A 72,089-nucleotide genomic window follows, 5' to 3' on the forward strand; every position below is an offset into this window, starting at 1 on the left:
ACAAGGGAATGGCATACACTACACCTTCTTCACATGATACGAATTGGTTTTCATGCTTGATGTCGCAATCTCTGGGAACGTATTCAGTGTTAACCATTTTGCACATCTTCCCAAGCTTATCCGGAACCGAAAACATAACCTTGACACGTGCTCTATTCGCTATCTTTTTTAGTCTGTGGGCTACTAGCAGCTACTAGTATCAGTGTCCGAATCTATTCTCAGTAGTTTAAGCAAAAATGGAAAAGGGGGGCAGGCAGAGACGCGGAAGGAAAAAGAAAAAACTACTGTTGTGCCTTACATTCATCAATTCTCCCACAGACTAAAAAAGCTAGCGAATAGAGCACGTGTCAAGGTTATGTTTTCGGCTCCGGATAAGCTTGGGAAGATGTGCAAAATGGTTAACACTGAATACGTTCCCAGAGATTGCGACATCAAGCATGAAAATCAATTCGTATCATGTGAAGAAGGTGTAGTGTATGCCATTCCCTTGTAATGCGGCAAGCTGTATGTGGTTCAGACGGGGAGATGCCCCAATGAACGCCTGAAAGAGCACAATAACAACGTGCATAACACAGTAAAAGGGCATCTCGGGATCCATTGTAGAGACTGTGAAAGCAAAACTTGCCACCCTGACTTCAGTAGCACACAAATTTTAAGTAAACACAGTGACCAATTAACACGCGAAATAATCGAAGCAGCGCACATCGCCTGGTCTAATGACGCATGCGTCAGTAGCCCCTCTCTATCAATCAGTCCTAAAGAATTGGCATTTTTAGCGAAGGGAAAATGATAATGTTGTTATCATCCTTGTTCAGTGCGACATGCATGAATTGACTATGAATCTATGAATGGATGGTTCGGTTTTCTTGTGTTGTTGGAACTGTATATATGCCTCGTTCCAAACAATAAACACCAGTTGAAAGTGAGCGCTCCTGTGTGTCGTGTCTTCCTTCGTGTCCGTGTCTTAGTGCGTGCTGTTCTGGTTATAATACTCAGGTGATCATTATGGCAGTTTAGGAAGGGCACTCGACTACTGAGTCGGAGTTCCCGGGTTCGAACTCGGCTGCGGTGGCCACGTTTCAATGGAGGCGAAATGCAAAAAGGCGTCTGTATGTTGTGCGATGTCAATGCATGTGAAGATTCCCAGGTGGTTGAAATTATTCTGGAGACCTCCACTACGGCACCTCTTTTTCTCCTTCTTTCGCTCCCACCTTCCTTCCTTCTCTTAAGCAGTGGTTTCGGTGTTGGCCTAGATGTGAGACAATTACTACACCATTTCCCTTCCTTGAAAACCAATTTTCCAATTTTTTTTCAGGACGGCGCCTTTATACTAGCACTGAGCCACCAGCAGAGGAGAGGACATCAAAGGGTGTCCGAAAGAATATGAAACTTGCCATGCTGCAGAAGACATCGGTCAATGGCCTAAAAGGACCATCACCTTTGTGGTCCTTGAAGTACCTTGACCTTGTGTCGTGCTATACGGTTGAATATATGCACTGTGTGCTGCTTGGTGTGACAAGGCAGTTCACAGAGTACTGGTTTGATTCATCCAGCTGCCGTGAGAAGTACTACATAGGTGAGTATTTGTTCATGACCTGGGTTTTCTTGTTTCCTAGCTGACATAAGGCTGTGTGGGGAACTATGCTTTCTTGCTCTTTCAAGAATTGCACCTAACATAACATGCATACTAAGCAGTTCTTGTAGCTAGGCTTATTGGGACATATTCAGAAAAGGTACAGGAGCGCAAAGTATGGACACTGATGAAGTGACAGTACAAAACGAGCTTTGTACTGTAACAAGGTTTAGTTGACATGCATGCATATTTACCGATGTGCCGAGAAACAGACTGCATACATTCACGCATTTATGGACAACACTTATAGACGGATACAACGTAAGAACGCAGCGGCTTTTCTCTGTCAAAGGGACCCTTCCAGCCAGTGGCGTCGGCCAATTCTCATGACCCTGTTGATGTGACCAAGCAGGGAGTGGCAGACGAAAGGGGGTAATCCCTTCCCACTGTGTCCAGGGATAGACTCCTCTTTTCATTGTGGCGCTGCTCCCTGTATTGCGGCGCTAGCAAGGTCATGAGAATCAGGTGACGCCGTTGGCTAGAAGGTGGTCCTTTGATGAGTAAAAGCCGCTGTCTTCTTGAATTGTGTCCGACTATAGGAAAAAACTGTGCACTCTCGCATAGCACTACTGATGGGTCACTTTTAATGATTGCATTTGCAGGACGGCCAAGTACCGTGAATGCCCTCAACAAACGTCTCACCGGCATTCGACCACGACATCACGTCACCCGTCTGCCTCGCACAATCCAGGAGAGGCACTTCTGGAAAGCACACGAGTGGCGAAACTGGCTGTTTTTTTTACTGTGTGCCGTGTTGCCTGAACACCCTGCCTGCTCAATTTTTGAGGCACTTTGCCCTTCTCTGCGAGGCAATTTTTATACTTCTACAAGAGCAACTTTCATCTGCTGCCATCAGTTATGCAGGTGAGGCCAAATATTCTGTCTGAAGCATAGTTATTTCATTCTGCATTCCAACCTTAAGATTTTATATGCACTCTGGATTAATCCTCTAATAGACATTTATTCTACAGTGGTACCGGAATGGTCCTTTGGTACCTTTGCTTCCATCTTGTGGCCACCAAAAAGATACTTTGCACGAGCCCTACTTTCCATAAAGCAGACATAGATTGCCAGAAAATGCAAAAGCTGGACTCTTAATACCCAGAAATGACAGTCTGTTTATGACAAGCCTGGCTCGTCCCAAGCCTGCTAGCGGGTTAAAGCAGCATATACACCAAGTTCTGATGGCATGATTTTTCGTTTCAATTATGTGTAAGGCATTACATAGATCAGCACGTGACATCTGCCAACTATGACTGATGAATAGTTCATGATCGCATTCCTTGTGTCATGCTGTTGCTGTTTCAACACCAGAACGATGGCTGTCACCTAAAAAGTTAGTATAGGCTACATGAGGCTTGAAAAAACTGCAGTATTATCTCTGCTGCTTCGTTCATTGTCATTCCGGTTCTTGAAACAGGCTTGCTTTGGTGTTGCACTGAATTCAAATGACGAAGTAGTCATTATAATGCAGTTTTTTCATGCCTAATGTGACGTATACTGACCTTTGACATTGCAGCCATTGTTGTTAAAACAAAAACAGCATGAGAAGAAATTTAGTTGTAAAGTACTGAGGAATTGTTTTTGAGTACCAAAAGGTGATTCATGTATACTAATGTCTCATGAATCATTACAAAGAAACATGCAACAAAAAAAATTGTTACCGATATTTATTAAAGCGCCTGGCTTTTACTTTTCATTCTCCAAAAAATATTCTAACAATGAAAGGTACAGGGTGTTAACTGAGTTCTTAGCAAAAATATAATCTTTCCTAGGCCTGCGGTTTCTCAGTTCACACAATCCAGAGTGCAGTGTTGCTACAGCATAGAAAGGCATGCAATGCTACTAACAGGCTAGATGACACTGAACATAATGTCTCAAAGTGACCGTACGGGCCGCCGCGGTGGCTGAGTTGTTATGGCGCTCGGCTGCCGGCCCGAAAGACGTTGGTTCGATTCCGGCCGCGGCGGTCGAATTTCGATGGAGGCAAAATTCTAGAAGCCCGTGTACTGTGCGATGTCAGTGCACGTTAAAGAACCCCAGGTGGTCGAAATTTCCGGGGCCCTTCACTACGGCGTCTCTCATAGCCTGAGTTGCTTTGGGACGTTAAACCCCTACAAACCAAACCAAAGTGACCATACCTTGTAGTAGTGTTTGTGTATGTGTTTGCGTGCATGCGCGCTGTCTACAAAATCGCAAGAAAAATGTATCATTTAGGAAACAAAAATGAAGCAGTAGGATTCATTTATGATAAGGCCTCCGCTGTAATTTACTGCATGAGCAGTGCCCAGTTGGAAGTACAAAATATGGCACCAAAAACAGCAGAGTTTCGTTCATTTTCATTTCTTACATTAGTAATACTAATAATGTTTTTCTTACAGGAGGACATGCTAACTGTATGCAGCGGTGTTCTGCATGCCAATGAAACATTAATGGTCATTTTGGGCAAAGCTAGCCAGCGAATGAAAAGGACGTGCCAGTGACCTCTATTTCACACAGCAAGCACCTCACTTGTAGGATGCCACTATGCCCACTTGTAGCAAACTTCAAACCAGAATTAATTTGGGAGCCTGTTTGCATGTAGAACACAGAGGGGTTTATTAAAAAGGCAGATATCACAAACTTGCTGTCTTCATCATCCTCTTTGTTTAAACAAGAGTCGAGTGCTTTTTTTTCTGTTTCTTATTCTTACAGCAATAAACTCATAAATATATCCACTTAGTGAATCGTGGCTTACCAGCAAGAAAGCTGAGCAGTACAAAAGGGCTATGATGTTTTCAGCTGTGACAAACCTTTTTTCAGTGTGAAATGAGAAAGGGTTGAATCAGGAAGATTTTGAGTGTTTAATGTTTGGGTTCAGTGGTCATTAGCTTTGAAAATTTCAAGTGAATTTTTGAGAGGATTGCTTCTGCATTTTTTTTTGTTACAGCATATGATTTTAACAGCCAGAGCACTTACCATGCGACTCACTGCTTTCTCTGTACTGGCCTGAATATTTGTTCGATTGCTGAACTTGCCAACTTGCTTGCCACATAGCGCTGAACAGACACGGATGCAGGGAGACAAACAGGACGGGCGCTTGTTGGCTCTGTTTCTTTTCTTTACCACGGAAAACATTAAATGAGGCATAGGCAATATTCCGCCGTAAATGGCACATTAATAAAAGACCACTCTTATGTATTGTCAAAGGTTGATGTTTGACAAATTATCTGGAATTATTCCACGTTTCTACACCTTTGTTGCTGTACACTTTCTCGTTGCATCATGTAGTAACAACTGCTCTGTGCTAGCTGTTGTGAGGAATTGTTTTTCAAGAAAACAAGGAATCCAGGGTACCCTGTTAGGTGCAGCAGTCACAGCCCATAGTGGTGATCTGATGGAAGCCATCTGCCCTACGAAGCCGGCATATATGTGGGCTTCTTGGGTGTACACAATGCCAGCATGGTCACCACCTGGGGTACCACAACTCCCAAAGTGCATTGCCTTAGTGGTGGTGTAGAGCAACTTCTTGTCAAAGTGGTTTGTTAACAGTACTGAATTATCTTTATTTTAGAGTAGTGGGCTGGTGTTCACATAGCCACATAATTAAATATATTGAAACACTATGCCGCAAGTAAAATAGCTTTCTTTTCTTTTTTTTCAAATCGCCTCCTGCAACGCTTCGTGCGCCGAGCTGCAGCACTATACGGGGAGCGGTGCATGAGCTTCAATGTGCACCAGCTGACGCATCTAACCCAAGCTGCCCGTAACTTCGGACCCTTGTGGGCCCATTCTGCCTTTGGTTTAGAGAGTGGGAACGGCCACATCGTTAAACTGGTGACGGCAGCAAATGGAGTGCCTCATCAAATCTTGGAGCGGGCAATCATGAGTCAGGAACTGCACCTTGTTCTTTCTTTGAACGCAATTCCACTGAGGAGCCAGCAGTTGTGCAGTGAATTTCTTCATTACCCTAACGTGAGCAAGGCTCACTATGTGCAGGGTGCCTGCATGTTTGGGGTGCCGAAGGAAGTGCCTCTGCTTCTGCCAGCAGAAAGGGCTGCTCTGGAGTTAACGCTCAACAACATTCCTCGAGTGCAAGAATATTTCAGATGTTTTTATAGAGGAACTGTGATGCATAGCCAGCAGTACCAAAGGGGCACCAAAAGTGACAGTAGTGTCATTGAGTCTCAAGATGGCGAATTTTTCGTTATTAAGAGAATTTTCGAGGTAGTTGATGAGGGGTCCCCAAGCAATGGTGACCTTGTTTTGCTCTGCAGGAAAATTGTTTGTGAAGACTGCGATTTGTACTTGCCAGGCCACATAATGCAGTGTTTTTTTTCTCTAGAATGCCCACCGGTTGCGCTGAATCTGAGTGTAGTAGCCAAGCCTTGCATTTTTGTCACATTCAGCAATGAAGAAAATTATGTTTGCAAAATTCCAAACCTCATTGAATGAGACTAGGAGGCAGTGATAAAGGTGCACTAAAGAGATATTTGAACTCGTCTTTTTACCGCGAGAACTCTTTCTACACACTCCGGGCATTCTTAGAAACTTCGAATTATTGTCCTGTGCACCCTTTTCCATAATTTAAATCAAATGTCTTGGCTCCCGCCTTTTTTTGAACTCAATGCTGTAGGTAGGAGGAGTCAACCAACGCGTGGAGCCAGCCCTGTGGCGGCTTGCCGCTCTGTCATTGGCGGAGTGATACGTAAATCAAAAGAGTCCACGCGTATTTTTATTTCCATGGGCCTAATTTAAGGCTATGTGTTCTGCGACTGAAACTATTTATTCACAGAAATTTCTTAAAAACTAAATAAAAGCGAAGGCAAAGCCGCCACTATAGACGGTCTGAAAGGCACTCCACGCGTTGGTTGACTCCTCCTACCTACAGCGTTGAGTTCAAAAAAGGGTTGGAGCTGGGAGGTTTAATCCGATTTAAATTATGGAAGTGGCCCGCACAGGACAATAATTCGAAGTTTCTAATAGTGCCTGGAAAGTGTAGATAGAGTCGCCGCGGTAAAAAGACCAGTTGAGATTCCTCTTTAGTGCACCTTTAAGCCTTTGTCATTTCACTGGCGCTTGTTTACCCATCAAATTGTTAATAAAAAATTAATTTCAAAAATACTGTATAGTAGGTCCATAATCATCATCATCAGCTTAACTACACTCACTGCAGGGCAAAGGTCTCTCCCATATCTCTGCAATTAACCATGTCGTGTGCAAGCTATGGCCACCTTATCCCCACAGACTTCCAAACCTCATCCGCTCACCTGACTCTTGCAATCCCCGCTACACTTGCCTTCTCTTGGAATTCACTCCGTTACCTTAAAGGGTCCCTGGAAAGGGTGTTTGAGGTTGTCTTTAAAATGCCCGCATTATGTAGAGTACAGGCCAACGAGCGTTCATGCCGCATACAAGACCTCAGAAGCGAGCCGATAATTTACAACACAATATTTAAAACTCCAGTTTCTGTGCCTAGCGGTGACCTGCGGTGCTGTGCTTTTGCCGGAATCCGCGCTTGTTGCGTCATGTAGTGCTCATTGCATCAGCAGCAGACTGCTAGAGTTGGTTCGTGTGCGTCAGCAGGCGGCAGAGGCGGCGAGTCCGAGGGGCCGGCAGAGGAGCACCAACATTTCAGCGTTCAAAAAGTGACGACAGGAGAGGGAAAGGTGCAAAGACGTGGAAATTCAAATGTTGACTACAGATAACTCAGCTTCCACAAAAAGCATATAAAAAATTCTTACAGGAGGTTATTTGTGAAGCAGCATCCTTTAGCACCCTGGGCACACCGGATGTTTGCTGAGACCCCCTTTCACAGCCCCTTTAAGGGGCCATGTCAGCTTGCCTTTGCATACATGCCCTGGTCTTGCGCATTTCTACTTAATGGCAGCTATGGTGGAAAGAAGGCAGGCAGATGGTTTCTTCAGGGGCACAAAGTGAAAAGAGAGGGGAAAGCCTCAGGGTGCTTGCCAGTGTTTCAACTAGAGGTTAGGACAAATCCTCTTGTTGAAACATTGGCACGCACCCTGCCACTCTCCCCTTCCTCGTCCACTTTATTGGTGGCAGCTAGGATATCATTAACTGGTGTTCATTCTATGATCCGGCCACTTTGGTCCTTTCCTGGCTCATAATGTTGCAGTTACCATTTTCCATATCTTGCTGTGCTGTCTGCAGTTTAAGTTGAGCAGTTTTTGTTAGCTTTCACATTTTTGCTCCATAGCTAAGGGTAACATACAACCGTTATAACTCTTCTCTTGAGGGATATTGGCAATCTGCTATTAGCGACGTAAGTGTGCCTGTCCAATGCACTGTACCCCATTCTGACTGCTATCATTGTTCCATACTCATGGACTGGATCTGCGGTCACTGCCTACACTAAGCAGCTGTGTTTAACCTACGAGGCCCTCGGGCCAGTAGCTTTGCATATATGTGACTAGTTCTTAGCGGGGTGTGTTTTAACATGTTAATTCATAAGTTTACCACTTACAATAGTTTGCTGCCTATCACGAACTGTTCTTGCTTTCACGACGGTTTTGAACATTATCATAGATTTCTGGATAATTTTTAGACCCACCATTGTGCTTTGCTTGTCTTGGCCCTCGATCATGGCATGTGGGGATTAATGTTTCGAAGCTGCACATGGGTTATGAGAGATGCTGTATTGGGGAGCTCCGGATGAAATTTGACCACCTGGAGTTCTTTAATGTGCGCTGATATCGTACAGGACGCGTTTTTTTTCCTGCACTACAGTGCAGTTGCACTGGAAGAAGTTGAATCCTGCGACCTTGTGCCATACAGCCAAATGCCATAGCCACAAAACCATGACTTTGGGGGCACCTTCTTTACTATGTGAAGTCAAAATTGGAGATTCCTCGTGTATTAAGGTGCGCAGTAATAGCTGGTCAGTCTGGCGATACTGAAGTGTTAAGCTCCTTGGAAGATGCTACAGCTTGCTACAGTGTGCCACAGGTGTGTAACACATTCATTAACTAATAAAAAGGAAAGATGTTACAATGAAAAGAAAGTTTGTTTTCATTTTGCACATGGCACCACTGATGTTGCAGTAGTCACAAGGAAACTGTCGGTCTGCATCAGTGGACGGTTAGAAAAGTGTGCTGAAACCATATTTTGGATGGCAGAAGGTGTTCCTGTTATCAATGTTCATTGTCGAATGAGTCCTCTTTATGGCAGGGTGTGATGTTTCCAGTTAGAAGGTGAGTAGATACCGTACACATGCAAGATCCAGCTTTGTCGAGTATGGAACAAGTATCGCAGTGGAAGCTTGGTGCTTACATTTCACACATGAGCTCATGGCACTTGCGGATGATTTTATTTGTGATGGTTGTCACATTAAGGAGATGGCTACTGCGGGCATTCTTGAATTTGAGTATGCTAAAGGAATTGCGTGCACTTTTGCTTAAATTTAAGTTTGTCCTAAAAAAATACCATTTAACATGACAACGCTTGCAATGACAAATCGGGTGACAAAACCACCGCGTTGAACAAGCTGCAGTTTCGGGATACACTGCCTCACTCACCTATAGTTCTGAACTAGCGCCATGAGGCTTCTTGCTATTCCTGTAACTGAAGGAACATATGAAGACCATGCAGGTCCCAACTGGGGCCATCGGCCTCATTCTTCTCCGACAGCAAGTAAACAATAGTGCATCGATGGCGTAAGAGCATCAGCGTCAGTGGGGGACTATATCAAAAAATTAATTACACCTCCAAAAAGACATCTCAGTTAAGCTTTATTTTGACTTTGACATCTTTCGTTCTTGTTAACACGTTACAGACAAGAAGGCAAATTATTCAGCACACCTCTCAAGCTTAGGATATATATCAAATTTTTGTGTCTGTATATTCAGTTCCTTGCTATTGGAGGCTACTTCAGTAATAAGGGATGATTAATTCAATTGATTCATTTATCCTATGGACTAATGTATTGTGGCCTCATTTTCTGTAATCTTTTAGGTCGTGTCCTTAGCCTAATTATAGTTCTTTATTTCCTGATAGTTCTCTAAATAAACTTTTTTGGAATGTATGCACTTGAGCTGGTGTGTAACTTTGAAAGCACAGTACCAGAATGCCATATGCTTGTTCACACATGTTGTGCTAGCTGGTACAACTTGGATTGGTGTGATGAGTGGGATTTAACATCCCAGAGCTGCACATTGCCCATAAGAGACACCACAGTAGAGGAACTGATTTCCACCACCCGGGGTCGAATTAATTATGAGCTCAGTTGCGATCCACATGACAGACAAGATGAAATGTAATCCATTTAAGTTCATATGAGCCATATAAAAGACACATATGAGCTGAAATATAATTGAGAGACACATATTGGCCCATAGCAAAGACACATATTGTCCCAATCGAGCGACTGAGACACATCCGAGTGATACAAGAAACACATATTGGCCCATACGAGTGACTGGGAGATACGTATCTGCCATACTAGTGATACAACAGACACATATCGGCCATATGAGTGATATGGGGGAACACATTTTACCGTATACGTGACACATATTACATCATACGTGGCACATATTCAACACATATCTCGTATTACCACACATCGCACACATATAAATTCATACGAGGCACATATCCATCCATACGAGATTTTTCGATAGGGAAGTCAAAGCACAAAATTCCATTGCTATGGTCTTATCAGCTTGACTGACACAAGCGTTGCGGGCTGCAATAAATGTGCAGCCAATTAACACTTAATGTTGAAACTAGTACTGCATTATGGCTTAATAACTACATTAAAACTGCAGTAGCAACTCTTTTTCTAGCATTATTCGCAACAACAAGAGATGTGTATGTAGTGTGATGAGGTCTCTTCAGGACCAGAGAAGGTTAAAAACGGGAAAACAAGTTCCGCTTTCCCTCGAAACGCACCACATCTATTGGCAAAACACCCGACTGACGAATTATTGGAAGTTCTCAGTCTGCGTTCAACACCTAATATCTCAAGAAGTGCTTTTAATAGGAGCCTTCTCTTTAGAAAAAAACATTTCAGTCACAAATTGCGCTGTAGGTGTTTTCCATGCTGATGTTTCAAGTTTCAAGCCTTCATGAATCTTAACCCTTTCCGGTCATATATTGGACATCGCTCGACAGCGGAAAAGTGTGCATTTGGAGAGAAAGAGAGAGAGACTCTTTAATGAAGAAACAGAGAATTTAGCCGGCGTTTCAATATCGCTGGCATGCTACTCTGCGTAGGGAGGGGAATTTGGGAGATAAAGACTGAAGGAGAGCAGCGTGGAAGAGGTGGAAAAAAACGAAGATAAAATGCAGCCATGAAATGGGTACTAAGGATGCAGTGGCGAGTATTGATGTAACATATGGAATGATGGAGTGCATAGTCCGACGAATGGGCTGACGAAGTTCACTGCAAGAAGAATGCATGAAGGTAACCTGCAAGTGAATTTAGAGCTTATCGAGATGTCCAATGTCTTTTAAATATGTAAAAAAGAAAGTTCATTGCAACTCTCTGTTGCCTGAAGCAGGCTAAGGGGCCTAAAATATTGTCCATTGTTAGGGGCACTGGGCAGAGCTTCTGCATGCAATGTTCATAGTACGCACGCTCGTTAGCATACGCAGGGCACTCAAGCAGGATATGTTCCACAGTTTCTATCGAAGCACAGTTGTCACAATGCGGACTGTTCATTTGACCAAAACGGTATCGCAGGCCATTTGTATATGCAGCATTCAGACGAAGTCGGTGATAAAGTGTTTCGAGTTGTCGAGGAATTCTGGGTGAGAGTCTTGATCTAAGATGTGGGTCGATTGAGTGAAGAAATTGGTACTGATGTGTCGGCAAACTCCAAAGCCGATACGTTTCTTCGTACGCAAAACTTTTAGCCATTTGGGACTCATCAGATTTCGTGAGAAAACTTCAAATGTATCTCTGATGTTGATGGCCCTTACGGGCCGCTTCATCTGCTTTTTCATTAGCCATAATGCCACAGTGAGCAGGCACCCACTGAAATGTTATGCAGTGGCCTGCGGCAATAGCTAAATGATGGATATACCCAATGTCCAGGGAAACTGGCTGGTGATTCGTTTTCTTCAGCAGGTTGGCCAGGATCTGCAGAGATGCTTTTGAATCGGTGAAGATAACCCAACGGCTGGCGGTTCGGCGCAGGATGTAAAAAACAGCTTCCTTAATGCCGTGAAGCTCAGCTGTTGTAGAGGAGGTCCTCCGCTGCAGCCGGTAAGAAAGGGCATGGCCTGTTGAGGGCACATAAAGGCCACAAGAAGAAGTTTCTTTAGTAGTTGAACCATCGGTGAAGATATGGGTGTGCTGCGTATATTCTTTGATTAAGTAGGCGAAAGTAGCTTGCAGAAGTGCTGCCTGTGGCATGCGGCTCTTTGTATTCACACCTGGAACAGACTTCTTCACCTTTAGAGGAGAGAGTGTCCATGAAGGAAAGGCCAGAGGTAGTAGTTTCTGAGGCTGATTAATAGTAGGAAGGGGCAGGAGCTGCACTGCCTGGCCAAAGCTAGAGTTGCTGTGAGTTAGGTGGACACGGTGTAGGAAGTGCTTCTTCCCTTGCAGGACATGGCGGAGATGGGTACGCATAGTTTCCTGGGCGGCAATTACCTCTAGTGGGAGACATCCTGCCTCCGCTACTGTTCCTGATGCAGAGGAACCCTTTGGGAGGCCAAGACATATTCGCAGGCAGTTGTTCCGTGCGGCATTGAGAGTCTTATTGCTTGATGTAGATAATCTTTGAAGCACTGGTAGACAGTAGCGCAAGGTTCCTTCAACGTAGGCTTTTTCTAGCAGAAGCATTGATCGGCAGTTGCTACCCCACCTTGTTCCTGCCATGAACCTGAACACTTGCGATGCTGCAGTAATCCTCGCACGGAGTTTTTTTACCTGAGGTGACCATGACAGATTATAGTCGATTCCAACACCCAGGAATCGCTGAGATCGTACATATGGCAGCGATCGTCCGCCTAGGAGCAGAGGATATCGGGTCATCGTTTTTCTTGTAAACGTCACTGCAACACTCTTTTCTGGCGAGAGACGAAAACCTCTGGAAGCCAGGTACATCGAAATGTGCAATAGTGCTCTCTGAAGACGTTGCTGGTAATATAGCGCGAACGTGACGCGGTCCAGATGCAGATATCATCAGCATAAATTGTTATGCGGACCCCTCGCGGAAGGTGTCTTCTTATGTGAATAAGGACAATATTGAACAGGAGAGGGCTGAGCACCGCTCCCTGTGGTACGCCCCTCTCCACTGCGTGAAAGCGTGTTGGACCGTTTGGAATGGTAATAAAAATTTGTCGTTCTTTTAAATAATGCCCAATCCACTTGTATAGCCTTCCTCCAAGGCCAAGACTGCCAAAGGCTGCGAGAATTGCATGGTGAAAGACGGAGTCAAAAGCGGCCTTGATGTCCAGGAAAACGGCTGTTGGGATGTACCCAGCATGAAGGTACTCCTCAATTGATGAGACGAGGGCGATGATATTGTCAGTCGCAGACCTGTTTTGACGGAACCCGTTCATTTCTTGGGGGAACTCATTTCGGCTTTCTAGGAACCAAGTTATGCGCTTGCAGATCATGCGCTCCATGAGCTTACCTACGCAGCTCAGTAGGGCAATGGGCCGGAATGATGCGTAGCTTGTTGGCTGCTTACAGGGTTTCCAAACGGGCACGATTTTCGCCAGCTTCCATTCCATGGGCACCTCACCAGCCATCCAGGAAGAATTGTAATACTCCAGGAGTCGAAGACGGGAGGTGTGGGGTAGCTTTGCAATGGCGTCATAGGTCACCTCATCATGACCCGGAGACGTGTGCCTGTTTGCCTCCGCGATAGCTGTGGATAGTTCTTCCATTGTGAAAGGCAGGTCTAACGCTGGCACTGCCGCCTTTGGGATGCCTGTTTGACCATCTGCGGAGATTGTCGAATGCCCTGACCCTGCCGACAGCAGCTAGCAGTATTCTTCTGAGACTTCTTTTATAGATTTTTGTTCGTGAAGAGAGAGTGCAGCGAAGGGGTGGAGTTGTTGAAGTGGCGTGCGCATACCTCTAACAATCCGCCAAATATTGGTTACTGGTTTGCGCACATCCAGCGTAGAACAAAAGTCACGCCACTTTTGCCGACTGAGTTTATCCATGTAGCGTCGAATGTGACGTTGTGCCCGTCGGCATGCACGTAGGTCATCGAGGCTTTTTGTGCGCAGAGCTTTCCTTTCAGCTCGCCTGCGTATAGCGCAAAGCCTTTGGAATGTGTCATCATTTGAAGGTAGGTTATCATTTTTAGCTGTAAGTTGTGTACTCGCCCTCAGGGAATACGCAATTGTCGATGCTAATTCCTCATTGCGAGTTGCCGCAGTAACTCATCTGCTTACAGCGTCCTTGTATGCGTCCCAGTCTGTAGATTTTATAAGGAATTTCTTTGGGTTCCTCTGCGCATGGAAAGCCGATATGAGGATTGGGTAATGGTCGCTTCCACGTGTCTCCAAATCAGTGCACCAGCCAAAGTTGTGGGCGAATGAACTTGTGACAAATGTCACATCGATGCTGCTGGTAGTCGTCGGGCCTCGGAGGTAGGTGATGCTGCCGTCATTTAATGGCTGAACTGAATGCTTGGAGAGAAGTTTTGCAAGCTTGGCACCTCGGGCACATGTATGTGAGCTGCCCCAAATTTCATTATGAGCATTGAAGTCACCGCAATTAATATGCGGAGAGGGCGTCCTTGCTATCAAGTCTTCAAGTCTCAAAGCATCAAATGGCGTGCCTGGCTCAAGATATACTCCAATCAGAGTGTACTGTTGTCCGGCAATAACTGAGAGCGCATACGTATTCATTGTCGCTGTGAGGCGGGACATCAACCGGTGAGGCCGGGATATCCTTGCGAAAGCCTATCGGCAATCTGCTGACGTTATCTGGTCGTTGTGAATGATGGAAATAGTATCCATTGGGTCGGAAAGTTTCCTCGACGCGTGATTCACAGATGACTATGAAGGGGAAGCGGTACGCTCGTACGAGCTGTCGGAAATCTGAGAGTTTAGAGCGTAGCCCGCGAGCGTTCCACTGGAAAATGGTGCATGTACGAAAGATGTTGTGGATTGTCAGCTGAGGTGAAGTTCTCGCTGTGGAAGCCACGATTACTGAAGTGTAGTATTACGCCCCTGCGGAGCGTAGGAGACCGACACCAACGGCTCCATTGCAAGGACAGCTTCTACTTCTGGGAGTCTTCCTGACGAGGGGTTTGTACGGATAAGAGCCTTGATGGCTGCAAACAGCATCGGAATCAGTAGGCATGTGACATCTTGTTCACAGCTTCCGGTTTGCTGCCTGCCGCTGATCTTCTTGTCATGTTCTGGCGCCCTAGGGTCAGAGCAAGCGACGCTGTTTGTCGGGTCTTGTGTACTGCGTTGCAGTAGCTTTGATGAAGGAGAAGAACCAACGGGCTTCCCACGCTTCTTTTTTACCGCATCTGCGTAGGTCTTGTCAGCTGCTCTGCCACGCTGTGTTGATTGATTCTCAGAAAGAGCTGCCGTAGTCGTGAAAACCACGTCAGGGTTAGGTGGTGGTTCATGGCGCTTAGGGGGTTTCCCTTGTGTTTGCTCTGCCGTGCGAGCAACTGTGGCTGCTTTCTTTGTATAACACCCTCCATAGGAAGCAGGGTGTGGGCCACCGCAGTTAGCGCATTTAGGTTGCGCTCTCGAAGTGCATTCTTTGTGCGAGTGGGGGCCAGCACACACTTTGCAGCGCACGGGGCCGTTACAGTATCTTGATATGTGGCCATGCCTCTGACATTTATAGCACTGAGTTGCTGCTCCGACGTATTCAGTTACAGGGTAACTACAGAACCCCAGCGTTACTCGTTTTGGTAGCGGCGCATCTTTTGCGAATTCCAATATAACTGTGCGACGGCGTACCGCTTTTATCTTTCCACCATCCTCAGGAGTGTAGGCGATTAGCCTCCTTGCTGAGAGGACACCTTGGTCGCGTAGATATTCCTGCAGATCTTCGTCTGTGTAGGTGACAGGTACATCTTGTATTTTGCCATAGCTTGCCATGTAAGAGTATGGGACTCTGGCCTCTACAGCCACTCCAGCCAGCTTAGTTACCGTGAGCAGACGGTTGGTGGCGGGCAGCGTCGATACTGTAACCATCAGGCTCCCATCCTTGTGAATGCGATGGCTGAGGACTTTTTCTTGAGCCAATGCTACAACCGCTGAAGCCACAATGTTGAGGTTGGCTTTCCATAGGCTTCCTCCTTCCTCAGTGGACCTGAAAACTACAGGAACACCGGTAGCTCTCTTTTTCTTGTACGATACAACTGTAAATGATGCTTGGTACATGTCCTCTGGATGGTCGGTCAGAGGCTCGTTGCTGGCTTGGTCGTCGCGCAGTCTATTGTTTGGCGGGGCCTGGTCTGTAGCCGCAACTACAGGGGCCGCTGGACCCGCCGCTGGCGCTGCTGCCATCAGTGCAGCATGGAGTTCAGCTGGCGCTGATGTTCCGTGTCGGCGTTGATACAGCGCACAGCGCCGAGGAGGTCGCTTGACGTGCTTTTGCCGGCGGCCAGGGACCCCCAGGTCGTCGCACGTCGAGGACACACGCCAAAAAGACTGGAAAACCTCTGAAGTGAGAAAATAAAGCCGAAAATTACGGACCGGTGTCAGACAGCCGGCCCACTAATCGCCGTCTTCTTCTTCTGTGCATTTTGTCAGTTGTTGGATATGGCGCAACACAACCTTCTGCGTGCTATTTCCGTAGAAAAAATTGCGCTTCATCGGGTTGGAACTACTGTAGTCTGTAAATTGGCTATTTCTTTTTCCTCCCGATGTTAGCACGACCATAGCAATGCAAAAATATTATTTGATCATATCGTTTTCAGGGCCTGAATTGGTAGCCAAAAATCACGGCACGACTTCCATTCCAGCAGGCGTGTGTTATGGAAAGTTGTGTAATGACTTTGTAGAAACCAAAGACGACTTCAATGATTAAGACGACTATGTGCCTCCTTCTACAAGGATTGCATGCAGTCTCCAGTAACAGAACGATAAATGCCGCAAATGGGAGGCGAATTTTTTTGCAAGACATGCGAGAGGTAGCCTGACTTCCACTCAGAAGAGCGCTTAGAGAGGTTTCACACTATAAAGAAGTTCCGCTGAAGCCCTAGCGAAGCTGAAAAAATGATTTAAGTGTTTACAACCAAATCATGACGTCGCACTCCCTTTCTTTGCGAGAGGCTAGAAGGCCTAAACGTGTTGTGACTGATGAAGCTGTCAGTGGGGATAGTACAACTGACCAGAAAACGTTAATACCTTCACAGGGCACATTAGGTAGTGATCGTGGGTACGAAAAGCATAATTACTAACCACTGCATCCAACTACTCTTTGCGTGCCACTTATTTGCTAATACTTGAACTATGACAAACATACAAAACACCAACATGCATTTATCACTGGTACCTGCAATCATTGCAAAAGAAAACAGTAGATTACCAAAACACCAGCCACGCCTGAATCCTGCCCTGCTGCTTCCGCTGCCTCCAAATCGTCCATTGTGCATGTGGGAAGGGTGAGCAGCTCCACACTTGGGGATTAAGGATGCACAGCTTCAGCCTGAGCCAGAGCCCCAATCGCTGCCTCCAGTTTCAATAACCTTTCTAAAATCCTTGCACCTTGCTGCCCTTTGTCATATAGCTGCTAACGCACCTCCAACAAAAAGTGCATTGATCGGAATGCTACCGCTGAAACGAGCAAACATTTAAGTGGGGGAAGGCTTCTGCACATCAGACAGTGACACATCCATATTCAGAAAAGCCTCAATAATTCGAACTCTGTTAATTCGAAATCCTGGGTAATTGGAAGAATTTCTGCGGTCCCGTAACTTATACTGTAAATCTGACCATACAATTCGAAGCAACGTCCCATAATTTAAACCATAAATCTGACAATATAAATCGAAGCGGCACGCACCATACTGGTTAATTTGATGATCTGAGATGCCATGAGAGGATGTTCGATTCAAATTTCGCCTCGAACTCATGAAGCGACAATCTTTCCAGCCGCAACGCAGCGCTGCATAGCAATGCTGATTAGTAACGCCGATGCTCAATATGCGTCAGTGTTGCGCTAAATATGATTATGATCGTATCGTCATGCCCTTTACAGCGAGCGTGCATTTCACAATGCACTGACCGCTGCCTTGAAAGTGCACAGCTCTCATGGACAGCGCTGCCACTAAAATGTGATTAAGGAGCGTAAAGGATTGGGCAAGTTGGTGAGACATGCTTAACGGAATAATGGCGCAGATCAAGTATCAAGATCAAGGTCAAGGCATATTGGGAGCCAAACAATAAAGTTGTAAGTTGGCGCTTGTGTGTGTTTGTAATCTCCTGCTCTCCTGTCACTTGATCTGCGCCATTATTCCGTTAAGCCACTGAAATGTTTCGTCTGAGAAAGCTGCAATCACGTTTCTGCCACAAATAGCACGTGTGTTTCGAAGCTTTGTTGCCTGGGCACTCAATTTCACCAAACACACTTGAAATTACTTTGCATACTGCCGCAGTTTTCAAATCGTTTACAATAGTTACCCCTGATGATTTGCCTAGCTCCTGCGGGGTGCCGAAGCAGCATTAATGCATGCACCCCGTCTGTCTCTCCTGCACCACACTGCTCCTGCACTGAAGCCTGCTCTTATCGCCTTACCTTATCGCCACCAAGACAGTGGGCTGCATATCACGCTGTCATATGCGGAGCAAAGCTCTCGTAATCACGTTGTGTGCCCCATCAGATCTTAGATCAACTATAAGCAGCCACAGTCTCACTTCCTCAAATAACCTGCACATCCTCAAACGTAGCAACATGCGAGAGACAAATACAGTTGACAATCAATAAACTAGTGACATGGGCAGATTAAAACGGTTTCCAGTTTTCCACACAGAAAAGAGTAGCCATCTTTTTCTCGCTGAACATATTTGGTCGATAGAGAGACGCAGTCGAGTTTCAGAGGCAACAAAACACACTGGATATTTGCTGCAGAAACGCGCCTCCAGCTGTCTGGTCTAAAGCATTGCAGCGGTCTGCATATTAAAAAATGCCTATTCACTACACGGGCACATTGCAAGGCAAAGCAGAGCAATAGGAGCATCACACCAGTTGGGGCTGTGCATATGTGCTTTGCAAATTTAGGCTTTTGCCCCGCTCAGCTAGGCAGTGCTAACATAGTTTTTTTTATGCAGTGCGCTCCGGTTACTTCTATATGCACCTGTACACCCCAGTGCAAAAGTGAAGAGACCATGCCAATTGACAGAACTACGTGCCAGCACTTTCTCACTGTGCAGAACGTTTCAAGATATGCATGGGGGTACCAAACCAAATATATTAAAGTCAAAAGAGCTACAACTGGGGCTAGTTGGAAATGCATCCTTGAAGGTATTGGTGAGCGCTACGAAAATACGGAAAGGGACGAACACTCAAGACAAGCGCTTATCTTGTGTGTTCGTCCCTTTCCGTTTTTTGGTAGCGCTCACCAATACCTTCAAATATATTAGTCTGTCTGCCCACATACCTCCGCCAGGCACGCTTTTATACGCAGAAAAATCGCAGTCAGCGCCATTGACATGGTCTTCACTTTTGCTCACAACTGTGCATGCTGCAGGAAAGCCAAGCATGCCACCACTGCGAGTTCCCCTCCCTGCTCCCACCCTCATTGCAGTACAGAGCTATGCATGATTAGCTGTAGGTGTTTCATAAACTCTAGGTGCAAAAAAAAGAAGAATGCTGGAGCACGTGTTTGCACCAGCAGCAGCTATTCACAAATTTTGAAAACTGGTAAAGCAAGTTTTGGTACCCTGAACGGCCGCGCGTATTTTTCAGGAATGAAAGTGAAGAGCCTCACAATGGGAGCCTGATGGCTGGTGGCCTCAGGTTCTGGGCTCTCCATTAGCTCTCCGATCAACTGATGGTGCCCTTCCTTTCGGGCACTGCAGAAGGAGGCTGAAGGCAAACAAGAAATCCAGCGTTAGTGGCAATGCAAAAAGCGTGCGAAACACCACGAACCCGAGCACCCGCGCCTAGCCGTGCGTGGCATCGCCGTGTCTGGGGAAAAGAGGTTCCTGGTGGTTGAGCCGATGCCGAGCGTTTGCACCTTTAAGGTTCGTCGGCGGAGGCAACACACCACTTTGTTGGCCCAAGCTACCTGTAGACGGCACCTCCAGATGACCCGACCGGGGAAAATTGGCAGTCACCTTTCCCTGTCCTCCCCTCCATCTTTCACTTTCCTATCATCTTTCTTACAACTCTCCTTTCTCTTCTTCTCTTCTGTGTTTTTTCACTACTCATAGGCGGTGAGGGTTAACACTGTGTGGGCAATTGCCCTGTGTTGTGTTATATTTGGTTATAGTTAGGGTATACAGCTGGCGTGGGCAGAGCTTGCTAGCAAGCTCCGGTCCCGTCGCCTAGTTGGGCTTCATGGAGGGTGGCTGGCACCATGACTGAAAAACTGTATGGCTTCCCCTTTTCCAAACTTGATCGCTCTCTAGAAAGAGGGCGAAACGAAGCAGCTGATTTTTTCTCAAAAAAGAGGCAACCATTTTCAAGGTTACACGTAGTCCAGAGTGAAAGTGACGGAAAACAAGCAAGAACAATATCCCCATCCCTTATGTCAAAATGCTTAAACGATACCTTGGGCCCTTGCTACAAGGTCTCAAAAATAGCCAGCGGCGACTTACTTCTTGAACTGCGCGAAAGCATCCAGTGTTCCAACCTCTCAAACATTGCATCTATGGGGAACATATCTGTGTCCGCAAGCCTCCACCGATCTCTAAGCACAGTCCGAGGCGTAATCTTCGTGTCTAACTTTATCCATCTTACAGAAACCGAAATGCTTCAAGGACTATCTGATCAAAACGTAATTGAAGTTTACAGAATCAAAAACCGCAAGGACAACAAATAAATAGATATTAAACCCTTGGTACTTACATTTAACACCAGTACTTAGCCCGAAACTATCGAGGTTGCCCCCGCAGGGGGGCGCCAGCAGCTTGCAGGCGTTTGCGAGTGGCTACACCAAGGGTTCCCGAGCATCCGCAGGGACATCCCCGCAGGGGTATGATGGTGAACAGTCTATCACCACGGACCCGAGCACCCGCGATTCGCCGTGCGTGGCGTCGCCGTGTCTGGGGAAAAGGGGTCCAGGTGGTTGAGCCGATGCGGAGCGTTTGGACCTTTATGCCCCTCGGCGGAGGCAACACACCACTTTGGCCCCAGCTTCCTGTAGACGGCACCTTCGGCGTGACCATTACCCCCTGAACAGCTTTCAGGCCTGCGCGACACGTGACGCGACGGCAACGACGTCAGTGCGCGCTGGCTGGGGGCCGCGAACGATTTCCGCGCGGTCGCCTTGCGGGAACTGATGCCACAGACAGGCTTGTCGGCCGCTAGGTGCGCGCGATTTATCAGGGCAAAGACAAATAACTAAGATTACGGACCAAATTATAGATATTTATTTATAACAGCAGACTCTGTCTGTGTGCATATTTACATATATTTACGACTATACATCGTTCATGGCCAATAATTATGACAGACAGAAAACGATATTTTGCTGTAATGTAGAAGGATGTTGCCTTTTATACTGCGTGCTATAAAATCGTAAACAACTGACAGCTTAAACAAGTTGTTGCACCGATAAGAGATACACACAGTTACAATACCAATCGGTATATTAAAGTAGGCCCTGTGGCACGGTACGAGTTTCAGATGAATGAGAGGAAGGAGAACATAGCACATTGCAATGCCAAGAGGTAGAAAACGAAAACCATACTCGCATCTTAACTGTAGGTTAGAAGAAAATATTTCATCCATTTTTCATAGTAGGTGGCCACCCTTCAATAGCATAAAACCCGACATATTACTTTGTAGAGTCGAAGACATGCAAAGAATCCACAGTACAATAAACACACTTGTGACTAAACTGTGAACTAGTTTATAATAAATAAGTGACACAAAGAACCACTTAATTAACTGCTTCAGGTACAAGAATGCACAAAGAATTCACTGCACAAACTGCAATTCACAATAATGTAGACACTAATAGAATAATACATAATAGACACTGCAACAATAGTACAATAATAGACACTGCACAAGAAGAGCACATACAGACAAAAGGTTTGGCAAGTCATTCACCTACCACAGCAGGCACTGTCTGCGGGTTCAGCTCCGTAAAAAAACAACATTGCACTTAATTTCCAAAATACTTTAAAATTTCAGATTAAAAACAAAGAACTGTCATTTAAACTCTGAGCTAGAAAGCATGCATGACGCAAACAAAAGATGGCTCATTGCACTACAACAGGCAGAAGTTCGCCAAAGAAATCACATGAGGAAACTGCAATAAATTACCTGCAGTGCAATTTGAAGTAATTATATGTGCGGTGTACAAGTTATGGAAAATTACTTTTCAAGAACGATTTGGGCTTTTCTGTTTTTTGCCTTATGTTCTTTTATATTATAAAGTTGATCATTCCTTTGTTCACATAAGTTGTTAAGCATTATGTTTGCTGCATAGTTTGCAACAAGTGTGACAAGGAACTCATAGACGCATCCCCATTTTCACGTAAATCTATGTCCTCAAGCCTCGGTAGAGAGCTGAGCGTCAGTTGCCGAACGACAATCCTTTGGTTGGGCCCATGGAGAAATTGTGTGCAGGCACTTTGTGTGACAAGCTTTGTAACTACAACCTCCGTGTACATCACTATTGTAACCACAAGGGCAGATGGCAACTTGAATCCACCTCGGTTCACTTGTGCGATTTAGGAATGGGTGTCTTCTTTCATTTCCGTCTCACTTCCGGTAACAACCAAGTGTCCTCGGAAACTTTCACACTTTAAAACTTTATTGTCGCATGCGCACAATACCCGCCAACATAACCAATAACTGGCGTTCGTTCTCTGAGTGCATCAAAGTCAGAGTCTACAACTTGAACACTAAAGGAGGTTTCTACATCTCTGACACTGTCTCTTCGGTGTTTCTGAAGTCACCAGTGCTCATCTTTGGCACGGCATTTTGAAGGCGAATCCTGCCCTCTGTCGCACAAAGCTGTCGTACAGATATGTGGTACTGCCCACCAGCCATATGCCGGTACTGTCCAAAACGACTCTCGAGAGAATCCGTTAGAAGTTTCCCTATTAGGACGTACTTAAAATGAAGTTCACTTATGCAGTACTTTGCCAATGCCAGTAAGGATTGAGCAGATAGCCTTAGGGCACTCAATGTTTCCTGGGTAAGGACCCCAGTGTCATGCCCATAAAATTCCCAGACATCAAGCCAGGTAATGAAAACATTCAGAAAAGCTACGTTTGGGTCACCTGTACTGCAAGACATGGGTTCTTTGTTAACAGTACGATGCTGGAAGCCTTTATTTGACGTTTTTACGTTGACAATGCTCCACCAGCGAAGAATGATTTTGATGAAATCTGCTGTTGCTGCCGCATGCTGAAAATCAACTTCACCACTGCGAGCTGTCAAGGATGTGGCTACGTGCGGATTAAAAACCTACAGTACCTGCTTCATATTTTGCCGTTCCAAGTTGCTCGAATTAAGTGCCTTGGATGTCAAGTCATACCCAGACTTTATCAGTAGAGATGACTCCTCTTTATGTAAATCTCTCAAATTCTTAATTGAGGCAGTCATTTTGCATTCAAGACAAACATCACTGTTTGAAAGCTCAAAGTGTGGGTAGAAAAAGCATGTCTTCGCATTTTTCTGATTCACCCAATTGTTTCTGATACACTTCAAAAGATGTACAGCATCTACCACATAAAATAATGGCCGATCTGGATCTGCCGGATGTGGATAAACATGACGAAGCATTGGCTTTGGCAGAAACATCTTCATTACCATTCTGTTTAGAGTGTTATTGTCACAAACAACGGCTATGACCCTGTGTCCAATCTCTTCTAAGCATATGATCCCCTTCTTCTGTATGGCATGAAGTCGGTCGCCCTGTATGGTTTTTACCGGAAGAATGTGTGCTACCTCCTTGAATGAGCTCAGCAGACTTTGTATCATAAACATGTGTACAGATGTGGCTGCCTCGCTGGAATTCACTGCAGCACCACATATGCTGCCCCCATTATAATCAAAACAAGGCTTGATATGAATTTCGTCAAGCATCAACGTCACTGTATTTTCATGTGGCTGCAGTTGTGTATATCTCTGGGAAACATACTGAAGAAAAGTTGCATCACAAGAATCAATTTCTTGGCACATTTGTACAGATGAGCACACTTTCCTACTAGTGCTCGGATGGGGCAAGGCTAGTGTACTTGTTTTTCCACAAATACTTGTAGGCATGCGGCGATATTGTGTGGAAAATGCATGCAAACACCATTACCTGTGTGCTGTACTGAATACGCTCTGCAGAAAGCAGTGTTAGCTGTTCCTGTAAAAATTTCACAGCCCCTTTCTTCTTTTCATTAATTCTTGCTTCCAATTTGTCTAGAAGGGAAGTTACTGCAAGCGACGGTGGCGAGAACTACAACGGTCGCCAGACTCGTCACACAGCATGCTCCGGTTGTTCAAAATTTCCAACGAGAAGTTTACTTTGGAAACCTAGTCTGGTACAACAGCGCTACCAAGCTTCTTGATCGCGGATCCTTGGTAGCAGGCTGAGACTTGGAGGTTTTCGAACACTGTCAATGACGCCTTCAACCAATGTTCACGATCGTTGGTGATGTTCGAAAACATCGTACACTTTTCTTTACGAATCACAGTCCACTGCACTGACATTCAGGCCACTTGCAGGCGCGCCTTTAGTTCTTCGAGTGACGAAAATTGGTCTCTCTCTTGCTCCGCTTCATATGACGTCAGTGATCCTTTGACCGCACGGGCGAGTTGGGAAGCTTCTAGTCGGCTCCTCTTAGCATCAGGTGCTTCTCTCTTGCTGTTGTCTGGTGCTGAACGGTACGAAGGGCAGTTTAGAAATACGGTAGGCACCGATCCACGTCGCAACCGCGGTACTGGCAATCGAACTGTAAGAACATTTCTTGTTCTTGGATCCGTGTACGATGTGTTGTCTCGATGCATGAAGCGTCGAAATGATCGGCGCAAACCTGCACAAACGTACAAACATTTCGTAAACATCTCAGAATCCACTTATTAAAATAACCTAATGCTAGCCCCTTTGTCTATAAGCGTGTTTGCAGCAAAAGAATGTGGCCACAATCAATCTATCTGGGCTTCGGAAGCATCACAATAAACGTGCTGATTAAGTAAAAGCAACCAGGAGCACATAACAGTACCATAAACATTATTTACCTTAGTGTACGAAGTGGGCACGAAGTCCTTCCTTGGAATGGCGCGTAACCACTTCTTGAAAGTTTCGTCGTCTATTGGGAAAGAAAACACTGGTATCTTCCTGCCTGTATCGTAATTGCCGGTGCACCCCGGCACACAACACTTGATCGGCGTTTCAGTGTCCAATGCACATCGCACACGGAAACAAAATTGCCGCAAAACAACGACGAGAGACGACAAACGCGACCACGCCGCTGCAACCAACCGGCCCGCGCGGCGCAGGGAGCGTGAAAGAAAGAACAGCAGGGACTAAAACAATGTCGCTGGCGATGCGGCTTCTGCAAGTGTCAGTCTGCCGGATGTGACGTCACAAATTTGGGCGCAGGCCTGAAAGCTGTTCAGGGGGTAACGGCCTGACCCGACCGGCGGAAATCGGCGGTCGCCTTTTCCTGTCCTCCCCTCCATCTCTCACTTTCCTATCCCCTTCTTACAACTCTCCTGTCCCCTTCTCCTTCCTTGGTTTTTCTTTTTTTCCTGGCGGCTAGGGTTAACCTTGCGTGGCGAACTGCCATGAGTTTCGTCATATTAGGTTATAGCAGCGGTGTACGGCTGGCGTGGGCAGGGCTTGTTTTCAAGTTACTGTCCCGTCCCTTTGTTGGGCTCCATGGCGGGTGGCTGGCACCGTGGTAACTTTTTATGGCTTCCTCCCAGCTTACTAACGATCGCCCTTTGAAATGGGGACGGACCGATGTCACATCTCACTTTTTCAACAAAAAGAAGACAACTTTTCCGAAGTACCACATCGTCCACAGTAAAGAAACAGAAAATCCAGCCAGACAAATATCCCCGTTCCTTGTTTCAAGAGTTCTTACAGACTCCTTGGGCTTTCAGTACAAAGTCACAAAGTTGGCTAGTGGTGACCCCCTGCTCGAACTGCTCGACAATACTCAAATATCAAAGCTTGCAAACATTGAAACTTTTGGCGGTATTCCTGTCTCGGCCACACCACACAGATCATTGAATACAGTATGTCGTGCCATCTGACACAATGACTTTCTTCGCCTAACAGAGGAATAGATGCTCTAAGTACTTTCTCCGCAAAATGTAACCAATGCCCATAGAATTACAATGCGCAAAGCCAACAAAGAAATTCCAACAAAACACCTGGTCCTGACGTTTACATCTTGCACCCCATCCGAGTAAATCGAGATAGGCTATGCAAAAATCTCCTTTCGCCCTTATATACCCAACCCTATACGCTGTTTCAAAAGCCATAAGTTCAGTCACGGCTAAAAAAGCTGCCGCGGCCGTAACACCTGTGGTAAATGTCTCAAATGACTACCACTCAGACAACTGCGATGCCGCGCCACGCTGCGAAGGCGACCACGCGGCTTATTCAATGTCTTATCCTGCCTAAAAAAAGAAAAGGAAATAATTACAATAAATACAAAGGACAATACCACATTTAAAGAGGCAAGAAGGCGTTATGCAATGTCACATGGCACTTTCTCCTTCACATCCCACACAAACTTCGCCGATGTGGTGCGCGAGCGCGGCGCACCAAAGCGGCCTTCGGCACCTGCCCAGCTCACTCTAAGTGAGGCTGAGGCAGGGCCATCCGCACCCCTGGCAGATGCAGCGAAAGCTGCTATGCCACCCCCACAAACGGGCCCTCCGGCCACCAAGTCGGCAGCCCGCAAGGCTTCCCGTTCGGGAGAAGTCCACCTCCCACTGCCCGTGGGTTCCCCGCGGAACTCCAGCGCCTCCACTGAGGCGATGGATATAACGCAGAGCTCGCTTCGGGCGCAACGGCGGCGGGGCTCCATTGACCCAAAAAAAGAAAAAATCACTATAACAGGCCCTCAACAAGGAAGGACCTGAGGTTCTGAATACATCCCCTTAAAAATTTATAGTGGCGTTTCTTATCCACTGGAACTGCCATTCAATTTTAAATAACTATGGTGATGCAACAGACCTCTTACATTCTCTGTCTCCTGTGGTACTGTGCTTTCAGGTGACCAAATTGGGACATTTACACAAAAATATTTTTAAAAACTATAAAGTCTTTCGCCATGACCATGAGCAGGCGAATAGGCTCTCTGGAGGCGTTGCTGTTGTAGTCCAGAGCGTTGTTGAAACACATGAAATCAAGCTCTTGACTAATTATGAAGCCGTTGCAGTCACTGTCATTAGTGTATCTTCAACCACACCTCATAGTAACACTTCATGACATAGAAGCACCTTTTATTCGGTTACCAGAAAAATATCTGGTAGCCGGAGATTTTTAACGCGCACTCCCCATTTTGGTGGAGCGAACAGACGGACGCTAGAGGCCGGGATTTAGGAGATTTTATTCTATGCAACAACCTTTGCCTGCTAAATACGGGCAAACCCACATACTGCACCCCATCCTCAGAAAAGATGAGTTCCAAAGACTTGTTTTTTAGCTCTCCATCCGTTTTTACCGATTTTAAGTGCGGTGTTCTTGATAACCCACACGGAAGTGATCAGTTTTCAGTAGTAATTAACTTTTCATCACCCCCGCAGGGGAGGGGGGGGGGGCGTCTGCGGCTTGCAGGCGTCGGTGAGTAGCGACACCGTGGGATCCCGAGCATCCGCAGGTACATCCCCGCAGGGGGATGATGATGAACCGTGCATCACCACGGACCCGAGCACCCGCGCTTCGCTGTGCGTGGCATCGCCGTGTCCGGGGAAAAGGGGATCCTGGTGGTTGAGCCGATGCCGACCGTTTGGACCTTTAAGGCCCCTCGGTGGAGGCAACACACCACTTTGGCCCCAGCTTCCTGTAGACGGCACCTCCGGCCTGACCCGACCGGGGGAAATCGGCAGTCGCCTTTTCCTGTCCTGCCCTCCATCTTTCACTTCCCTATCTCGTTCTTACAACTTTCCTGTCCCCTCCTCCTTTCTCGGTTTTTTCACTTTTCATGGGCGGCGAGGGTTAGCTATGTGTGGCTGACAACCCTGTGTTATGCCGTATTAGCTTATAGTGGCGGTGTATAGCTGGTGTGGGCAGGGCTTTTTAAAGACGCCTGTCCCATCCCCATGTTGGGCTTCGTGGTGGGCGGCTCTCACCGCTGCCGAACACCAAACTTTTTTTATGGCTCCCCCCTTTCAAAACCTGATCGCTCTCATAAAAGAGTGCGTACCGAAGATATAACTATTCATTGCTTCAGTAAAACGAAGGAATCATTTCCACAATTTCATGTCCCTCATAGTGAGGAAACAGAAAAACTGCTAGAACTATGTCCCCATTCTTAGTCTCAAAATGTCTGACTGATGCCATCGGTCCAGACTACATACAAACTGTCAAAAATGCCCAATGGTGACCTACTACTTGAACTAAAAGACATCGTACAATACTACAAACTTTCAAACCAAGTGCAAATTGGGGACATCATTGTGTCTATCACTGCACACCGATCCTTGAACACCGTCCATGGTGTGATTTCTGAAACAGATTTTATCCACCTCACTAAGGAAGAGATGCTGGAAGGCCTCAAGGACCAAAACGTCATAAACGTACACCGTATAAATAGGAAAAGAGGACAAAGAAATCCCAACGAAACACATAGTCTTCACGTTCAACTGCAGCACACTTCCAGAGTCCATAGAAGCAGGCTATTTGAAAATAAATGTACGCCATTACATTCCAAATACACGAAGGTGTTTCAATTGTCAAAGATTTGGACACGGGTCACAGAGTTGTCGTGGCCACAAAACGTGCGATAAATGTGCCTCAAAAGACCATGCTTCCGATAACTGTGAAGGAGCAGCATTTCGCTGCGCAAACTGCGGAGATGATCACCCAGCATATTCAAGGTCATGTCAAACATTGAAAAATGAAAAGATATCATTACAATGAAAACAGAACAAAACATCACATTCAAGGAAGCGAGACGACTCTTCCACGCGAGGAACACTTTCACCTTCTATACAAAAACAACCTTTGCTGATGTGGTGCGCGGGGGCGGTGCGCCACACAGCACTCCGGCATCTGCCAAGGCCACGCTCATTGAGCCTATGGAACAGCCACCCATGCCCTAGGCAGAGACAGCGAAAGCTGATCTGCCATCCCCAAAGCAGGGAGATCCATCCAATGGGTCGGCCTCCCGCAGGACTTCCCCCCAACGGGGAGGCCTAAAAATCAGACATTGGCGGCTTCGCAGTCCTCCAGCATCTCTCTTCAGGTGATGGATATAACTCCCAGTCCGTCTGCTTTGAAGCGGCGGAACAGCTCTCTCGAGCGAAAAGGCAGACCCCTAATTACGGGCCCAGAAAAGTAAATTTCTTCTGCTTCATTCCCACTCCACAACAAAATCATGACATTTGTGATTCAATGGAACTGTCGAGGATAACTGGGAAATTACAGTGACGTAACGCGTATTTTAGGGTCAATATTGCCCATTGCTTTGTGCCTTCAGGAGACCAATCTTGGTCTGCAACATGTGAATATCTTAAAACACTATAAAACTTATCGACGCGATCGCGAGCAGTCAAATAGACTCTCGGGTGGTGTCGCAGTTGTCATTCAAAGCGGCGTCCCTGCTCAAGAAATTAAACTTAGAACAAAACCTGAGGCAGTTGCAGTTAGCGTCGTTACCTACAAAACAATAACAGTATGTTCTGTAAATTTTCCCCCGCACATCACATTAACAATCGAAAATTTAGAAGGCCTGATTGATCAACTGCCGGAGCCATATCTGGTAGTTGGCGATTTTAACGCTCACTCCCCATTTTGGGGAAGCGAACGATGTGACTCAAGGGGACAAATAATCGAAGATTTTATCCTCTCAAATAATATCTGTCTTTTAAATACGGGAAAAGCCACTTATTGTTGCCCAAGCTCGGCAAAGATGAGCTTTCTCGATTTGCTTTCGCATCACCATCGCTTTTTAATGATTTTAAATGGGATGTTTTAAATGACCCTCTGGGAAGTGATCACCCACCTACTATCATCAGCCTTTCATCATCTACTCCAGTCATCCCCACCAGACCACGGCGCTGGAAACTTCACCTCGCCGACTGGTAACTTTTTACAGCAAGTGCCACACTAGAAAAAGAATTTTGTGAAGACCTCAGCATAGACGAAATTAATGAAAAGCTTACTAAATGCGTAATATCGGCCGCTACACTAGCCATACCACAAACAACAGGACGCGTACACAAAAAGATGAAGTATGGTGGACACAAGAATGCACATTGGCAAAAAAACAACAAAATAAAGCTTGGGGCTCTCTGCGTCGGTATCCCACAGCGGAGAACTTGATTGCCTTTAAGAGGGCCAAGGCCAGAGCGCGATTCGTTCGAAGAAATGCCGAGAAATCCTCGTAGCAGAAATGTGTGTCCTCAATAAACAGCTCAATAACCTAAAAAAAATGTGGGAAAAGGTTCGTAGATTCAGTAGTGATCATACCCCTTTCACACTTCCTCTATTGACTACACCCGGGACACAAACATCATTAGAAGAACAGGCCAACATACTGGGTGAGCATTTTGCTGAAGTTTCCAGTTCGTCCAATATTACACAAACACGTTCCAGAAGTACAAAGCAATAGCAGAAGAACAAACTTCCATTTGCAGCAGGTATGCACGAGGACTGCAATCAACCCATAACACTCCAGGAATTGAATAGGGTATTATCTTCTGGTAAAAAGACAGCACCAGGCCCAGATAATGTGCATTACACTATGCTTGCCCATCTCTCTGAGGCTGCCTTGCAGGCATTGTTGAAATTCTTTAACAAAATATGGACAACTGGAAATATACCTGAGGAGTGGAAGAAAGCAATAATAGTACCTTTCCTGAAACCCAGAAAACCGCCAACAATTCCTAACAATTACAGACCGATAGCCCTCCCCAGCTGCATTGCTAAATCTTTCGAAAGCATAATAAACATTAGACTGACCTTCACACTTGAATCTCGTCGACTCTTACATGTACATCAATGTGGATTTAAAAAAGCATGCTCGACCACTGATCACCTTCTCCGCCTAGAAAACACCATCCGGGAGGCGTTCATCCACAAACAGCACTGTATCGGGGTCTTCTTCGATTTGGAGAAGGCCTATGATACCACGTGGAAGTTCGGCATCCTACATGACCTAGCAGAGCTAGGGATCCGCGGCAGGATGCTGAACTGCTTGAACGACTTCTTGACTAGCCGCACATTCAGAGTCCGTTTAGGAGCAACTCTGTCAATGACATTCACACAAGAGAATGGCGTACCCCAGGGATGCATTTTAAGTACGACACTCTTCACAGTAAAAATCACTTCTTTAGCCAAAGTAATACCAAAGTCTGTAATGTACTCAGTTTATTAGGATGACTTACAGATAGCATACACTTCTTCCAACATACTGTCCTGCGAGAGACAAATACAAATCACACTAAATAAACTGGCTGCTTGGGCAGAGAAAAATGGATTCAAGTTCTCCCCTCAAAAAACAGTAGCTGTTTTGTTCTCATTACGATGAGGCCTACAGGTCGATCCCAATCTGTGCTTGAATCAAACCACACTGACAATCAATGAAGAACATAAATTTTTAGGCGTCACTTTGACAAGAAACTTACATTTCTACCACACATTAGCAACCTTAGAAAGAAAGCATCCCACGCCCTCAATGTATTAAAGGTACTCTCGCGAAAACGGTGGGGGCTCGATAGAGCATGCCTATTGCAAATATATCTCTCTTTGGTGCGCTCCAAGCTTGACTACGGGTGCGTGGTATATGGTTCCGCAAGAGCATGCTACTTGAAACGACTGGACCCTGTTCATAATCTTGGCTTGCGCCTATCAACTGGAGCGTATAGAACATCCCCGGTAATAGTCTTTATGTTGAAGCTAATGAGCCCACACTAGAGGATAGAACAGTCACACTTACTTGCAAGTACATCGTAAAAATCCGTTCTCTTCCTAAACATCTCTGCTGTCCTTTTGTTACCAAGTGCCCATCGAGAAGATTATTCAATAATAAACCACATTTTATCAGGCCAATAATAATGCGTTTTTAAAATAAATGTGAAGAGTTAGCAGTGCTAGACGCCCTACCGAATATTGCACAAAGACATGAATATCTGCTACCATGGTACAGCCTCCCTTCGGTGTGTGACTTCACACTGACACACGTAAACAAAGAGGAAATGCCACACGAGCACATACTGCAAGAGTTCTTTGCACTCCAAGAAAAATATGACACCTACACTGAATTTTACACTGATGGCTCAAAAACAGAAATTCATGTGGAAAGTGCACGAATTGAAGGAAAAAAACAAAAAAATTATACGATTGCCACAGCATGCATCGTTATTTACAGCGGAGTGTTATGCCATCCTCGTAGTCGTAGAACAAATAATAAAACAAAACAAAAAATACCATGATTTACACCGATTCACATAGTATGCTCCAAGCGCTGCACCCTACAAATGCTGCTGAACCCATAATAGGAAAAATCATACATAGCATTCTTAAAATCACAAAGCAAAAACATAACATTATATTCTGCTGGGTCCCTAGCCATGTTGGAATTTTAGGCAATGAGAGAGCAGATGCTTGCGCAGCACAAGCTCGAATTGGTCATATAAAACAAGTTAGCATACCACAGAGGAATTTTTCTAAATTACTGCACAGTAAACTCAGAACTAAGTGGCAGATTGCATGGGACGAACAGACAAGCAACAAACTACATTCTATAAAACCCGTTTTGGGAGAATGGAGATCATGTAAACATCAGGAGCGTTTTACAGAAGTTATTTTGTGTCGACTACGCATTGGACACACACACCTTACACACAACTTCTTACTGGCAAAAAAAGACAAACCTCTCTGCGAAATATGTGGCGATGAACTCACGGTAAACCACATTTAATTGTATGCACAAAACTGGAACAACTGAGGAAAAAATATTTCACAACATTCTACATTCTACCCCATGTTACTTTTAGGATATCAAGCACTGGCTGATTTTTCAAGCATTTTTAGGTTTCTCAGAGAAGCAAATGTTTTAAAAAACTTTAGATATAAAAAGCGTAACGTTTAACACAAGCTCTAACTGTGTGTTTGGCTTATCATAGCCTCAGTTGCTTTTGCGCCATTAAAATCAATATAACTAACTAATCTTTGCGGAATATGCCGTAGAGAAGGCGAAGGTTTGCTGCGTCGACGGTGTTTGTGACAATTGAAACGTGTTGGCACCGTGTTCATCCATTAACTGCAGGTGGAGCGAACTAGTTCACTGTACTACAGGTACGGACCTTGGCGTCTTTCTAAATATTTAGGGGGACGGCAACGCCACGCTCGTCACAGGTGACTCCGGTCGTCGCTCTTTTTATCGGCCGCGTTTGTCCGCTAAGTTCTTGGTAGCAGTCATCAATGGACACGTCGAGTCGGCGGTAGGTTGTGTTCTCAGTTGAGAATAGGCAGCTTTTTTACACCTCTTAGGACAGGGGTTCTATTTGGAGTAAATTTTTCAATCATCTAGACATATTAATGTTACTTTTAGTACCTGTATTACACTCACGAACAGAGGGGTATCTTAGGTGCCCAGGCGAGTATATTTCATTTGATGAGGAAGCCCTTTTGAAATGCAGTATACCCATGGAAATCTTATTTTACAGCTTTTTGTTACACAATAAATGCGACAATGAAATTACTGTGACTGATTTCAAACAATATTTTTATTGACTGCAAAACATTCGAGCCAAACGTCCCGGAGCTTACTTTTGATGTTTACAGAGAACCAACGACGTGGCCCCTGCAGAGAATACGGGGGTATCTTGACCCACGCTCTCTTCAGGTGTTCAATGTGAAATACCTAAAGGATTGAAAATTGACACCTCACGCTAGGAAAAACCAGAGAACGTTTAAATGCTTTCCACTCAACAGAGAAGCATGTCGTGCAATCTCTAGTTTAAAGGCACGACGTCAAAGGAGGCTTCTTCTGAAAGAAAGATTAGAAGAGAAAATAAGCGCATGAGAGCAATTGTACCTCTAAGATTGAAGTATTACCTCCTTCAAGTGTAGTTTAAGTCAAGCTCACACAAGACTTTCGGGGTACACTTTTCAATAAGATATATATTTTGATGTCTCAACGTTTTTCATGGCAAAGATTAGCTAGAGGGTCATAGTAGCTAATGTAGTAGATAGTACAGGCTGGGTCAGCCTTGTGTAGAGAGTTCGAGCAGTGAGTACCTAGTAACTAAAAGTAAATTATAGTGGTGCGCCTGATTTCTGGGAAAATTGCTTGTGTCTACCATGCACCGTGTCAATCTGGCACTACATAAGCGCAAGTGTTGCTACTGGAACCTAGCGGCTGCGACAAGATCTGGATTTGTTCGCACGGCAGTGCACCGCCCGAGCGCTCTACACAAGGGTGACGCAGACTCTACGTATCTGTACCGTGTCGGAAGACAGCGGTTGAAAGCGAGTATCAAGTCATCACGTGTTGCACAGAGTCGCTTTCGTAGCCGTTTAGGCAAGAATACCAAATACGGAAAGCAGCGTCGATCGGGAAACTTTTTCCCCATAAAGCGCAAAACTGAAAGAAATAACATTTTTTACTGACGCACTTGCGCATTCCCATTGCCTTTGGCTGCTTTCCTGGGCTGAAAACAGCATGGTGATTTTTTTTTCACTTCTAAGAAGGTGTATCGCGTGTTCCGCTTTGCGGACATGCAACGGAAGCTTGTATGCACTTTCCTCGCAGGTAGAACCCGAAGCCTGGCATTTTGAGGGCGACGTCTTTTTACGTACAGGCTAAAGGCAAGGCAAGGGTGACTAATACAGCAGAAGGAGCGAAAATCTATTGTAATTTCTTTGGCATTGTTTGGAACAGTAGGCTTCTATCAGACTCCTCCCTCACACCACCACCTAGGTTCTGTTCTGCTTCCTTTCGTGGAAGGAGTCTAAAAGATGACATTCGACACCGGTCGGTCTGGTTGGGAAACGAATTTAAATAAGAAAAAACGCCAACTGAAAAATTTGCTGTGTCTTAGCTCTGGCTAAACCTGGTAGAATAGCGAGGCCTTCTTTGTTTCGTTTCGCCTCATAAGTCTAGCTTCTTTCAGAGACGCGGAACTCGATTCGTCGTCCCCGGCCGTTGTGGATGCACTGTTGAAGGCTAAGCGGCCCGTATAGCCGCGTATTCCTTGCACCGCGTATCGAGACGCTTAGCGCGCTCTTCCTCGGTTTCTTCGGCTCGCTGCCTCCTCTTGACTTCATTCCGACGGCGAAGCCTGGCTCCTTTCGTTCTCTCTGCCATCTCTACCAAAGGCTCCACTGAGCCTCCGCCTATATGTACAGTTGCCGCAACCCCACTCCCTCCTACGGCGCATGCGCACGGCTGTTGCAACTGCGTTTCGTCGGTTCGCCGCAGAAGTGGCACTTGGTATGACGGCACGGGCATGCGCATAGCTGGCGGAGCGCGCGACGGCTGCCAGCTGTTGCTGCTGCTAACAACGGCTCGAAGCCATGGTGCGACCACGGCTCAAGTGCGGCCACGCTGACCTCGTGAAGTGGCTGGCGTAGTGTAGCTCGCTCTAAAAAAAAACACGAAAGCCACTGCGTTTCGGAAATTACTCGGTTCCTCACACAGGTGTAACTGTGGGCGAGCTGCAGCTAGCCTTCTTGAAGCGAAAGCTTCAGTACGACAGGTTTTCCAGAGGGCCGCGTTTGTGAGCGTTTATCCTTGAATTTCCTGATTGGTTGAGAGAGTCATGTGGCCTACTGACGTCATCACATTCTGATCGCCGCGACAGGCGGCAACTGCCGCATCGCACTGTGAACAACTTCTCTGTACTGGCAGGTGTAGATTAAATAGATGATTGGCCGAGAGGCCACGTGGCTTTTTAACTAACTAGCGACGCAGAGTTGGATGTTTCTTCAACTGCAGCACTGGACGCGGAGATGGTTTCAAGTGAGGCGGAGGGCCGGAATACTGATTTGTGATCGCTACATGTGCATTTCATCGACGCTTTACAGAAAATCCGTTCGGCAGTGTGTGTGGCGTTTGTGAACGTAGCAATACAACGGAAGCTTTCGCTTCTCACCAGGGTTCACTAATGTTTAAACTGAAGCAAATTTTTTAAGCCGTCGGTTATTCCTCCGCCCGGTCACTGGGCGTAGACTGTGGACGTGAGAGGGGGGCCGACGCGTCACACACCGCAATGTTCGCTCGACTGGCTAAGCCTCTCGCGGATTGCCGTCGCAGCCGATGCAGCACCAAGTATTCCGCGAACAAGCTGGAGGCTTCAGAGGCAGAGTCTGTGCAGAAGATTGCTGCGCAGGGAGGGAGCGGTCCGGTGCCTACTAGTATGACGAACGTGTACGAAGCAGCAAGAGCAGCGGCTAGAAACAAGCAATCAGCGACGAGCGAGCCGGGGACGTCACCTGAGCATGCAGTGAACCGGAAGCTGCCACTAGGTGGCGGGCAGACGCAAAGAAGTGTTTAAAAAGCGCGAAGGAATATTCAAGCCGACGTACTCTTGTTTGCAAAACCAGCAAAATCATGTCAATGGTTTATTTTAATCCTTGATTTCATGACAGCAGTAAAAAAGGTGGATTTCCTCATTTTAACCACTTACAGCCGGTCCCATTATTTGCGACAAGGACTTCAGAAACGGATGGCAGCAATTTATACTCCCATTCGGGCTCATTCATGTTTGCATTGTAACATAAATTTCCGGCTAAAGGTACAAACTTGCGCCTTTCATACAAGGATATGTTTATGCTGTCCTCAGTCCAACACATACCCCTTCTAGAAAGGCTTAATGTTTTACCTAGCTGGCTTAGAGTTATTCTTGCTATGGCAGTGCAAGTTTAGGCTATTAGAAGCCTAAAATTTCACTATTGAGAGAGCACAAATACTTAGGCTCCAAGAAACAGCGAAACCTTACCCGTAAAAAAAAAATAAGATGTCACTTTTTATTGTTTAGATTGTGGTGACCATCACATCTGAACCTTCAAGTGGCTTATATCAATTTGGTCTACTACAGAAATGCAACAAAATTTCTTGGCACATTTATTAACGGCACCTAAGATACCTTCACCCACCACTCGAAGATCCTTTCGCAAACAAGTATATAGCGCCATTTTAAACGGACCCACATCCACAACCCTGCGCTGAGGCATTCTGGGAGTGAGCAGTGAAGTGTTTCCAGTAGCTGAAGCCCATATTCATAAACAGGCATTCGTTCTCAAACTAAGCCTTAAAACACCGGGTTAGAAATTGGGTTTGAGGATCTCCATTGTGCAGAGACACATTCTCTAAGGGGACAGCGGAAGAGTGCGATTCGGTCAATGAGCCCGACAACCCCCACAGGCAAATTACTGTTCCCGTGGAGGTTCTGCTCATCTTCTTGTCGCCTCAGCTTGAGGATGCGTTTCTGCCGCTACAAAGACACTCGTCTAGAACTAAAACAAAGTGATTGCTGGAAAAGTATTCGTAATTTTAATTATGTGGTATTTCTTCCTACAGGGATCTTTTCTTCCACTAGCTAAAGCAGCAGCGTTTCTTCGCACATTGGATTTTTAGCCCTCCAAACGGCAAGAATAGACAGACAAAATGCCCGCAAGTGAACGCAACATGCCACAGGAAGCGCACTTATTCTGTTTAGGTTCATTGACCTTTGATTTCCCAACATAGAATAAGATAAAAAGGCATTCAAATTTCGTTATTATGATGAGTACATCTCGCAACATTGCATTTCTCGAAATGCGTTAAATATCCGTTTTTAATACACTATAGTTCAATGTCAGCTGTGCAGGATGAATGGCGGACCAAGACTTCACAAAAACGCAAAAAAGAACAAGTTGAAGTTTATAGGGTGTTCTTTTATTGGAAAAGTAAAATTGACAAATCTTGCAGAAGTGAAGGAGCCTAGGAGGGGCTATTGAAAAGCCTATACAAAACAACGCACAAAAGCGATATTCAGTGATTCGCAGCCCAGCCCCGACAAACCAAAGAGAACACCATTGGGGACATCCCAGTTGCTCGCTCGTACAGGTTTGAGCGTGGCGGCCATCGTTGAGTATTTGCGCGGTGCGTCTACCGTGATCCTGCCGAGAGCGTGCGTGCTGCACGATTCCATGTGCCGGCCGGCTGCATGGAGCATGTCGTGTCCGACATCAGGCGAGGCATTTTCCCTGACAGTAGATCCTAGATCCATATACGGGGAAGCTCGTCTGCAGGTAGTCGGCCCGGAAGGATGACGTTTTGTAAGCCCGAACATAGACTCGTACACGACCGGGCTGTGCCGCTCAGGACGAGCAGAGCCACTGGTAGCAGCTGCACTGGTTGAGCGTGGCTGACTTCGGTTGCGTGCAGAGGCCTGAGCCTGAGGTGAACGCTGTACTCTGCGCAGGCAGGGGAAAGATATCAGCAAGCAAGAAAAACATGTGCCCCTGTGAAAAGCCTCTTCCGCGACTGGTCAAGCGATAATAGCAATCAAAGCTAACTACAAAAAGCAGTTTGCGAAGCGTTGTCAAGTTCTGTGGAGGTTCCCAACTAATTGGACGACGTTATAGCCGAATAATTTTAGCGTAAATGGAAACCAACTTTCAACGTAATACATTGTCTATGAAAGCCAAAATCTCTAAAAATTGAAACGATGTATTCTGAAGTGCAGCAAAAAATGCCGACAAACTCAACGCGCGCGGTAGAAGAGAAAAGAAAGATGAACTGATCCTTACCGCTGACGGTCGTCAGGCGAACCAGCACCACGACGAGGAGAAACAGCCCTGCGGTCTGCAGCTTCGTTCGGCACTGTCGACTGCAAGACAGCTGTGTGAGATGGAAATGTTTGGACGAGTGGTGCCGCGCTTTATATACGCCTCTCAATGCAGGAAAGGGGGCTCACAGTGCCTTCCAGAGACGGTCCTTGCGGAAAGGATATTCTTGCGCTCCCTTTCTCTTTAAAAAAAATCCGAAAAAGTACTTCCAGTAAGAGGTGGTGTAGGGGAGGGGGCATGTTTTCCTGATAAGCCAGCTGGCTTTCATGAGCACAATCCTACATTTCATGGATACTATTGTAGGACACAATATAAGAATGCCGGGGTTCTTCCCCTTCTAAGGGCCCCCTTAGAAAGAGGTGATGTCAGCAGGCAAGGGTGGAAAGTTGGGCGAGTCGGTATTGATCCATGAGAAAACGAGCGCGAAAACGAGACGACGGACGAAGACAGAACACACAGCACGAGCGCTAACTTCCGACTAAAGGAAAAACACAAAACCGTGTCGACCGGGACCTGAGCCTAACGAACGAGCGCATGCGTCAAGGCTGGGAAGCGTGAAATAAATTCTAGGGAAAAAATTCAAATGAAAAAAGAGCATCAGAAGAAAAAGGGTTTTGAAAACCTAGGAATCTCAATCACGTTTCGATAAGAATATAGAAGGCTTGCTGACACATAGATCACGCAAAGTAGCTATCTGTGTTGCTTCAAAGATTTCTCTTGTCAATTTATCTCTGCTTCTTGCGACGACAAAGCATTTATCCAGAGATGGCACGCACCCGCACTCCTTGCAGTGCACGGCCATGTTGCTGCTCGTTAACGACTTCATGTTGTTGTGTTCACGAAGCCTTTCGCTGAGGCACCTAACGGACTGTTCACGTAATGCTTCCCACAGGACAGTCGGATGCTGTACACGATGCCCTCGGTACACGAATGTTACACTGCGGATAATCGGGACGCTGTCCGGCAACAGGGTTCTTTTACAAATGACACTTAGTTTAAATGGGGCTGTAAAAACCACCTGAACATTTGCCTTCTTTCCTATTTTCTTTAGGTTGTGCGACAGGCCATGGATCCAGGGGATGACAGCTGTCATGCCTTGCGTTTTATCTGTCACTCTTCCTTTTTTCTGAAGATTCTGCTTAAGCAAGCTTTCAGCCACTGAATCGCGGTTATCATTAGGATACCATGGTTCGAGGAATCTTCTAAGTTCCACTTGAAAGCTGTAGCTTGTAATGTGAGGGCATGACTTTTGGAGAGCATTTAGCATGCATATGTTATTGATGCCTCGTTTTACGAGTTTTGAATAAGCTGACTTGTAAGGCACAAGGGATTTGTTAGCGCGGGGTGAATAGCGCCTACAAACGTGATTGCCCATGAACTTAAGGCGGATGTCAAGAAACTGGATCTCTGAGTCAGTGGGAATTTCACTAGTGAACGTTAGCGGGAGAAAGCACCCTTGTACAATGGCAAAAAGATCCGCTGAGACTTGATCAAGGAGCGAAGGTGTACAGTCAATAAGGAATAAAAAATCGTCAACATATCTAAAACTTTTTACCACACATGAAGTGGCAAGTCGATCTTGAAGAATCCTATCCAAGTGTGCAAGGTATAGGTCGCTGAGTACAGGGGCCAAGCAGGACCGAATACACACTCCTTGTTTTTGAATATGAGGAGTGCCTAGCCAATAATCAAGGTGAAGTGGAGATAGAACAAAGGCAATTGCAAAAATCTCTCAACAGACTTGTCAAATCCATTTTCAAAAGCAATCACACCGAGACGAAGGATGGATTGTTTAACAATGCTGAGTAGGTTATCATGGGGCAAAGAGTAATACAAGTATTTGACATCAATGGAAAAACCGAGAAAACTTCTGTCATTCAGAGATTTCACAGCATTAACGACCTCGTTTGAACTTCTTACAAGAAATGGGTCGTTAATGAAAAATACATTATCTTTTCTATAAGAAACAAAGCAATAGACTTCTGCCAAGGGTCTTGCCAGACACTACAGTTATGTTGTTTAGGTCCGTTTGTGATGTTGAAACATCAGTAGCGTTAGCTACTTCACAATAAATTATGCAGTCTTCCGTGAACAGGTGGATAGGGGAAGTACACAGGCCAAAATGAACTAAGAAAAGAAGGGGGTCCAAAACTGAGCCCTGTGGTACACCTGATGCAACAGATGTTTATTGTGAATTATTATTGTTAACAAACACTAACTGGGATCGTCTCATCAGAAAAAATTGAGAAATTCAGAAGAAAAGATTTGCGTCAGTTTTAGGCACTTGTGTTTTAGTAGTAGAAGGGTATGGTTCATTTCTTCAAATGCTTTAAAGAAATCTCAGGTACAATCAGCCAAAGAAAGTAGTAAATAAAGGTTAGCATGGAGTGACTGAAACATAGTAACTGCGTCTTGCAAGAGTACGACTTCCTGAAACCATGTTGTGGTGAATAAAAAAAGTTTGAGTCAAGAAAACTGGCAAGGTGAGAGTAGATGGCATATTCAAGAATTTTATATGGTATGCTAGTAAGAGAAATGGGATGATAATTAAGGTGTGATTTCTTATAACTAGAAGTGTGCGAATATCGAATTTTTTTAATACGAATCGAATACGAATATGAAGAAAAATGGCTTCCAATATCAAATCGAATACCTGTCGAGAAGAAAAAAAATATTTCAAAAAATGATAAAGAAGCAAATGTTTTTGCCCTTATTTTGTTTCGAAATAGTGTATTGTGTCCGCATCTGAAATAAACAAAACTAGACTGCCTCAGCGCCATACAAAAAAAAACATGACGTGTACAGAAGTGCATACTACTTGATACACAGCATAACAGTACCCAGCTTCTAATGTGATCATGCAAATCCATGAAATGACAAGACAGGCAACAAAAAATAACATGGTGGCTAGCAAAACCTTAATAATTTGGAGGCAAAGGAACTGGAAGAGATTCCCGAATAGCCAAAGGTCGATTTATAAAATGCTCCGCTCCCCCCGAAAAGAGCCTGCCAAAAATGCAGTAAAGTCTTATGAGGCAGCCCATTGTGCAAACACCTGTAAGCCATTAATGAGCACTCAGTTTTGGCTTGCTGGAAAAACAGCGCGAAAACAAAGGGTGGGGGGGGGGGGGGCAATCATTGCTGTTGCAATGGCAAGACTGCTTCTCAAAAGGAAAAAGATATGACAAGCGATGCGCCATTCGGTGTCCAAAAGAGGCACGGAGCTGCTTTCAGAGTCGGACAACCAGTGAATGTGCAGCCCGACAGCTTCAGTTGCTGCGGGTGAGCGGCGAAGCTCAGAAACCGAAACTACACGGCCAGGCTATTTTTGGACCTCGCAACAAAGGCCCTCCGAACGTTCTCACATCTGCCATTACGCCCACTTAAAAAGTCCATGGGTTACAATGCGTCATGCAATAGGTGGGATTTTTACACGATCGCTTGCCCTGTTGTGACACCTCGACTCGCCGCTTCGGGAGCTTTATGCAAAATTCTGCAAGTCACGCTCAGAGAATTTCAATGAGGGCGACAGGATGAATACCATTGGTGCAAGCATCAAGTATGAAACATACGATATATATTAGTGTGGGCAGAGAAAAAGAAAGAAAAATAATACTGCCCAGCCCGCACCTGCAATGGCACAGCGGGCTAATATATGACAGAAGGATGAGGATAAACAAAAAGCACGCTCTCGCATTGCAATTGTTTGAAGCATAGATCAAAGTGGGTCGTCACCCATATTGTTCGCAGCATTCAAGATATATGAGAAAACCCACTTTCGGAATTTCGCACAAGGGCAATCCTAATGGCGTCAGAATGTGATCGGTCCATGCGAGCTAAACGATTGCAGAGAAAGAGAATAGGACTTTTTTATTGTTTTCGTGAAATTTTAAACTGTATAGTCGCCTAATTTGCCCACTTATGGTTTGGCATGGTCGAAATATTGAAAGTGAGTGCAGTATACAATCTATAGCAAATATTTGGGAATTTTAGAATATTCGACATTCTTGAATATCAATTTCTCAAAACAAATACGAATTTAATATAGAACATATTCGATTTGTATTCAAAATTTGAATATTCGCACACCCCAGTTTTAACAGGATTGATGAAATGGAATCACCTTTGCCTGTTTCTTATGCTGTGGAAGAATACCAGTATCTATTGATTGTTGAAATGTTTTTTACAAAAAATAGCAGATTAAATCTTAGTTTTTTGAGCAATCTTGCATATATACTGTCGACACCAGAGGATTATGAAGGTTTCAACGTGTCAAAAACGTTTGCAATCCCAGCCGCATGTTTTACTATTGGCTGCATATTGACGAAATCGAAGGACGGATACAATTGCAATGGAATTTTAGTTTTGGAAGAAATGTTCAGAGTAAACACATCTTTAAAATAGATGCACATGTATGACTAGCCAAAAGTAAGCCATTTGAATTGATCAAAGAGATCTCAGTTTCTCTGGGTGTTCGTTACAATGTTTCAAAATTTTCGAGGGGTTACTTGTGAGCATAGATGGCAGGGTGTTTTTGAGAAAATTTGATTTCGCAGTAGAGAAAGCTAGAGTATAATTGTTGGATGCGGTAATGTACACAGGCAAGTGCTGCTCGGTTTGCTGCAATTTTTCCTTCCGTAATAACTACTTTTTCTTGTTAGAAAGTCGATTTAAATATGTGTTACACCACGATGCTTGTGAATTTATTGGTATTATTTTCTTGTATATGTAAGCCTGTGTAAGATCTAAAAGTAGGTTTGTGAATTGGTGCCAGTTTCCTTCAGCATAACGATGTTCGGAGCCTTTGATAGTCATAGAGAAAAAGCGACAGTTTACTATTGATCTTTTAGAAGTTCTTTTTATTGTAATCAAATACAACGTTTCGTTTTTTTATGGCTGATGATGTAATAAAGCTAATGTCAAAATGAAGTAAAGAATAATAATAATAATAATAGCTTTATTTCCATCAAAACGATGGAGGGGCCGTGGGTAAAAGCTGCTGAACAGCTTGACTAGAGCCCACGGTCCCCTCTACAAGGCAGTACAGGAGCATACATGAAACATACAGGAATACAAACATGCAGAAACGCAAAATTGATTCGGTTTAATGTATCACAAGGAAATCAATATTAGAATTGTTCAAAAACATGACATATCACGTGGCGCAGTTCACGAACTGTAGTGCGACCTAAATCAATTCCACATTTATTCAGATCATTAAGAAGTTTAGGCAAAATGTACGATAGTGTACCCATAGAATAGTTAGCACGGGGAGTCAAGGCAAGAAATTTACTGTGCCTACAATTTCAGGGTTAGTAGTCAGAATAAGGTCAAAAAGATTTGCAGAGCTGCAAACATTATGTGGGACACCATTAGCAGCTTGGGTCAAATTGAAAAGAGTGCATATATCAAAACGCTTGGCAATGCGAAGAATACTGTATGCAATATGGTGGTGCTGATCTGCAGTTTATTTTGTGATAATCAAAGCCACCTGGAAGAGTTACTAGGGATGAGGGGTGCCAGAATAGAATGGCGTTAATAGCATCGTGCAATTCAGTAACGAATGTGATGTATACATTAGGTGGACGGTAACGTATGCCGAAGAAGTATGTTTTATTGTTCAGCATGGCACTGCACCAGACAGATTCAATATTACAGATCATAATAATATGGAACGATGTTACACTCGCAGAAACGGTGAGCAATGTTCCACTCCCTTGTCTTCCATCCCTGTTGGAGCGATAGATACTGAAAGGCTTTGTGTGAATAAAAATTTCGCACTTATCTACACGAGAATTTAACCATGTTTCAGTGAGTGCTATCAAGTCGGCATCACACGTGTTGATAGCTCCGCGAGTAAAATTCCTCATGGTCAATGAGCAGCTTTGGGCCTGTTGGTTTTATAAAAGCATGGAAGGTGATGCCATATTCCATGAAATCCTGGCCGTATTAAAGGCATAATAAACTATGGAATTGCGAGTGCTCTCATGCTTAGTGTTGTTGCACTCAAGGCGTATCTGTTTCTTGCACTGTGTGGCGCAGTGTGAGCCTGCGCTGCTGGATGGCCGCTTCTTCTCGCCCCAGGCCAGGGCTCGGCTCTTCTGGGGCAACATTCCTGGCATGTATGCGTGAGTACCTCAACCATCCTTCCTTTGCCTACTTCTTCCAGGCACAGGCAAAGATTCATGCTGTGCTTAAAAGGAACTGCAGACCACTCAAGGCAAGGCCGCTGATAGTGCCGGAATGATGGTGGACATTATGTTCTTCTTGGCTTATTGCTTGTATAGTTAGGACACATCACCAGTCAGCAGTCATCCACTTTTGAGTGGATGCCATGGAGTGCCATGTAACAGCACTGAACCTTTAAGACTACGCAGAGTTTAATCGATTTGCTGTCAAAGCTAGCGAATCGCTGGGGACGCTGGTGGTGGCCATAAAGTCACAGCCAGTGAATCACCGTGTGGACCAGGAGGTTGTGCGCTGCGATTTGTAAAGTTGATCTGAGATGGTGCTGCATGTACAGGGACGATACAAAGAAATGTGGAGAGCGGAGTCTAGGCACTCGGCTCTTTGCATTTCTTTTCATCATGCTTTTACTTCTGTGGTAGCAAAATGATGTCCGTGATGCATTCTAAGGACAACTCTTGCGTCTTTTTTTGCCACCCAGGTAGAAGCGCGATCAAAGGAAATTTGAACAGCGGCGCGCGTAGGCACCGCATTGTTCGCGTTTCCTTTCATCGCAATAGTACATGTGTTCTATGGTCTCGATGCCTCCGGTTCTACGGTTGAGACAGGCTTTGAGGCGCCCCACGCCGCCTTTTTCCCCTTGCGGTGCCATGTTGGTTCGGCCGTTGCCGGTCGCATACTACATGCTATGCGTGTGATGCAGTCTCGCTCCAGTGCCGTGCCAACTAAATATTGTGACTGAACTAGAAGGAGGCAGTGCATACTTATTTTGCTTGTAGAAGTGACCTTCTAGCTAATTGCAGTGTTTTATGCATGATGCAGATGCTGGTATTGCACAACGATCAACAGGTTATGGTGGGTGGTAGTGGTGTCTAGTGCACTTCCTGCACTTGAAACAACGGTGAACATTTTGTTTTTCTTCGTGCAATAAAAGCGAATTAATAAATTACCCAGAAAAAATTGTCAAGAACTGCTTGCATCACGGTAAATGTCCTCCCCTCCATATTTCATTTTCCTATCTCTTCCTTAAAACTCGCCTGCCTCCTCCTCCTTTCTTCGTTTTTCCTTTTTTCCGGGCGGCTACGGTTAACCTTGCGTGGCGAACTACTCTGGGTTTCGTCATATTTTGCTATAGCAGTGGTGTACAGCTGGCGTGGGCAGGGCTTGTTTTCAAGTTCCTGTCCCGTCCCCTTGTTGGGCTTCATGGTGGGTGGCTGGCACCATGGCCGAACGTAGTTTTTTATGGCTTCCTCCCGGCTTATTAATGATCGCCCTCTTTTCAGAGGGCGGACCAATGTCACATTGCAGTTTTTGAACAAAAAGAAGACAAATTTTCCAAAGTACCACATCGTCCACAGTAAAGAAACAGAAAAGCCAGCCAGACAAATATCCCGGCTCTTTGTTTCAAGAGTTTTTACAGATTCATTGAGCTCTCAGTACAAAGTCACAAAGTTGGCTAGAAATTACCTCCTGCTCGAACTGCTCGGCATTACTCAAATATCAAAGCTGGCAAACATTAAAACTTTTGGCGATATTCCTGTCTCTGTCGCACCACACAGGTCATTGAACACAGTACGTGGTGTCATCTCAGACAATGACTTTCTGCGCCTAACAGAGGAAGAGATGATTGAAGGACTGACTCCTCAAAATGCAACCAACGTCCATAGAATTACAATCCGCAAAGACAACAGAGATTCCAACAAAATCCTGGTCCTGACATTTGCCCCTGCACCGTCCCCGAGTTAATAGAGGTAGGCCATGCACAAATCTCCGTCGCCCGTGTATACCCAACCCTAGACGCTGTTTCAAAGGGCAGAAGTTCGGTCACGGCGGACAAAGCTGCCGCTGCCGTTACAGCTGTGCTAAATGTGCCTCAAATGACAACCAATCAGACGACTGCGATGCCACGCCACGCTGTGCAAACTGCGAAGGCGACCACGCTGCTTATTCACGGTCTTTTCCTGCCTGGAAGAACGAAAAGGAAATAATTACAATAAGGACAAAAGATAAAATCACATTCAAAGAGGCTAGAAGGCGTTATGCGATGTCACATGGCTCTTTCTCCATCAATCCTCACACAAACTTCGCCAATGTGGTGCGCGGGTGCGGCGCATCACGCCTTCGGCACCTGCCCAGCTCACCCTAAGTGAGGCTGAGGCAGGGCCATCCGCGCCCCCGGCAGATGCAGCGAAAGCTGCTATGCCACCCACGCAAACGGGCCCGCCGGCCACAAAGTCGGCAGCCCGCAAGGCTTCCCTCGTTCGGGAGAAGTCCACCACCCCTCTGCCCGTGGGTTCTTCGCGGAACTCCAGCGCCTCCACTCAGGCGATGGATACAACTCAGGGCTCGCCTGGGCCGCAACGACGGCGGGGCTGCCTTGACCGAAAAAAAGAAAAAAATCATGATAAGAGGCCTTCAAAAAGGAGGGACCTGAGGTTCAGAATACATCCCCTTAAAATTTATAATGGCATTTCTTATCCACTGGAACTGGCCTGGAATTTTAAAAAACTATGGTGATGCAACAGATCTCTTACATTGTCTGTCTTCTGTGGCACTGTGCCTTCAGGAGACCAATTGGGCACCATTACACAAAAATATTTTTAAAAAGTGTAAAGTCTTTCGCCATGACCATGATCAGGCGAATAGGGTCTCTGGAGGCGTTGCTGTCGTAGTTCAGAGCGATGTTGCAAAGCATGAAATCAAGCTCCAGACGAATTATGAAGCCGTTGCAGTCACTGTCATTAGCTTTAAAACAATTACCATATGCACAGTGTATCTTCAACCACACCTCACAGTAACACTCCATGACCCAGAAGCACTTTTTAATCAGTTACCGGAGCCATATCTGGTAGTCGGAGAATTTAATGCGCACCCCCATTTTGGGGAAGTTAACAGGCAGACACTAGAGGTCGGGTTTTAGAAGATTTTATTCTGTGCAACAACGTCTGCTTGCTCAATACAGGCAAACCCACATATTACTCTTCATTCTCAGGTAAAATTAGTTGCATAGACTTGTCTTTTAGCCCACCATCCATTTTTACCAATTTTAAATGGGATATTCTTGATAACCCGTACGGAAGGGATCACATTCCAGTGATAATTAACTTTTTATCACCACCACCAATAATTCCAACTAAACCACGCCGTTGGAAACTGCGCTTAGCGGACTGGCCACTATTTCAAGAAAAGGCCTGTCTGGAGAAAATATTTCCAGATGATCTTAGCATTGACAAAATAAATGAAATTTTTACAACATGTATAATTTCAGCTGCACGTCTAGCTGTACCGCAGTCGTCAGGAGCAGTACGCCGAAACCACAAGGTTTGGTATAACCAAGATTGCAGAGAAGCAAAAAAGAATCACAACAAAGCCTGGGGAACTTCCCGAAGATACCTCATACACGACAACCTCATAAATTTTAAAAAGGCGAGAGCAAAAGCACGACATATCCGTCGCAATGCTGAAAAAACTTCGTGGCAGAACTACGTATCGTCAATAAATAGTTCAGTTACATCCAAACAAATGTGGGAACAAGTCCGCAAACTAAATGGCAGCTTTTCTTCCTTCACAATTCCTTCCCAACATCTCCAGATAGACAAACAAGCATTAGCGAACAGGCCGACAAACTAGGGGAACATCTCGCCACAGTTTCGAGCTCGTCACACTACACGCAATCATTTTTAAAATACAAGAGCACAACTGAAAAACAACGACTGCCGACCAGTTTCAGTGCAAATGAGCATTACAAAAAATTAATTACACTAGAAGAAATCCGTACAGTACTTTCGGCCGGCAAACAGACAACACCAGGCCCAGATGAGATCTATTATGAAATGCTTGCACACCTCTCTGAAGATGCTGTAGAAGCTCTTCCGAAAATTTTCAATAAAATATGGCAGTCTGGAAAAATGCCAGAGGCGTGAAAAACGCCGTGGTTGTGCCATTCCTGAAATCAGGAAAACCGCCAACCTCGGCTGGAAGGTACAGGCGAATAGCACTTAAGAGTTGTCTTGCTAAATGTTTATAAGTGTGTTAAATATTAGGTTAATGTTCACCCTACAATCGCAAAAACTTCTTGATATACACCAATGTGGATTTAGAAAAGCATGCTGTACAATCGACCATCTTGTCCGTCTTGAAAACACAGTCCGTGAAGCATTTATACACAAACAGCATTGTCTGGCAATATTTTTTGACTTGGAAAAAGCTTATGATACCACCTGGAGGTTTGGGATTCTTCGTGACCTCGCGGATCTAGGTATTCGTGGCAGGATGCTAAACTGTCTGAAAGACTTCCTCTCTGACCGTTCCTTTCGTGTACGTCTAGGCGGCACGCTTTCGAAAAATTCATCCAAGTAAACGACGTACCGCAGGGGTGTATTCTAAGTACCACACTCTTTATTGTAAAAATGAACTCATTATAGCAATTAATTCCGAATACCATCATGTATTCTGTATATGTCGACGACCTTCGAATTTCATGCACATCTTCCAGTTTATCAATATGCGAAAGACAGATACAGCTTACACTGAGCAAACTAGCGACTTGGGCAGACCAAAATGGATTTAAGTTCTCTCCACGAAAAGCAGTTTCCATCCTTTTCTCACTGAAAAGGGGCGTGCAGGTTGATCCCACCCTGCACATGAATGAAACTGTTCTACAAGTAAAACAAGAGCATAAATTCCAAGGCATAACTTCTGATAGAAAGCGTGTCATCAGGAAAGAACAAACATCTTACCGCAATAACACCGCGCAATCGCAGCTCTCCTTACTTTTCACTAACATACGCAGCATTCTTCCTAAGCGCATCGAACTTTGTTCATACCTTGACAATTGTGAATGCGACATTTTAATACTAACCGAAACGTGGCTCCATAAAGATATTAGGAACGATGAAGTCTTGCCTGATATGGACAGTTTCACTATCTACAGAAACGATAGGAGCGACAGAAGGGGAGGAGGGGTGTTGATTGCTGCTAAAAAGCATATAACTTCTTTTCCCGTTGATATTCCTAGTAACTTAGAAATTTTGTGGGTTTGCATCACATCGCCATCTTCCAAGCATCTTCTTGGAGTTTGTTACAGACCACCAGATAGTCCGCAATCATTCGTCTCTGATCTACATGATAACCTAACTGAAGCAAAAGCTAAATTTCCAAAAGCAAGTATCTGTCTACTTGGTGACTTCAACTTTCCCGAAATTGACTGGCCGAGCTTAAGTTCGAGAACACGTGATGGCACTAATTTTGTTCAACTAACTCTCGATTTCTCTTTGGTTCAATTAGTCGAAAAACCTACCCGAGGAAACAATAAGCTTGACCTCGTCTTCTCGTCAGTCCCAGACAATATAAGCCCTATCTCTTATTCTGATGGCTTCAGTGATCACGAACTGCTTAATTTCACGATTTCCATGCCTTCATGCGCACGTGCACAAACACATAAACGTATTTTTTATTATAACCGCGCTGACTACAATGCCATTAATATAGGGTTACAATCCTTTTGTGACACATATCTTCCGACCTTTTCTCAGCGTTCGGCCAACGAGAACTGGGTTTTGTTCAAAAATAGTTTACTGGAATTAGTACACCGTCATATACCACTGCTCACCCTCCGCACGAACGCGTCTAAACCATGGTTCAACAGGATGTTACATGCATTAAAAAACAAGAAAAAGCGACTATTCAAAGCTGCCAAACGCCTTGGCACACCGGCTTCATGGCAGAAACACAAAACCGCCGAAAAAACATATTGTAGTGCCATCCGCAAAGCAAAGCTTAAATATTATTCCCATGACCTTCAATCCCTTATGACACACAACCCTAAAAAATTTTGGAAAACGATATCACCTATTGACACTCCGGTTCTTGTTTCGTTGTTGGATAACACTGGTGCTCCAGTTATAGAAGAAGAATGCCCACTTATATTTAATAATTATTTTTCTTCAGTGTTCACACAGGAAGACCATTCCACTACTCCACCATTAGTAGATGCCGATTACCAGTACATGAGTCCCATAGAAATAAGTGTCTCCGGTATTGCAGCATTAATAAACAATCTTAAGATTTCGACTTCTGCTGGCATTGATGATATTAATACAAAAATTCTCAAAAGCACAGTGATCCATTCAAGCAATATTCTCTTCCATATATTTCGTCAGTCGCTATCAACTGGTGAAATTCCATGGGATTGGAAAATTGGTAAAATTATCGCCATCTTCAAATCAGGTGATAAAACGAACGCGCAAAATTATCGCCCCATATCATTGACATCTGTCCCATGTAAGATCCTCGAACACATCATCGTATCAGCAGTGGCGCAGCATCTAGATAGTAATAATTTCTTTTTTTCTAACCAGCACGGGTTCAGGAAAGGCTTCTCTTGTGAGACTCAACTACTGGAATTTACTAACGAGCTACTACACAACATGAACGAGAACTTCCAAACAGACTGCATATTCTTAGATTTCTCAAAAGCATTCGACCGCGTTGCGCACTCACGCTTAATAGGTAAAATTACTTCCCTCAACCTAGACTCACTAACAACCTCATGGCTAAGGAATTTCTTGTCTTTTCGTAAACAGTTCACGGTTGTTAACGGCCACTCATCTCCGTTTAGCGATGTTCTATCTGGTGTTCCTCAAGGAAGCGTCCTGGGCCCGTTGCTGTTCCTGATTTACATTAATGATCTGCCATCTAACATTACATCAAACATTCGCTTGTTCGCAGATGACTGCATAATTTACCGCAAAATCCGATCACCTGCAGACCTTCTTGCACTTCAAAGGGACCTCGATCATGTAACCGCTTGGTGTTCATCATGGCAAATGTCACTTAACACTGAAAAATGCAAGTTAATGACATTCAGCCGCAAAAAATCTAACTCTTCGTTCAATTACATGCTCGATAACAGCTTAGTCTCTCAGGTGTCTTCTTACAAATACCTCGGTGTCCATTTTTCATGTAACTTGTCCTGGTCCACTCATATACAGAAAATAACAGCTAAAGCATCCCGGACCTTAGGATACCTAAAACGGAATCTTCATGGAACTCCTGCTACTACCCGTAAGCTCGCCTATCAAACATTTGTTCGTCCGCAACTCGAGTATGCATCATCCATTTGGTCACCTCACCAGGCTTATTTAATTAACTCCCTTGAATCAGTCCAAAATCGTGCTGCGCGTTTCATCTCCAGAAACTATGACCGTCACTCAAGCGTCACAAACATTAAATTATCGCTCTCTCTTTGTACCTTGCAATCACGAAGATTAATTGCCCTAATCTGCTTATTTCACAAGATAGTCTATAGCACTAATCTTTCGACTCTCCCTCTTGCCCAACCTCACCGCACCTCACACCGTTTAAACAACCATCTCAGCTTCAAACGCCTTTCAGGTAAAACCGTTGCATTCAATTCATCCGCTTTGCCGCAGGCTATTGTTCACTGGAATGGTCTTCCGGAACACATCGTCAATATTCGTGATCCAGCTTCTTTTAGGACCGAAATAACAGCCATTTTTTCTAATTACTGACGCGTCAATAACTATTGTATAATGATGTTCTTACTGTTTAATGAGTACTAACAGTCAATCAGCTTATATAATCGTGTCATTCATGCTCCTGTTATTACCCCTATTTATGTAATCCCCCCCTCACACAATACTCCATGCTTGGAGCCTGTGAGGCAACGTGAATAAATAAAATAAAAATAAACATTCCTACCTCACATAAACACCATAAAAAAGAAAGCTTCCCGATCGCTAAATATACTGAATATACTCTCACGGAAACATTGGGGGTCAGATAGGTTGTGCCTTTTACAGATCTACCGCTCCGTAGTACGGTCCACTTTGGCCTATGGATGCATTATGTATTGGTCTGCAAGACCATCATATCTAAAAAAACTGAATCTTGTACAAAACTTGGGTCTCCATTTATCAATTGAAGCATGCAGAACATCCCCAATAAACAGTCTATATGTAGAAACAAATGAACAATCTCTTGCAAACAGAGCAGCAATGCTTAACTGTGCGTATGTACTAAAAATAAGATCCATACAAAAACACATTTGTTACCCCACAGTTACCAAGTGCACATCTAGAAGACTGTTCAATAATAAACCACAATCAGACCTTTGCTATTACGCTTTGAAGACGCATGTCATGAACTGGGAATACTAGATGATCTACCTTAAATTGCCCCGAGACACGATCCATTGCCACCATGGCACTGCCCTCACACTGCATGTGACTTCACGCTTACACAGTTTTGTAAAAAGCAAACACCACATAAACACCTACTACAAGAATAGTTGACTTTGAAAGAGAAATATTCAAGCTACATGGAGTTTTACACAGATGGTTCCAAAACAGCGATGCATGTTGGAAGTGCCGTAGTACAGGGGAAATGGGAAAGAATAGTAAGATTACCAAATTATGTATCAATTTTTACTGCGGAATGCTATGCAGTCTGTATGGCTGTGGAAAAAATAATTCATGAGAACTTCAAAAACAGCATAATATACACCGATTCTCTGAGCCTACTCACAGCGCTGCAGTCAAGAAATGCAATTGAACCTTTAGTTGGCAGCATCATACACAAAATAGAAAATTTCACAACATAAGGACATACGATAAGATTCTGCTGGGTCCTGAGCCACTTCGGCTTAGAGGGTAACGAAAGAGCAGACGCAGCAGCCGTACGAGCTCAAAATGGTGAAATAAAAAATGTGGACATACCTTTTAAAGACTGCATGAAGTTGATACATCACATTAAAGAACAAATGGCAGAAAGAATGGGATAATGAACTAAACAACAAACTACACTTCATAAAGCCACTCTTGGTGGAATGGAAGTCATGCAGACACCAGGAACGTTTCACTGAAGTAATCTTATGTCGTCTTCGCATAGGACACACATACCTGACACACAACTACTTACTTACAAAAGAAGACAAAACCATTTGTGAAAGATGCGGAGACGAGCTCACATTAAACCATATTTTATTCGCGTGTTCAAACCTAGAAAATGTAAGGAAAAAGTTTTTAGTCAATTTTATAATCAATAAATTTCATTTCACCCAGCACTACTCTTGAGCGATAATGCAATTGTTGACATTTCAAATGTTTTTAACTTTTTACGAGAGGTTGGTTGTCTTAAGGAACACTAAATGCCTCACCTTTATGTGATACACCTCAGCCACTTTCTCATACCTGAGAAGATTCTGAGGTGTGTATTTCATTGGTTGGGGGCCTCGACATCCTTCCTCTGCAAAGGATGGCCGCTGAGGTTACATGACATTTTTAAAACTTTTATCATTGGCAATTTCGAAAAATTCTGCCTTTTACCTTCACTAGATGGTGAGAAATAACATTTTAGGCCTTTTACACCACCGCTTCATTTCTGTCATATAAAATCCGGCACAACACAATTTTCTATACCTTGCGTTTGGCGCATGATGGCCTTAGCCGCCTCTGTGCCATAATACCAAACACAAGACAACACGAAGACCAGAAAAAATGTGTTATGTGGTCAACCATCTCATGAGCAGAAAGCAGACACAAGATGGTGTGCAAGAGATACCGAGCGGCAACGAGCGATGGACAGGAACTGGTAGATAAAAAGAATCGTCACTTTTTTAATTAATATTGGCCGCTATTATGGGCAACATACGTGCATACAATAACAACCCGCAAGGACATAACCTGCCAGAATCGATCGTGTTTTGCCGTCTACTCCTGCTGAAATTGAGAAAAAAATCACGCAACTAAGTAATGGTGCCGCAGCTGGTGACGACGGAATAAAAGCCCTGCCGCTGAAATACACCGCATCTATAATTAGTGCAATACTGGAACATATTATTATTGCAAAGCTTGAGTCTGGAGAGTATCCTGAAGAACTAAAAAGTGCCCAAGTCACACCCGTATATAAAGGTGGTGGAGTACTAGACATTAATAACTATCGCCCGATTTCTGTCCTGCCGGTTTTTTCAAAAATATTTGAAGGTGTTATAAGTGACCAACTCGTGTCTTTTTTTGAAAAGCATCAGATTATAACCTCTGCTCAGTATGAGTTTCAAAGGAAAAAATGAACGGAAACGGCCCTGATTCGTATTAAATAAAAGATTGTGGAAAATATTGAAAACAAACTTTTGACCCCAGGATTATTTTTAGACTTAAGAAAAGCGTTCGATACTGTACAGCACGACATTTTGTTTAAAAAGCTTCTTATGTACGGACTACGAGGCGTAGCATTGAATTTATTAAAAAATTATCTAAGTGAACGCTGCCAGTATGTTGACATGAATGGCGTATCAGCCAGTAAAATGCGAATTCTATACGCTGTGCCCCAGGGATTCATCTTAGGTCCGCTTTTATTCTCAGTATACATAAATGGTATTACTTCAATACATGGCTTTCCTGGTACACTTTTATATGCGGATGATACGAATGTCTCTTTCAATGGGGCAAGCAAAGAAAGCTTGGGAAAGGCTGCTAATGAATGCCTAGGTAAATTATCAAGGTGGCTTTGAAAGAACAAATTGAGGTTAAACACAAGCAAAACAAAGTACATAGTTTTCAAGCCAATAAATAGGCGAGAGTACACAACAATAAATATAACCTATGACGGAAATTTGAAAGAGCAGGTAAAAGAACAAATTTTTGGGCATATGGTTCACTGAAGTGCTTTCATGGACCGCGCACGTTAATAAATTAACTGGCGCGAATAACTGGCAGCATCTACAAAATCCGGAACCTTATACCTACACCCATAAACCATATCCTATATTATTCCCTTTTTTACTCCAGACTGAGTTATGGAATATTGGTTTGGGGCACCACCACAATCTATAACTATAAAAAGTTAATTGTTGCTAAAAAAAAGATAGTACGCTTGTGTGAATTACAAGGGCGATAGACGTAACCTGCGAACCGGGCCTCTTTTTATTACATGCAGTATGCTAAAAGCAAACCAAATCTATTACTTCAAACTGCTGCAATGGATCTACCGAAATAAACTGGATGTCCCTCCGATACAACAAATGAGTCCATACCCGATCCGCGACCTTAAAAGGAGAGCGCCAAAGATACGCACCAATTACGGTAGGCAAACGATAACCGCTCTGAAATAGACGTCAACGTCAACCAATCATTTGCCTTTTTTAAAAGTGAATGTAGAAGCACCTTGATTAACTCCGGAATTTCATACACGGCTCAATAACTAGCTTTAACGGTTGAATGACCACAGTCCAGATTTTTTCGGGGTGTGTACACTGTGTAAACTGTGGGCATGGGAGAGCGGCTACCATGCGGTCGCTAAGTTCTCCATTCTGCTTTCTTGTGCAGCTTGCTGTCTACGGCTTCCCGTTCTCACCGACTGACACGTGTTATGCATCGATATCTGCTTGGGAATTTGGCCTGGATCTGCGACTACCAACAGCTGACAACGGGCCTTATCTGAGCACAGTAGACGTCATCACCTTCACGTCCGAGTCTCGTGGAACATCGACGCATCCGTTAGCGGCAGCACTGCGCCGCCCCTATTTAGGCAACTGGCATCTACGAGGCGCTTCCAGTGGGCATGGGAGAGCGGCTACCATGCGGTCGCTAAGTTCTCCATTCTGCTTTCTTGTGCAGCTTGCTGTCTACGGCTTCCCGTTCTCACCGACTGACACGTGTTATGCATCGATATCTGCTTGGGAATTTGGCCTGGATCTGCGACTACCAACAGCTGACAACGGGCCTTATCTGAGCACAGTAGACGTCATCACCTTCACGTCCGAGTCTCGTGGAACATCGACGCATCCGTTAGCGGCAGCACTGCGCCGCCCCTATTTAGGCAACTGGCATCTACGAGGCGCTTCCAGTGGGCATGGGAGAGCGGCTACCATGCGGTCGCTAAGTTCTCCATTCTGCTTTCTTGTGCAGCTTGCTGTCTACGGCTTCCCGTTCTCACCGACTGACACGTGTTATGCATCGATATCTGCTTGGGAATTTGGCCTGGATCTGCGACTACCAACAGCTGACAAGGGGCCTTATCTGAGCACAGTAGACGTCATCACCTTCACGTCCGAGTCTCGTGGAACATCGACGCATCCGTTAGCGGCAGCACTGCGCCGCCCCTATTTAGGCAACTGGTATCTACGAGGCGCTTCCAGTGGGCATGGGAGAGCGGCTACCATGCGGTCGCTAAGTTCTCCATTCTGCTTTCTTGTGCAGCTTGCTGTCTACGGCTTCCCGTTCTCACCGACTGACACGTGTTATGCATCGATATCTGCTTGGAAATTTGGCCTGGATCTGCGACTGCCAACAGCTGACAACGGGCCTTATCTGAGCACAGTAGACGTCATCACCTTCACGTCCGAGTCTCGTGGAACATCGACGCATCCGTCAGCGGCAGCACCAAGGTAGATGTACATTGGTAGCGAAGGCTCCATAGACGCCCATTGGTCCAAAAAATGGCGGCTTGGGGGCACTCCAGCGCCCCCTGGATTTTGGGGGGCAAACTACGCAAACTTGACGTAGAATGACATCACGCATACGTATGCTTTGGCGCGAATTATAAAGCGGTCTTTCTGTAGAATCCGCGTTTTCGAGCCCGTACTTCTCGAAGGTTGCTGCCTTTCAGCGCGCCCCAACCTTTGCCAGTCAAATGTGCTCACCTTGTGTGCTCGAGTTCCTGCTAGTTATGGCCTTGTTAATGTGCAATTGGGAACGCAATAATGTGACTGGTAAAGGAGGGGCAGCATAGAAAGGCAGCAACACTTCCAGACACTGGCGTGGCCGGGTTAGCCGGGTATCGAAACAAGGCCTGCTAAGACGCGCTGTAATGCACCGCACACTAATGAATAGGGGGCAGGTCAAGAGTGTTGCAAAAATACAAAATTTGCCAGGTTTTAATAAAATGACTTACCTCTTTCATAAAACAAGGTGCTAATATATTTTTTCTTTTCTATTGGCAGATTACATTCCAATTTTGTAGCTTTATCATTTCTTTATATGAGTGTTTTGCCCCCCATCCTCTGGTTGTGCTGCAGTCGCGCTAAACCACTTTTCGGCCCAGCCTTCGCCACCACTTTAAATCCGCCTTGGAAGCACAGCGCCGCCCCTATTTAGGCAACTGGCATCTACGAGGCGCTTCCAGTGGGCATGGGTGAGCGGCTACCATGCGGTCGCTAAGTTCTCCATTCTGCTTTCTTGTGCAGGTTAGTCAACCTGAATCGCTGTTTTGCAAATGTACAAGCAATGTATGTTTGCTGCTCTTCCCTTGCCCACAAGTGCTTGCTGCCACCTTGAATGATTGTGTATCCACTGCAATGTTGCTGCTACTTTCCGGCGATGTAGAACTAAATCCTGGTCCTAACAAGGATGTGGGCCGTCAGCATGGTGAAGTTATGGCCGCGATAGCTGCTTTATCGTCCAATTTTGATACATGACATGAAGAAATGATGAATGCCATTGCCGAACTCAAGGTTAACCAGGAAGCGCTGTCCGACACTGTTTCAGACCTTTCTAACAGGATGACTGCTATGGAAGCCGCGGTTGAGTATCTCGAAAACATGCCTTCTAGTATCGATCTTACTGCAGCAGTCCAAGAGGCTGTTTCAAATGAGAGCGTTGCGCTCGCATCCAGACTGGACGAGTTGGAGGACCAGTCAAGACGCGACAACTTAATATTCTGTGGCATCTCTGACAATTCGTCAGAAACGTGGGCACAATCGGAAGCCCAGATCCAACACTTTCTTTCCAAATGTCTCAATCTGAATTCCTCGGAAGTCGCGATTCACAGAGCTCATAGGTTAGGCAGCTTTGGAAATGGCAAACCACGACCTGTTATTGCTAAGTTTGCGTTCCTATAAAACTCGAGAATATATACTTTCACAAAAATCAAAGTTTAAAGAAGAAGGCGTTTCTATCAGCGAAGATTTTTGTAAAGCTACCCGTAAATCGCGGAAAGCCCTTAATGATTTCGGCAAGGCTAGCGGCCAATTCTATTCCATACGCCACAACAAATTGATCATAGGTAAAAAATGCTACGCTTATTGTGCAGCTACTGACGAAGTATGCGAAATTGGACTAGCCAGGAGTGCAATTACCCCAAAAAGAGACATCACACCACCAGGTTCACCCACCACACATTCAATCTCAGCATAGCTATCTCATGATCAAACGCAAACAGACTGCATATCGCTTCTTTTCACTAATGTCCGAAGTGTCATCAACAAACGTACATCACTATCGTCACATATCGATGCATGCTCGGCTGATATTGTTGTGCTCACCGAAACTTGGCTCTCGGCAAAAATATTGAACAGCGAAATACTAGACTGCGAAAAAACATATAAATTTTACAGATACGACCGCGATTTCCGATCAGGCAGAGGTGTACTGATTGCCGTGAGCTCTGCTATCAATTCCTTTGCTATCTCTATTGATTCCCCACTAGAAATCGTTTGCATCCATGTTAGCTTTCCAACGGGTGACCTTATCTTTTGCGCTTGTTATAGATCCCCATCCTCACCTACTACTTTTTGCGTCGACCTTCATGATGCCCTGAATAAATTAATTGTTCGACACCATAAATCACACTTATTCCTACTGGGTGACTTTAACTTCCCAAACATAGTGTGGCGAAACTGTATTCCCTCCCTTAAGCAGCCATCCTCCGAGTGCACTAATTTTTTAGACACCTACGCCGATTTTAATCTAACCCAGCTAGTTAACAAACCCACACGTACCACCAGCACATCGTCTAATATTTTAGACCTCTGTTTTACTACAGCTCCAGATTTGGTCTCTCCGCCAACGTACCTGGAAGGACTGAGTGACCACTCACTGCTTCACTTCACAATTAGGAAGAATGTTCGTCCTAAGAAAATAATTAAGACCATATGTGATTACAATGCCGCCCGATACCACGTCCATCACATCTGAACTAGAATCATTCTTTGCCGACTACACTCAAAACTTTTCCGAACTTACTATTGAAGAAAACTGGTCATTGTACAAAAATAAACTGATAGAATTATTAGATAGATACGTACCTAAAATTAGGATTGTCTCAAATACTACCTCTCCGTGGTTTACCAAAGCCCTACGCCGCTTATGCAACAAAAAGAAGCGTATTTTTCGTCGCGCTAAAGCATCTAACCTTTCTGAACGCTGGACAGCATATCATCGCATTCATGCTGAATATTTAATAGCTGTTAAAGATACAAAACAGAACATTTTTGACAACACCCTCCCATCACTTCTGCAATCTAATCCGCGTAAATTCTGGAATATTGTTGGGGGCAAAGAAGATAAGGTAATTCAACTAACCCATTCTGACAATATTTTTATTCCTCCGAACCAGTGTTGTTCCGTTTTAAATGATGCGTTTGCTTCCGTTTTCCAGAAAAGTGCTAATATTGTACCGTCTGTAACTACTTTCTCTTATTTGCCAATGGACCCTATCAGTATTGACTTGGTCGGCGTGCAAAAGTTGGTTGGAAACTTGAAAATGTCTTCTTCACCCGGTGACGATGCAATCAGCTCTAAACTGCTAAAACTCATTGAACCCTACTCTTCTATTATGCTTTCAATGCTTTTTTCCCAGTCACTCTGTTCCTCAGTACTTCCAGGCGATTGAAGGGTTGGCAAGGTTGTTCCAGTACCAAAATCAGGTAACACTCATTCTCCCGATAACGTTCGTCCTATATCACTCACAAGTATACCATGTAAAATTTTGGAGCATATCATATACTCTCATCTGATTGATTTCCTTGAGTCTAATTCCTTCTTTTCAGCAGAACAACACGTTTCAGGAAGACATTTTCATGTGAAACACAGCTTGTATGTTTTACTAATGACCTTTTTGCTTACACTGACTTGAACTTGAACTGTGTGTTTTTGGACTTCGCGAAAGCTTTTGATACTGTTCCCCACGATCTCCTAATTCTTAAGCTTAGCATGCTTAACATTGACCCTAACGTACTGAACTGGAATAAAAGCTTCTTATCGAATCGAACTCTATATGTCTCTGCTAACGGCTGTTCCTCCTCTTACACCTCTGTGACATCCGGTGTACCACAAGGGTCGGTACTGGGACCTCTTCTCTTCCTAATTTACATTAACGATATTCCTGAATGCATCTCTCATTCTGCTATCAGGCTTTTCGCAGACGACTGTGTCATCTATCACAAAATATCTAACCAAACTGATTCTATTTATTTTCAGTATGATCTCACAAGCGTATTTAACTGGTGTGATAAGTGGTGCATGCGACTAAACGTTAATAAATGTAAAACGATGCATGTGTCACGTCGCACTAACATCACTGATAACAAGCGTACTTATGTTCTTCACGACATTCCCCTTGAATCAGTTAACTCCTATAAATACCTAGGCGTTCATATCTCACGTAACTTATCATGGCACAGACACTACGAACATGTCGCAAATAACGCCAACAGGGCTCTTGGATACTTGCGCCGATATTTCTCTACCGCGCCTCTGCCGATAAAACTAACCCTTTATAAAACATTAGTACGACCAAAGTTAGAATATGCATCTGCAGTTTGGGATCCTAATATAATCACACTGTTAAACACACTAGAATCCATTCAAAATCGTGCAGCGCGTTTTATCTTATCTAACTATTCCCGTTACGCCAGCATTACTTCTATGAATTACACACTTGCCTTACCAGACCTTTCTTTGCGCCGAAAGTGTTTCCGACTGTGTCTTTTCCACAGACTGTATCACCATAACCCTCTGTTAAAGGATCATCTTTTTTCGAGCCCTTCGTACATTTCATCCCGTTCCGATCATATATTTAAAGTCGGTGTTCCATTTTCGAGAACAAAATTGTATTATGATTCTTTTATTCCTAAAACCAACGTTGACTGGAACGACCTTCCTCCCTCCATCGCTGCCATTACCGATGTTGAGAACTTCAAGAAAACTGCGTTTTCTGCCATCATATAACTTGTGTAACTATGCACTGTATTTTTTTGTTTTGTTGTACCACTCCTTTCTGTAATGCCTTCGGGCCCTGAAAGTATGTGAAATAAATAAATAAATAAATTGCCACTGTACACGTATTGCGTTTTACATTGTTCCAAAACCACATTATTTTGAGATTCTGTTTTCTTCTCTTTCGTGGTGTATATGGTTCTGATGTTTTATTGCGGGTTCCGCATTTGATGCATACTTGCGCTTACTTGCGAGCGTAACCAGAAGTCTTGTTTTGTACTGCATGATTGAATTGTTCGGACTGATGGTGGTGGTGTATTTTTTTCTGCCTCTTGAAAACTTGTATTTTTTTTATCGAAATCGTTGTACTGACCCAAGTGTATATGCGAGATTTACCTCCTTCAAAAGAAGGCCTTAAGAATTATTTTTAACCAACCTCATGATTATCCTTCCGCAGCCCTTTTTCAAAATACTAACGTGCCGAGAATATTTTTTCTCTTTGATATGCGTCTGTCCTTGCGCTACAAAGAGGAAACACAGGACGAAATTTCAACAATATCTCAAATCGCTAAGCTTGAGCTCATTGTGCTTACATAGCCGCTACGCCACCTGCGGCACTACACCCATAACACGCCATGAACTAACTACAGGATACAGATGCTGAATATTATCTACCCGCACTACTCAACCGCCTCTTTGATGCAGGCATTTACATTAATAAATTCAGCAATGCTGACCTCCAGGCGTTCTTTTACTAAATATTTCTCTTTTTTGATGGTTTGTGGTTGTTACGTATACGGTCGAAATATGCAGGCTCGTTGAATGCTTAGCGTAACCCATCAGCATGCCAATATCATGTTCTCTTGATTCATGTATGTTGAAAATTGTTCTTTTTTATTAGTTGTCAATGTGTTCACTGCTGTGAAATTAAGTGCTATTTTCTCTGTATATACAATGTTTATATAATGCTTTCAGTGCATGCTTTGAATTTTGTATACAACTTGTTCTTTATTTTATATTACGCGCTTAGTTTATGTTTCCGCTGTTCATTCATGGATTGTGAATTATTTAGTTTAGTTTATGGGGCTTTAACGTCCCAAAGTGACGCAGGCTATGAGAGACGCCGTAGTGAAGGGCCCCAGAAATTTCGACCACCTGGGGTTCTTTAACGTCTACTGACATCGCACCGCAAACGGGCCTCTAGAATTTCGCCCCCATCGAAATTCAACCGCCGCGGCCGGGATCAAACCCGCGTCTTTCGGGCCAGCAGCCGAGCGTCATAACCACTATGCCGCCCCAAAGCTGAATTGTGAATTATGCCTTAGGCTTATGCATGCCTTTCTTGTTTGCATGTGACCAATGGTGCCACTGTTGCTGGATGTTGTGAGCCTCGGGAGATTGTCAAGCTATGACTTTTCTCCTGGAGCCCACTGCTCTCTGTAGCAAGGAATAAATAAACTCAAACAAACATAAAACCCTTGGTGTTTGCTTCTCCTCTCATCTACAGTGGGACAGTCATGCAGACTACCTGCGAAAGACTACCTGCGAAAGCTTTCGGCTGTTACTGGAATGTTGTCACGTTGCCGAATGATCCTTCCTCAAACTGCTAAACTCAAAATATATCATGCCTTGTTTCTTTCTTATATAACTTATTGCACGTTAGTCTGGTGTGCGACAACTAAAACAAAGTTCTACTTCTTCAGAAAAAAGCAATCCGTCATGTAGCAAATATACAGCCAATGCACACAAATATGAATACTTTAGTACATGTAACATGATGCGTGTTGATCGTGTATATAAATCTTGATTACTACAGGTTATGTATTTTTCTACATCTGGTGCTAAAAACTTTCTTGAAAATCTTGGGTTTTTGGGCTACAGGAGTACAAATATTAAAACACGTAGCACGGATGTATGAGAAATACCGCATTTCAGAATGAACTGTAGACTACAATCATTGGCTCATAATCTGCCATATATACTAAACAAATGTAAGCACACAGCTGCTTTTAGTCCCAAAAAAAGCTGAGGACTCATTCTGTGCATAAGAAAGTGTAAGGTGGTAATCTATCTGCACTGTTTTAACTTACACATTTGTGTTTTGCCTTATGTGTTGTTTTTATATTTCGCGCTATAGTGCTGATTGTCTTAATTTTGTATGTATTATAGAGATATTTATCCTGTATATGTTCTGTAAAAGTGTATTTTCTTACTACGTTTATCCTTACCGTAATGTGGTTATAAAGTGTATCTCTTATGTTGCTTGATTTACCTTTCATGTCGTATTAAAAAAGCAAATTGTTTTTTTCTTACATTTGCTACTTCCTTGTAATGGACCCCTGGGCTTTTGTCAAGCTGTGTGCACCACTTTTATCTCGGGTGACCAGCCAAATCTTCTGGTAAAAAATACTGCATTGATTTGTTTGATTGAAGTCTTGCGGATGCCCACCATTCCTAAATAAGACAGAGGTCACTGGGAAAAGCAAAGACGCGCTAACGCGGGAACTGATAGAGGCATTCCATATCAAAATGAAAGGGTCGGACTGCGTCAGCAGCCCTTCGGTGAAGACGTACTCTAACGAGTATCAGTTTTTAGATAGCCTGATCTGATGCAAGCGTGTGAAATTTTTGTGTCATTCGCATGGGTGTTCTGATGATTGTGTTCTTGAAGGAAAAGGGAAATTGTATAAATGTGTGCCATCCATTTTTCATTAAAACTAGTTGAGAGTAGCACTTGTCCCGTTCGTCTTCTGTCCCTTTTCTGTTTTTTGTCGCGCTACAAGCATCCCCTCAAGTAAAATGACCTGTAAATGCAGCAAATATCAAACATACTCGTATCATCAACTACCCCGAAGATCATAGCATTATCTTCGATCATCAGAACTGTTTTCGCAAAGACTACTCATGCGACACCCTATTTTCCGGTTTTATATACGACATACATGCACTGACTGACGCTGTTTTTTAAGTTGAACCAATATTTTTCGATTTTTCTTAGGCTTTTGATCGCATTCCTCGCTATAGGTTGTTAAACTTTCACAACTGAACATTCATCCTTATATTATTGCATGGATACCAGATTTCCTCTCATCTAGAATCCAGTTCAAAGCAGTTAACAACTGAAACTCATGTTTTGCTAATGTTACGCCTGGAAGGCAGATTACTTTTTCTCATCTATATTAATGATTTACCCAGTTACGTGACGTCTATATTCAGGCTATTTGCTGATGATTGTGTGCTTTATCGATGTATAACCTGCAACGCTGCCAACCAGTTACTGCAGTCTGATCTAGAAGCGATAAGCACATGGTGTTCTAATTGGTTGATGCAATTAAATCTTTCAGATCTAAGGTCATGTCATTCACCAACAAGCCTTATGTTCCTACCACCTACTCTCTTCATAGCTATAGTGTAGAATTCACCACAAGTTACAAGTATCTTGCCGTGACCCTTCAGTCCAACTTATCATGGAATCATCACATTAATCTCACTCTTGCCTCCGCAAATCGTACTTTCGGTATTCTCAAACATAATTTGAAAGAGGCCGCAACACATGTAAAAAAAAACTTCCGTATATCACATTATTCAGTCCGAAACACTTAATACACGTCTGCCATTTGGGATCCTCATCAGACTTATATCATCAGCAACATCAAAGCCTTGCAAAACAATGCTGCGCGATTCATCTTTTCTGATTATTCGTGTTACACCAGTGTCACCTGATTGAAGTTTACAGCCGAGTTAGAAAATTTCCTGCCTATCACTTTTCCATAACCTTTATCACCATCCTTCCCTTCATGGTGAATTTTTTTCAGCCACTGCCTGTTACCTTTCCATGTCGTGATCATCCTTACAAAGTTGAACACATTACCTACCAGTCATCCCATTATGCATATTCTTTTTTATCGTGCACAATAACCGAACTTTACCATAACACATTGCCATATGTGACCTAAATAAGTTCCAATACCTTAATCCCTAATGTTTCAACAAATAAAAAGTATTTTTTTCAGCGTACTGTCTTCTGCCTTGTCTTCTTTCTTTATTTTTTATATGTACTTCTGCGCACTTTCTCTGGCGTTGCCTTTTCTTTGCGGTGCTGTTATTTGTTCCTAAAATTCTGCTGCTACGTGGATTGGTCACTCTTCTTGTGGATGTCTATTTTTTATTGATATTTGTAATTTCGTCGGTTTGGTTTAGTGCATTAATATAACTTTGAAACAATGCCTTGTACCCGCTCCCCCCCCCCCAATGTAATACCCTCGAATGAGGGCCTTTGGGGATATTTTGAATAAATAAATAAAATAAATAAACTCAACATTCATTATGAATGCTCAATGTTGTTGGTTTGCGGTAATGATAGAACAGCATGTGATTAGTTGTTGTTGTTTTTTTAATTAACAAAAAGGAAGGTAAAAGATTTTTGCCAGCCCCGGCATCTGCCATCTATACTGAAGCACCTGAGCTGGGGCAGCGGAAATACAGGACAGCTGGCAGTTTGAAGAATTTAAATGAAAGAGGTGAGCGGACAGTAAGAAAGGATAGAGGAAGAGGTGATAAATACAATATTTACATTATACATTTGTACAAGTCGCGCGCGTGCAGAGTTAAAGAATGAAAAAACACGCGCACAAAAGTTTGCACACAACAGCTGGAGCAGGGTGCCCAGCTGTTAATCATCCGAGGGTGCACACGCGGAGCGTTCGGTCACTGCTCGGCACTACCGGCGCAAAACAGACAGAACGTCAAGCCCCTATGTTAGAGAAGTGCACAGAGGCTCACCAAGGTTCCCTCACGGGTGCGCGCACTGCCCTGCAACCACAATACCTATATTTTACAGGCATAGTTTTTATTCAGTAAGCATGCATATGACCTACAAGAGTAGTGTGTGAATAAGGTGTGGGTGCAGGTAACCAGCAACATCACTGTTGCTTTCAGAATATTTAAGAATTGAAAACACAGTGAAAAACACAGGATATGTAAGATTAGTGAAAAATTGCAGTTATTATTTTTCCGCAACTACCTTTGTAGCCATGCTCCGGTCATTCAAACAGGTTACTACTTTAGCTCAAGCGTTTTGCAATCTGGTCAACATCAGAATTCAGTTTTGTTGCCATTTTTCTGTAATTTATATGTAAACAATTTTTCTTATATCACTCATTTTGGGTTATTTCAATATGCATACATTACCATTCATCTCTGTAGCCACTCCTCTCTTAACTTTGCTAAGGCCTGTTCAGAAGTGGGCGCTCGTCTTTTATAAACTGGTAATGAAACAACCAAATCTCTGCTGATCGGCAAAAAAACTAAGCGTCTGTTTTTGTAGCTCTCACGAAAAGCTAAAGATTATGCCACTTTATGCCAGATTTAACAGATTTATGTAAAATGTTCCAGTTGCCTGCAAGGTGGCTCGCCAAGGCACTCCTTACTGCTACTCCCTACGGCTCTAATCGGATACTCGTGTATACTGCTTGGGGACGCCTTTCGTTTGCACTTTGCACCGCACTCAGCCATCCTGCATCTCACTGATCACTGTATTGCTCGCAGACATTGTGTAGTACGCAAGCAGCTTGGACCACAATGTTCACATGGTAAATATTGCACTCGAGGCCCTTCAACAGCATTCTGAAGCGTGCCTTAGCAAGTCCAAACGCATTTTCTACAACACGTCTGGCACTTGATAGATGGTAGTTGAAGGTCTGTGCGGTCGACCCAGCAGTTCCAGGAAAGGGGAAGGGGTTCATTACATGTCTCTGCAGGGCGAACACTTGGTCAGCAAGAAGCACTGGACCAACTTGCACCCCTTGAATTGTCCTTGTTTCTAATTGAAGCAGATCACTGTCTAAAATACGTGGAAGTCGTGAGATCTGAAACACTGCAGATTCATTGTTTCTTCCAGGACTCCCACTGTTGGTGTACAAAAACTTGTACCTGTGGTCAACCACAGTGAGTAGGATGATGCTGCACCGCCCTTTATAGTTAAAATAATCTGCCGCCTCTTCTTTTGGAGGGCACAGCTCGATGTGGCAGCCATCCAGAGCACCAACACCTTGAGGAAAGCCACAAACTGCAGCAAACTGGCGCATGTGCTCCTGCAATTCATGCAACTTCGGGCAACCCACAAATTGCGCTTCCAAGTTGTGCACAATTACGGCGCAGACCTCACGGAATATCATGTTCGCAGAGGCAGGGCTCACGCCAAAAAGGTTTTCAAGAGTCCGCTCTTCAGCTGACGTTGCGAGGCGGTAAAGGCCAATCGCCACGCGTTTTTCCAGAGCAATTGCGGTTCGCATGCTGGTGTCTTGCCGACGCATGTTCTCGCAAACGCCCACAATATAGTGAAATGTCGGGCGGTTCATCCTGAAATTATCGCGGAAGCCGCTGTCCGGAAGATGGGGCAGCGTCGTCTCGTACCGCGAGTTTCGTCGTGGATACATCCATAACGCTCGCTGCCGCGTGCACTGAAGAATCGCCGCCAACAAAAAGCGTTTCGATCGCCTGCGATGACGCCTGCTTTTTGTTTCCGGCGTGTCGATTTCGGCGCTCAGAGCAAGCTGCTGCATGCGGAGGCGTTGAAGTGTTGCCTGATGCGCCGCGAAAGCAACCCAAAATTTAATGTCGGCGTCGTCCCCACCGTCCGCCATAGGCCCGCGTGAAGCCATCGCAGCCTGAATGCTTAATGTCGACACCCTCACAATACACGATATCGCGCACACAGAACGTAAGCAGGCAATTCGACGCCGCACGTGACTGCACTGATCACGTACACGAGGTGTGCTTGCAGTCAAAAGAGGCCCAATGCTCCCACGACGGCTCCCAGCAAAGTAGTGGCTACAAGTGTCGACAGGTAGCGGCGGCGCGTGGTGGCGCTGCACGCGTCTTCACTGGTAGAAACGAGTGGCGCATTCTGCCGGCGTCGCAGTAGCCGTGGTAGGCGTGCCGACGAATTGAATTATTATCTCAACATTCGCGTGGATGTCGCCGAAATGGCTTAGCGGATCTTGATTGCAACTTTATTTCTGACATATGCACATGTTTATTTCTCAAAGGTCCACAAAGGACATTGATGAGGGGTTACACGAGCAACTTTCATCAGTACGTTTGGTACGCAAGGATGATCACGTATTGTCACTCGTGCCTGCAATGTTTCCCTGGAGTTATAATGCACTGCACGCCGACGGGTCATATAGCTATTCTATTTATACTCAAAATCAATAGGAAGGAAGGAACGAAAAGAACTTTAATGGAATAGGAGATGTCTGCCTGGTTGTCGGCCTGGCATGCTACTCCAGATGAGGGTAAAAGAAGAGAAGGGTAGAGAAGAGGATGGTGAAAAGAAAGAAAAGGAAAAGAGAAAAAGAAAGGGTGAATGGTGAAAACAAGAACACTCGCGCACTCACAAACACACACGCACACAGAAAATTGTCAAAGAATGCCCACCAAACCCGTGTCTCTTAAAAAAACTAAAGAAGCTTTTTTTCCCGCGCACACCCGAAGCCGCGTTCCTCCGTGGTCCAAGTACATGCTCGATGAGCACGGGGCCATCCTGTGGGAGTCCTAAAGCACTTAAAAGTGTCTTGCGATGATTGTTGAAGCATTTACAGCGGGAGATCAGATATGACAGATCCTCAGGCACACCAGATGTGGTGGACAGAGGGGCTACTTATTGCACCAATTTTATGTAAATAGAATTTAGTGAAGGCAACGTCCAGGCGAATTCGGTGGAGGCAATTTAGATCACGTCTAGTTATATTCCGTGGAATGCGGAAGTCACAAGTGGGGTCAATACAAAGAAGGGGTCTGTATTGATGTTCCGGATCGCACCACAAAGAGCGTTGCGTGGGCCAGGATTTTGTAGATAGAAGTCTCGCGCCATCACTGCGAGAAAACGGTATAGGTAGGAGCAAGGTGGTGTCGGCATGCGCCGACTTCGCTGCACCGTCAGCGTGATCGTTGCCTGCAGGGCCGCAGTGAGCGGGTAACCACTGCTACACAACACGATGTGCAAGCTCGCAGGCCTCGGAGTAGAATCTGTTTAAGTCATCGATTATCAGCTCTTGAAGGCTTCCTGATGACTTTATGGATTGTAATGCGGCCCGAGAGTCACTGAAAATAACCCACGCTGCTAGGGGTTGTTGAAGAATGTAAGTGAATGCTTCTCGCAGAGCAGCCAGATCGGTAGCAGTAGTCGAGGTGCGATGACTGAGTAGCGCCGAAATTGTGTTGCGCGTTGACGGAACCCAGACGCCAATCGCTGATGACACGGATGTGACAGAGCCATCAGTTTAGATGTGACGGTACGCACTGTAGCATCCATAAATGTGCTCAAGGGCAAAATATTTAAGTGCAGGACCAGGGGTGGTTGTTTTTCTTTTGATGCCAGGAACCATTGTTTTATTTTTCATGCTGTGTACCTCCAAGGTGAGGAGGAGGTCGTGACAGGGCGCTGGTAGTGTAGTGGGAGAATGTTGTAAAGTTCCTCTATGCAGTGCGCTGAGAGTGGTTGGTGAGGTACACGAGCCACGAACCGCATCTGGGCACGAAGCAGCTCCTGGGTCAGCAGTACTGATGCAGATAGACTTCTGCTCTCTGCTAGAGTACCCACTGTAGAGCTGGTATTGCGAAGGCCGAGGCAGATTCTCGAGGCCTTAGCTTGCATAGCTTCAAGGAGTTTGATATTTGTTTGTGAGATACCCTGAAGAGCTGGGAGACTAGCGTAGGAGGCCTTCACACAGGGCACCATGCAGCCGTAGTAATGAAGGTATAGAGCAGCCTTTTCTGGTGGTGGAGAGCATACGAAAGATACAGGCGTAAGAGCAGAGCTTGATTTTAAGCTGTTGTACATGTGAGGACCATGACAGTGACCTGTCAAATGTCACCCCTAGGAATTTATGGCTTGTAACGTATGGTATTGGTGTACTAGAAGCTTTCAGCACGTAGCGTGAAAGATCTCGTCTCGAAAATGCAATTGCTGAGCTTTTATTTGGCTACATGACGAGACCACGCTTACTTAAAGAAGATACTATGCAACATATTACCCTCTGTAATCGGGCATGCACAATGCGCCTGTTGCATCCGGAACACCATATACAGATGTCATCAGCGTAAAGGGAAATTTCAACTGTAGGAGGCAAGCATTTTTCCAAGCCAACAAGTGAGGTATTGAAAAGGGTGGGACTTAAAATCCGCCCTGAGGGACTCCGGGAGATATTTGATGCAGAGCTGTGTCACCTTCACTTGTTGACATGAAAATCTATCTTTCGTGCAGATTATCACACAGCCAGTTATACATCCCTCCGCCAATGCCAATTGACTGTAAGGCTGAAAGAATGGCTTCATGTGTGACGTTGTCAAATGTTGCCTTCGCGCCAAGAAACACAGCAATCACCATAGACCGCTCAATTTTGCAGCGTTTAACACAATTTGTGAGGGCAATAACGTTGTCAAAGCTGCTGCGTCCTTTTCGGAAACCGGACATGGCCGAAGGGTAAATATCTGTTTGTCAGGTCCCAGGTAAGGCGGGAGTGTGCCATTTTCTCCATCAGATTTCCTACGCAGCTTAGAAGCGCAATGGGGCGGTAAGCGTTTGAGTCAATTGATGGTTTTCCAGACTTTAGGATAGCTATCACACGCGCACGCTTCCAACACGTTTCAAGGCGGCCGGTCTCCCAGGAGGTTATATAAACTGCGAGCAGCTGAACCTTGGCCTTACTTCTCAGATGTGAAAAGGCAGTGTAGCTTACACCGTCTGGTCCTGGGCACGATTTTTTATTGGTAGCTGCCAAAGCCGCCAGAAGTTTCTCCATGGTGAAGGGATGATCAAGGAGGGCAGTATTAGGTGAAGGGGTAAAGCTTTGGAGAGGCAATGGCAGCGATATGGCCCTTAATCGAGCAATGATCGTAGAGCAGAAAGCCACCGCTGCATCGAGACAAGAAATATTCGCATTTACAGCTACGCAGTCAAAAGGATTTAGTGGGGCGGGCTGACTACTGAGGCTGCGTACAACGTTCCATATCTTAGAAAGAGGCTTTCTGGGATCAAGCTTCGAACAAAAGGATCGCCATTCCCGTCTTGTCAGGTTGTCCAAATGACGTTGAACATGCTTCTGTGCGCGCCTAGCAACCCTGATGTCTTCTCTATAATTTGTTCTGCGTGCTAGTCTCTCTGCTCTGCGGCGAATTGCTCGAAGTCGCTCATATTCAGCATCTACAGTTCAGAGCACTTTTGATAGCGTTGTAAGCTTAGTGCCGGACGTTTTAGCACGTGCTACAGTATCGATGAATCTTTCATAATTG

General features: G+C 44.7%; 1 pseudogene; it reads left to right on the plus strand.

Moving 5' to 3' along the window:
• The first annotated feature begins 1,383 nt into the window (after positions 1–1,383).
• On the plus strand, positions 1,384–44,899 carry LOC144129506 (uncharacterized; annotated as a pseudogene).
• Positions 44,900–72,089: the final 27,190 nt, after the last annotated feature.

The sequence above is a fragment of the Amblyomma americanum genome, chromosome 4 (genome assembly GCF_052857255.1).
Source record: "Amblyomma americanum isolate KBUSLIRL-KWMA chromosome 4, ASM5285725v1, whole genome shotgun sequence".
Taxonomy (NCBI): Eukaryota; Metazoa; Arthropoda; class Arachnida; order Ixodida; family Ixodidae; genus Amblyomma; species Amblyomma americanum.